Consider the following 72089-nt stretch of genomic DNA (forward strand, 5'->3'; position numbering starts at 1 on the left):
TGGGGGGAGTGAGTGAGCAGATGCATGGGTGCTTGACTGCTGGCCAGGGTCAACCCACAACAACCAAATAAAATAGTTCTTAGATTTCCTCAAAACAATCATAGTCTCTTATAATTGCATTGCATTGCTTGTTGCAGCCTGGAATAGACTACTTGTTTCCCTGAGGACCTGTTGAATCCAGGGCACTTCTATTTCTACTATACAATACCATTTGCCAGACAATGTGCCAACTATTTGTAGGTGTTATGATTCATTTGGAATTGCCCTGGTGTGATAGCCATTCTCCAGTCACTTTGGCTTTGTGTTCAAATTTAGCAAAAAAGGGAGATTGCACCAGAGATCTTGGAAGAGCTCTCCCTGGATTTCCCTGTGGCCATGAAAGGAAGAGGCAGCAGAGGACATGTACCTCAAGAGCTGGAACAGGAGTGTAAGGCTGCATTGCTGGGTCAGGGATGCAACAAAAAGTGCTATGTGTATACTGTATGTGTGTCACTGCAGCAAGGAACAGTGCTGCACAAAGGGTGGGTTGACTGCAAGGGGCTTGTCTCAGGAGGAGGCTGAAGGCCTGGGATTTAAATGGAGGAGATGTTGAGAAAGGAGCACTGGCTTTGTGACCAGACACAGATTTATTGAGAGATAATAAACACGGAGGACAAGCTTCTAGTTACAGAAGACAGTAATGACTACGCATCCCCCTCCTTCCCCTGTGGGTGTATTCAGCCTTAGCTGTCACCATGAGAACGAGTAGCCAATAACAAAATAGGGGCCAGGGCACATCACATGACCACACACAAGTGTCCAGTGCCAGGGGAAGATGCTACACTGCTCATGACAGAGATTACAACTGAAGGGTAGACAGACCTCTGAGCTTGATGGTAAAAGTTGTAAGCAATTTGGGCCAGAGAGAGCCTTTTTGTTCTGCATTCAGACAGTGCTTATCACAGTGATATCCATCTTCCACTGGTTATGGACATCAACAGCAAGCAAATAAAGCTCTGCAGGAAGCACCAGAGTTTTCTCTCCCATCAGCTTAGAGAAATATGTATCATTACCTGTCACCCTGAACAAAGTCATAAGGCCTTACCTCCTCTTGGGGTCTCAGGCATGAATAGGTCTGAATAATAATGAAGAATAATAATGAAGATAGTTGTTGCCATGAAGGTGATTACAGAAATAAGCTTTGGAGTGGTACGGGGTGAATTCCTGTCTCCCTAAAAGCTGTCCAAGGATCCTCTGTTTTTCCAAGCCAGGGATGAGTGTCTGGCACCAACTGTCTACAGTGGGAGTCCCCACTTCTGCAATAGTCTTAGTGCTAGGTTTGCATATGCCATCTACCTGCTGTGCTGCAGAGTCAATAATACAGGCCGCTGTAGCAGAAGTGCAAAGAAGAGCAGTGAAGGAGTTAAGCAAAATGAAAGGGAATTTATAATTTCTGATATTGGCTTCTCATACTGCTACAGTCACAAATTATATGAATTGTCATCAAGATGGTAGCTGATAACACAAAAGGCTCAGAAGTGCCAGTTTGAAATTGAAAATGTATTTTCAACTACAATTCACAGCTTCTCCACAATAGCAAAAGCTTCTTGTCATGTAAACTCTGAGAGTGCTGCAGTGACCACAGAACATATGATTTCTTTTGTAACTCTAAAATCCTGTGTTCTTTAATAGGGAATAATAAATAAAAAATAATTTTATTGGGGCCAATAGGCCAAAGTGTCAGTTGGTATAAAGCGACCGTGAAATGAAGGTGGCAGTGGAGCTATACTGAGTTATAGGGCAGGATCTGGACCATTATTGTCTGATTGCTAATTACAGGCAGGTTTGAAAGTGCCACTACTAGTTAAATTTGCTTGATAATTTACAGCTTATTTTTTATTTGCTTCTCACTTTGCCTAAATTTAGCTATGTGAGATGAAATCTTCCATGCTTCAGGCTGAATCTATTCGGAATCACAGAGCTATTTTGGCAAATGAGGTTAGGGAAGAGTAACATCCCTAACTACATTGCAAGGTGTGGCTGTGGGTACTAATTCCTTGGCACCTGGTCCTACTTGGAGTGTAGGAATTGAATGCGCAGGCACGCAATGTCCACAGTGCCCACAATGCAAAGCATTGGATCGTACTGGTGTTTCCCACTAGCTCATCTGGATTACTGTGATTTAAGTTTGGAGCTCCTAATAAAGCTACCAGTGGTGGAAAGTGCAACAGCACATTTCTTAATGACTTTTCTCTTTCAAGCCTTAAAGTGCCACCTCAGAGGCTGTTAGACTCATCCTTCTGCCCTGGTACTGCAGGTGTCCTGCAGACCCTGTTTTGGAATTCATCTCTTCTTATTCCTGTAGACTCAAGTTGCAACATCTTCTAGCGGTGGATGATTACCAGCAGCATTATGGATGTTCCCAGGTGGAATACTCTAGCTGGGGCATCCCCAGCCTAGCAGAGACGCAAGCAAGCAAGTTTAGAGTAGTGCATCTCTGAGACATCCTTGTTCATGGATAAAAGTGGTAAAAAAGTGGCTTTGCCACTTCTTGGTGTTCCCAAACTCATTCCTTTGCTTGTGCCTGCTAATAAGCATGTCCAGATTCCCATCAGGTTTGCTAGAATACAATACAATGATTTTCCAAGCTACTAAGAACAAAGGGAGAGCAGGAACTGTCTGAACCTGCAGAGGAGACACCAGTTGCCAAAACGTAGTTTATCTTTTCAGCAAAATCTGGTTCCAGATGCCAAGCCAATTACTTCTTCAGTCCAGTTATAAATCCAATATACATAAAAAAATCAAATGTATGTTTTAATGTTGGTTTGTATCCAGACTGTCCCATTCAAATATCATTACTCATGCTTACGGAATCATACAACTGAGTAAAGGGATTTATAAAACAATATTTGTTGGATTCTGTTTATCTTCCCTCTGATTACTGAGTTTATCAGGCACGCTGGGTTACTGAGCATTTCTCTGTAGCCATGAAGCCTAGAAGTACACTTTTTTAATGAAAGCTGAGATTCTCATGCAATTTCCTGATATAGGTAGTTATTATTTTAAGCAAAACACAATATACTGTGAAAAATATGATGAAATTGCAAGAGTTGGTACACTGGGAAAAAAATCAGCAGGGAATCACTGCTTCACGGAATTTTTCTAAGTTATCTATTACTAGTGTCACCTTTTGGGTTCATCTTTTAGAATGCTTATGCTAATTCATGGACAAAGTATAACACAGAACACAACACATAACACTGAAATAGCACCTTTTAGATATTGGCTATGGGGCTAGTATTTTATTTGGAAAGAAATGCATTTTTGTTACTATCGTGTTTGGAAAAAGCATAATATGTCCTAAGGAGCAGACATATTCAAAGGAGTAGACGTATTTCAATGGAAGAAACATCTATTAGATGGTAAGACTAAGAATTTTTATCAATTAGAATTCCTTAGGGAAAGAAGCCAGCAGTCTTTATTAATAGTAGTAGTAGCAGTTGAAATTATACCATCTGTCTAGAGACATGGATAATACTTTTGAGGAGAAATGTCAACTGTTTAAAGAACAATTCTGAAAGGAAGGAAAGGGAGAAAAAGCAAAGATGTCCCTTGGTATCAACTGTACTTTATCCAGCATCTACTGATTCAAGCTTCTGCCCCTTAAACTGTTTGTTTGTTTGTTTGTTTTTTAATTAAAACTGTATTTTCCAGTGCTTTTCTTTTATATATATTATAGTATTCAGCTATTCCTTCAGTGCGATTACTTGTAAGCTGTGCTTCTTATTTTGTTCGATGTAAGAAATTGATAACTTAGCTTTACTTTCTGTCAAGCTCTCAGAAATGGTGTGTGAAACTGCGCCCTATGTTTTTAAAGCATAAAAAGTGTTATGATTTCAAATGTACCTTCTGGTTCAAATTGTCACAAAACTATTGCTGAATATTTGCCAGCATCTCACCAAAAGAGAGTGAGAGGGACTAGCTATTCAATAAGCTCAACTAGAAAGACTTCTAATTTTAGTTCCTTTAGTTAACATCCTTAAGCATAATTCCTTCTTGTGTTGTCCATATATATTTTGAGAACTTTTTTTTGTTTCTTTGGCATATGTTAAGACTCATGGGGTGCATTTTTAAATGTAGAAAATTCATTGTGGAGGAAAGAGGGAAATTAGAAAGTAAAATTACAAAACAGAAAATTGGTTCTGTTTTACCTCAAACCAGGACAATGGGACCCCCTGGGAAACTGCCCTCAGGGACAAAGTTGCTGAACAGAGGTGGCGGATCTTTAAGGACGTTTTCCTTAGAGCACAAGAACTCACGATTCCCACATATAAGAAATCAGGCAAGGAAGGCAGGAGACCAACATGGCTGTGTAAGGACCTCTCAGCCAAACTAAAGTGTAAGAAGGAAATGCACAGGCAGTGGAACCAGGGACACTGTACTGGGTTTATATGGCAAGGTTTTGGTAGCGAGGAGGCTACAGGGGTGGCTTCTGTGAGAAGATGTCAGAAGCTTCCTCCATGTCCAAATGAGCCAGTTTTGGCTCTCTCCAAGACGGACCCGCCGCTGGCCAAAGCTGAGCCAATCAGCAGTGGTGTGTCATGGTTTAACCCCAGCCAGTAACTATGCACCACACAGCCACTAGCTCACTTCTCCCCCTGCCAGTGGGATGAGGGGAAGAGAATTAGAAGGATAAAAGTGAGAACGCTCGTGGGTTGAGATAAGAACAGTTTAATAATTGAAATAAAATAAAATAGTAGTAGTAGTTATAATAATAATAATATTGTAATGAAAAGGAAACTAACAGAGAGAGAGATATACAACCCAAGAAAGACAAGTGATGCAAATGAAAACAATTGCTCAACACCAACCAACCGATGCCCAGCCAGTCCCTGAGCAGCTGCCCCATGTGGAATAATTACTAAATTGGCTAAAAATACAAAAGTACAGCATTGTTCACACATTAAGGAAAAGAGGCTTCTGAGGTAGAAAACAGCTGCAGCTGGCATGAAGAATACAACACCTGTGGTTCCCTGATAAGGATGCTTGTGAAGCTACATGAGGTACGGGGCGGGATGCAATTATTCCGCAGCTTTACCTTATAATGTACAGCAGATATGGGAATGGGATGATACCATGAAACAGATAAGCTGCCAATTAGCTGCCTGCTCGATACTCGGAGCCAACATTTTGTCAAATTTTGATGAAATGCTGTCCTTTGTGCGAACTTTGCTCATTATAATGTCATTATAATACCAAAACACACCTCCATCCCAAAGGCTACCCACCTCCAAGGTGTGACCACTCCTTCTTGAGTCTGCGCCCTGAATTTCTCGTAAACTATACCTTTAATTGTGAAGCGAGAGAATTTTACACCGATCATAATAAAAGTATGTATGACTAAAGTCACTCAAACTCCACCTTGAAGATAACAAATAGTATAAAAATAGCCCGAGAGAGGGGGGGATACCCGGGGAAGACACCATCGCGAAGAATTCCATCACTGACTTCTGGGATCAGTCGACGGGCTGAGCCTCTCTTCCCCCTCATAGGGACGCCTTTGGGTAAGACTTAAACTATACAGAGTGCTTTCTCAGGAAACTTAGAAATTTCTCTAGAGAATTTCTTTCCTACATTTATAGACAGGCTGTACTGTTTATAACTTTGTCGTGTGTTTTGTATATGTAACAATACTTTCATTTGCACATGCTTTACAGACAGTGTATTTATCACCGGCAATCCTAAGAACCTGTATATCTGTTGTTTAAATAAACTGCACTGTTTAAGTAGCTAGTCATTTCGGTTTCTCACTGAACGCGACCAAAGACTGGAGAGTGGCCGTGCTAATTCATGAGCATGACTAGACTGAAGGTGCAGTCCACTATTAGTGTATCCAAATCGTAACAGTTTAATACATATTAAACGCGACTGGGCTGATAGTGGTGAATTGGGCATCACTCAAAATTTAAACTTAGCCGCACCTGGCCTCCCACCTTGGTGAGGAGTGTTAGAACGCAAAGGGGTTTATCTTCTGCCAAAACTACTTTGCCCCTTTTCACGCAACACCCCCCTGCTAACCTTCCCCCTACTTTTATCGCTGAGCATGATGACATATGGTATGGAATATCCCTTTGGTCAGTTGGGGTCAGCTGTTCCAGCTGTGTCCCCTCCCAACTTCTTGGGCTCCCCCAGCCTACTCACTGGCAGGGCAGTGTGAGGAGCAGAAAAGGCCTTGACTCTGTGTAAGCACTGCGCAGCATCCCTGTGTTATCAACACTGTTTCCAGTACAAATCCAAAACATAGCCCCATACAAGCTACTAGGATGAAAACTGACTCTATGTGAGCCAAAACCAGCACCTCTGTGATAACATATTTAAGAAGGGGATAAAACTGCTGCACAACAGCAGTTGGGAGAGAGGAGTGAGAGTATGTGAAACAACCCTGCAGACTCCAAGGTCAGTGAAGAAGGAGCGGGAGGAGGTGCTCCAGACACTGGAGCAGAGATTCCCCTGCACCCACAGTGAAGACCATGGCAATGGAGGTTCTCCCCCTGCAGCCCACGAAGGACCATGGTGGAGCATATATCTACCTGCAACCCATGGAGGATGCCACACAGGAGCAGGTGGATGTACCCTGAAGGAAGCTGCAGCCCATGGATAGCCCACGCTGGAGCAGGCTCCTGGCAGGAACTGTGGCCTGTGGAGGGGAGCCCATGCAGGAGCAAGTTTTCTGGCATGACCTATGGCCCCACAGGGAACCCACACTGGAGCAGTCTGTTCCTGAAGGACTGCACCCTGTGGAAAGGACCCATGCTGAAGCAGTTCGTGAAGAACTGTAGCCCATGGAAATTATACATGTTGGAGAAGTTTGTGGAGGAATGTCTCCTGTGGAAGGGACCTCATGCTGGAGCAGGGGAAGAACATGAGAAAGAAGGAGCAGCAGAGACAATGCATTACGAACTGACCACAATCCCCATTTTCCATCCCCCTGCACTGCTCAGGGAGAGGAAGTAGAAGAGTCAGGAGTGAAGTTGTACTTGGGAAGAAGGGAGGGGTGGGGAGAATGTTTTTTTAGATTTGTTCTTCTTTCTCGTTATCCTACTCTGATTTATTGGCAATAAATTAAATTAATTTCCCCAATCAAGTCTTTTTTGACCATGACAGTAATTGTTAAGTAATCTCCCTGTCCTTATCTCGACCCACAACCTTTCCATCATATTTTCTCTCCCCTGTCCTGTTGAGGAGGGAAAGTGATAGAGTGGCTTGGTGGGCACCTGGTTGTCAGCCAAGATCAACCCGCCACAGACATGTATCCTGTGAAGAATATAGTGATGCTGCCTGGATGTGTAGGCATGGGATTAGGAAATCTAAGGCACAGTTGGAGATCAATTTGGCAAGGGATGCAAAGAATAATAATAAGGGCTTCTACAGGTACATTGGGCAGAAAAGGCAGATTAAAGAAAACGCACCCCGCCTGGTAAGTAAGACAGGAGAGCTGGTGACAACCAACATAGAGAAGGCTGAGGTATTCAACAATTTTTTTGCCTCAGTTTTCAATGGTAATCTCTCTTCCCACATCTCTCAAGCCCCTGAACCTCAGGCCAGAGACTGAGGGAATGAAGACCCTCCTATTGCAGGAGAAAATCAGGTTTGACACCACCTGAGGAACCTGAACACACAAAAGTCCATGGGACCCGATGAGATGCATCCCAGGGTCCTGAGGGAATTGGCTGGTGTAGTTGCCAAACCACTCTTCATCATATTTGAAAAGTCATGGCAGTCAGACGAAGTTCCCAGTGACTGGAAGAAAGGGAAACATCACACCTATTTTTAAAAAGGGTAAAAAGGAGGACCCTGGGAACTACCAACCAGTCGGCCTCACCTCTGTGCCCGCTAAGATCATGGAACAGATAGATCCTCCTGGAAGACATGTTGAAGCATATGGAAGACAGGGAGGTGATTAGAGACAGTCAACATGCCTTCACCAAGGGCAAATCATGCCTGAACTAATCTGGTGGCCTTCTACTTTGGAGTGACTGCATCAGTGGACAAGGGAAGAGCAACTGATGTCATCTCTCTTGACATTTTTAAGGATTTTGACATGGTCCCCCACAACATTCTTGCCGCTAAATTGGAGAGATCTGGGTTTGATGGATGGACTGTTAGATGGATAAGGAATTGGCTGGATGGCTGCGTTACAGTCAACAGCTCAATGTCAAAGTGGAAACCAGTAATGAGTGATGTCCCTCAAGGGTCCATACTGGGACCAATACTACTTAATATCTTCATCAACAACATAGACAGTGGGACTAACTGCACCCTCAGCAAGGCCGCAGATAACACCAAGCTGAGTGGTGCAGTTGATTCGCTGGATGGAAGGGATGCCATCCAGAGGGACCTTGGCAGGCTTGAGGAGTGGGCCCATGGGAACCTCATGAAGTTCAACAAGGCCAAGTGCAAGGTCCTGCACCTGGGTCAGAGCAATCCCCATTATCAGTGCAGACGGGGGGATGAACTGATTGAGAACAGCCCTACAGAGAAGAACCTGGGTATACTGGTGGATGAAAAATTGGACATGAGCCGGCAATGTGCGCTTGCAGTCCAGAAAGCCAATCGTATCCTGGGCTGCATCAAAAGAAGCGTGGCCAGCAAGTTGAGGGAGGTGATTCTGCCCTTCTACTCCACTCTGATGAAACCCCACCTGGAGTACTGCATCCAGCTCTGGGGTCCCCAGGACAAGAAAGATATTAACGTGTTAGAGTGGGTCCAGAGGAGGGCCACAAAGGTGATCACAGGGTTGGAACACCTCTCCTGTGAAGAAAGGCTGAGAGAATTGGGGTTGTTCAGGCTGGGAAAAGAGAAGGCTCCAGGGAGACCTGATTGCGGCCTTTCAATACTTAAAGGGGGCTTATAAGAAAGATGGAGAGAAACTTTTTACTGGGGCCTGTGGTGATAGGACAAGGGGTAATGGTTTTAAACTGAAAGAGGGTAGATTTAGATTGGATTTAAGGAAGGCATTTTTTCACGATGGGGGTGGTGAGACACTGGAACAGGTTGCCCAGAGAAGTTGTGGATGCCCCAACATTGGAAGTGTTCAAGGTCAGGTTGGATGGGGCTTTGAGCAACCTGATCTAGTTAAAGATGTCCTTGCCCAAGGCAGGGGGATTGGACTAGATGATCTTTAAAGGTCCCTGCTAACCCAAGCCATTCTATGATTCTATGAATACATTCAGGTTTTTCAACTGTCTCCCAAATCTCAAGGATCTTGTTATTCAGAACTGTGTATTCCCTGTTAACACCATCTCTTTTTTTGCATACCAGAAAAGTAAGGCTAACTCTGCCTCTGTGACACTTCAAATCAGAGAAGTATGGCAGAGTTCTTCATGTTTTTACTTTAGGGCTTCTTTGGAATCACAATAAGGTGCAGATGGTTTGAAAGCACTCAACAGATGCATTGTTCTGTTCTAATTTTTTATTTGAGCCTTATATCTTGATTACATTTGTTTTAGACATTTTCGACACAGATTTATCCTTAGTGTAGCTCTGCTGAAATAAATGAATTTACACTGGGGATTAATTTGGCTCATTATGGTAACATCTATCCAGATGTTTTCAAGGTTTTCTTCATTTTAAAAGAGTGAAAAATTACTCCCATAAATAATGCTACCACAGACTTAGGAAAAGAGAGGTGAAAAAAATAGAGAAAGAAATAAGAGAGAGGAAAAAATACAGAGAGAGAAATAAGTACAAGCAACAAAACTCTTTAATAATTTTTTTCTATGATCACAGAATATAATTTCAAGTTAATGCTACTGAAACAATGGAAGACTTTACAACTGAGTATATGCAACACTTAATGAGCATTTATGGGACACCGAATAACTCCCATTAGTGAGAGACGACCTTCATAATTCACATATTGGTTTACCACTTAATTTTATTAACTCTTGCTCATTAGATGGCAACAGTGCTTTAAGCTGTAACAATTGCTAACTTCTTCAGGTCCCACAGCATAAAGGGCTTCCTGCTGTTGGACTTAAAAGGATTTTTCTCATTGCGCATGTGTATTCTCGAAAAGGTAGCCAAAGCAAACAAATAAAAACAAAGGGCTGCTTGGTTTTCCATGCATGCAGTCCTTGCAGTTCTGTATGTAGTTCACTGAGCCAGCCCTGTCTCCTTCCTAGACGGCACAGGGAAGTAGAAAATTCATCACTGACCTCAATCTCTTCTAGCAGACAGACCAGGAAGGAGGAAAACTTGTTTTCTGACCCTAGTCTCCCCTTTGACAGCATGGGACTAGAACAAGAAAAACTCATTGACTGATCTCCACCCACTCACAGTCCTTCATCCTGGGCCCCCTTTAATGGTTTAGAGCTCTACAAATCATCATTCCTGTGAGGAACGTAGAGGCATGTGCACAGATTATAAACAAGGGGTAGAAGATTCCTATTTGTGAGCATTAGAAATACCGCTTATTTAACTTGATTCATAAAAATAAAGGAGAAGAATATTCTTGGAGCGTAAAGTTTTTGCTTACTTTTTTTTCCAAAGAGAATCAATTGAAGGCACATCATAATACTTGCAAGTTCTTGGAATACATTTTTGGATGCCTGAGGAACTCAGACACTGAGTAGGCCTATGGCACTTCTGCAGAGCTTTTGAAAAATGCTCTTGTCAGTTTGTTAACTTGCTCCCAAGCCTCAGAACATACTGTAGTTACTTTGTTCATTACACTACTTACCTGTGAAGCAAAGGACTGATTTTAAAATTCTTTTTCTAACCTGTAAAACCTTCAATGGTACACTTCCTGCAAAGCTACATAAGCTCTTTTCCCTATTTGCACTGGAGATATGAGTTTACGGTTCATCACCTGGTATTAGCTCTAATACCGAAATGCCAAAGAACGTGACAATTTTTTGCATTACACTTCTGTAATACTTTGCCAATTTGCAGTCCGCTCACTCATGATAAGATTTTTTACACAAGAATGCTACTCTGAAAAAATACAGAATGTACCGATTGCTGCTGTAATAACTTTGTTTTTCAAACTCTTTAGCGTATATTAAAACAATGTAGATGAAACCTTAAAGTCTAGTACAAAAAAAAGAAAACACCGCATGGTGATTTTTAAAAGGAAATACTACCATGGAAAGACATTTATTGTTAAGACTCTTTTTAGCATGTAGTGGTTAAGCAAAATCAAAATACACCACAGGCCTTTCTAGCTCTACCACACTGTTCAGCAAGAATGCACTTTCTGCTGAATAACTTTATTTTTTAGAAAAAAATGAAATGTGTGTTCACTATCAGAAAGAACATTTCAAGTTAGCTTAATTGAACAGTAGAAGAGTAACCACTTCAAAAGTGATACATAGTAGATAAAATTAGGAGTGCCTTGTTTTAAGTGGCAAACATGGAGCCTACAGTTTGATGCAACTCTACAGGCTTGGGGCAGAGTGGCTGGAGAGCTGCCTGGCAGAAAAGGACCTGGGCGTGCTGGTCGACATCTGGCTGAATATGAGCCAGCAGTGTGCCCAGGGGGCCAAGAAGGCCAACAGCATCCTGGCCTGTATCAGGAACAGTGTGGTGAGTAGGACTAGGGAAGTGATCATCCACCTGTACTCGGCACTGGTGAGGCCTCACCTCGAGTACTGTGTCCAGTTTTGGGCCCCTCACTACAAGAAAGACATTGAGGTGCTGGAGGGCCTCCAAAGAAGAGCAACAAAGCTGGTGAAGGGTCTTGAGAAGAAGTCCTATGAGGAGTGGCTGAGGGAACTGTGATTGTTCAGCCTGGAGAAAAGGAGGCTGAAGGGAGACCTTATTGCTCTCTACAACTACCTGAAAAGAGGTGGGGGTCAGTCTCTTCTCCCAGGTAACAAGTGTTCGGACAAGAGGACAAGAGGAAATGGCCTCAAGTTGCACCAGGGGAGGTTTAGATTGGATATTAGGAAAAATGTCTTTATGAAAAGATTCTCAAGCATTGGAATAGGCTGCCCAGGGAAGTGGTTGAATCACCATCCCTGGAGGTATTTAAAGGATGGGTAGATGTGGTGCTGAGGGACATGGTTTAGTGGTGGGTTTGGCAGGGCAAGGTTAAGGATTGGACTTGATGATCTTAAAGGTCTTCTCCACCCTAAATGATTCTATGATTCTATTATCTGTCTATTATTTCTCATTTGGAAGAGCACCAGCTTTAGATAACACAAGTTTTATATATACGGGGGGGGGGGGGGTATAGCTTTGGGAATCAATATACGAAAGATGTACTTTCATATATTGTTAAATTAATTTGCTCATAATTTCAAAATATGACAGATAGATTGTGTGTGGGGATTAATACCTAGAAAATTCAGGCCAGACTTAGACCCTGTGAGGGTAGATAAAACACACAAACAAAAAAAAATGAACCCACAGGCTTTGTAGTCATACCATTCTGTTTTATGACATGGTAGAACAGGTGAAACAAAGACACTAGTGGCACAAATAGAAATGGTTTCTTTATTTGGATTTCCTATGGAAATAAGACATATATATCCTGCAGTGTGGTATGTAAATATTATATGCAAATTCATATGGATATATGAATCTGTGTACTTGTATATTGGTAAGTGCTTTTTCATTAAGCTTGGAACCCACTGGCCTGTATCAAATAAATTAATAAAGTAAAATTGTCAAACATAATTACACTGCTATAGGTTTAACAAAAGTAAGTGTCTGCACATAGGACAGAGACATCGTAAATGCCCCAACAAGTGAAACACTTAAAACAGAAACTTCCATTTTCAGTCAATCAATCAGTCTCTGTTTCCCTGAGACTCTGCCTTTGCCTAGACTAAAATTGCTGCCATGTCAGAAAGCGCAGTTACAAAGTGGTTATTTCATGATGTAATTGTGATGGAGACCAGAAACAGCTGTGCCACAGTCATGTTAAGCTTTCTTTAGAACCCAAATGATGTAAGACGCCTGCTAGATATAAAAGTGAGAACAATGCTAGACAACTGTATTGGGTTTGCGAGGCAAGGTTTTGGTAGTGGGAGGGCTACAAGGGTGGCTTCTGTGAGAAGATGCCAGAAACTGCCCCCATGTCCGACAGAGCCAATGCCAGCTGGCTCCAAGACAGACCTGCCACTGGCCAAAGCTGAGCCAATCAGCAACGGTGGTAGCACCTCCATGGTAACATATTTAAGAAGGGGAAAAAACTGCTGCGCAACAGCAGTCGGAAGAGAGGAGTGAGAATATGTGAGAGAAACAACTCTGCAGCCACCAAGGTCAGTGAAGAAGGAGGGGGATGAAGTGCTTCAGGCGTGGGAGCAGAGATTCCCCTGCAGCCTGTGGTGAAGACCGTGGTGACACAGGTTGTCCCCCTGCAGCCCATGGAGCTGCACGGTAGAGCAGATATCCATCCTGCAGCCCGTGGAAGACCCCACGCTGGAGCAGGTGGATGCGTGCTGGAGGAAGCTGCAGCCTGTGGAGAGCACATGCTTGAGCAGGCTCCTGGCAGGACCTCTGGCCCTGTGGAGAGGAGCCCATGCAGGAGCAGATTTTCTGGCAGGACCTGTGGCCCCGTGGGGGACTCGCACTGGAGCAGTCTGTTCTTGAAGGACTGCACCCTGTGGAAAGGACCCATGCTGGAGCAGTTTATGGAGGACTGTCTCCTGTGGGAGGGACCCCACACTGGAGCAGGGGAAGACTGTGAGGAGGAAGAAGCAGCAGAGACAACATGTGATTAACTGACTGCAACCCCCATTCCTTGTCCCCCTGTGCCGATGGGGAGAGGAGGTAGAGAAAATTGGGAGTGAAGTTGAGCCTGAGAAGATGGGAGGGGTGGGGGAAATGTGTTTTAAGAATTGTTCTTATTTCTCATTATCCTACTCTGATTTGATTGGTAATAAATTAAATTAATTTCCTCAAATTGAGTCTGTTTTGCCTGTGACAGTATTTGCTGAGTCATCTCCCTGTCCTTATCTCGACCCATGAGCCTTTCATTATATTTTCTCTCCCCTGTCCTGTTGAGGAGTGGGAGTGATAGAGCACCTTAGTGGGCACCTGGCAGCCAGACAATGTTAATCCACCACAGGCTGCCATGTAACATGTTGCATGTTATGCAAAAATTTGATTTTTTTCCTGTAGAGGTCAAAGAATCATTGGGGGGGAAATGGTAATTTAAAGGAAAAGAGATTGATATGGAATAAAGAGAACTGAAGGGCATGAAAGCAGCTGAAAAATGAGACTGCATTTGGCAGTCCAGGAAATGGCTGTGTATTTTTGGGAAGTCTTGCCTGTTTCCTAGTGAATGAGACACATGTGTGTTACTTAATCTAGCCTCATATCCAGGGGGCGGTGTTAATAAGGCTATGTCTAATCTAATGGGTTTCTTAAATTTGCCAGTTGTACAACATCAGAGGTTCTAGGGAGAGCACGAGTATAGGTAAGATGGGTTCTTTATCAGCATTATTTAATAATGCATGGTACAATCTTCTTTAGCTTGCTTCCTGTAAAGGTCCTACTAAGGCCATATAAGTCCTTTAAAAAATCTATTTTGCTTAGTGATTACAACAACTTTGGTCTCCTTTTTTTGTGTGAATATTGATTATTTTTGTTAAACATGCTTTAAACAATACTAGAATTAAAATACTAGGGCTCTAAACCCATGTTTGTTAGAGTTAAAGTCACCCATTAAATTTTTATTTTAGTTAATAAAATAGCCATGCTTGTTATCAATTTCAATTGCATATTTTTTATAAAATACCACCAAATTCTTACCAGCAATGAAACCTCAATGTCCTGGTTTGAGGTCAAACAGAACCAATTTTCTGTTCAGTAATTTTACTTTTAAATTAAGTCTCTTCTAACTGAACTCTGTGAAATTAACGGCATATTTTTTCTGACAGTATCCACTTCCACAGTGATAAGACCTGATTGTTTATAATTTATCCCAAGGAACAGTATGTAGAGAGGCTCTTGCTTATACTTATTGCTATAACAACCAAGGTCAGCTAACTTTGTTATTTGCCCCGTTAGAGGGTTGGAAGCGGAGAAGCGCAGAGGGGTCCCACCTGCAGGGAGGGGACAGGACAGGTGACCCAAAACTGACCAACAGGGTATTCCATCCCATCTGCCCCATGCTCTGTATAAAAGCTGAGGGAGCAAAGGGTCAGCCCTTTTTTCTTCAATGGTCGGTGTCTGAGGAGGAGGCTCTGGTGATGTCAACTTGGCATGAGCATTAAAGGGTGAAGAGTTCCATAGGTAAATTATGAATTTCCTGCAAAAGATATATATATTTTGAGAGTTTTAAATTGAGAAGATCTAAATGTGTCTGAAATTGTCGCTTTCCAAATGCATCAGATCTCTTATTGTTCTTATACTAGGAATAAGATTAATGTTGTTCAGTTATAGCTCTATTTTAAGAACTTATTTTCTTTGCTATTCTCTGTATGCCATGAATATATGATTAATAGTTTAAATAGAATACTTGTAGAATTTTTTATTTTTTAAATTGACAGTTTTTTGAGCCAATGCAGGCAGGATGCAGGAACAGCCACAAAACCACGGATGAAAGACAAAGAACAATTTTAATCTTGATACCTCATGGATTGGGGAATCTCTGAAGCAGCACCTGGGCAGAGGCATGCAAGCAGGGGACGCAGGCACCGCAGAGTGAGAGAGAGTCCTTGTTAGCAAGAGAATGAGAACACTCAGACTCCCTGTTCTTGCCGATATTTCAAGGGTTCAAGCAGGCATAGTTTTCCCACTGTGCTTTGATCTTCTTCCACAACAGGCCAGGATTCTCAAGCAGCTAGATAAGGTGTCCCTGAGTTCATCACAGACTTATGTTATCTAAGTGCAGATGTTCTACTTGCAAGCACCCGAGACTGAACAACAATTAGTGTGATATATGTGTTTTCCAGCACCCCAGGTGTGAGTCACTTGAGCGTATTTACAATCCTCCTCGCCAATCTTCTGTTACTTTCCCACAACAGTGCTCTGCTCTACCATGCTACATTCGCACAAATGTCATAAATTGGGAGGCCCAAGACTTGCTGATTAAAATAAAATTATTGAAGTAGGTCAAACCCATCTTGTTTTCACCCTTGGTATTATAATCTCTTGTATCTGAGTGGATTTCCTTTGAAGTCTGTTTTCTCTATTTTTCTATTGTTTTACTATTGTAATGTTGAGTGCTTTTTGTCAGTTTTTTCTTTTAGCTGCTACGTATTTCAAAGGAACAATTAAAAATGTCAGAATGTCATAGTCTATAAATCTCCATGACAGTTGTTGTTATTAAATTATCTTTTCCTAAGTATTTGTGTGTGGTGTGAGATTTAGATTCACTCCGAACCTCTCTCTTGAGATTCTCTGAAAGGCAGGTAAAGTTAGCCAAAATACCAAAAATACTATTTCTCTATTCAAGCAGAATTCCTGTGTTTCAGTTTCCAGTTCACACATGAAGTAATGTGTTGGTATATTTAAAGAAGTAGGATTTACAAGAAAGATATTTTGCTATTTCAGTTATAGACACAATTTAAAATTGATCTTTTGGGATGGTGGAACTGGTATCAAGGCATGTTCTGTTATGATGGTGACTATATATAAAGTGGATCAGGTGAATATTTTTTGCCTTGAAAAGCTGCTTAAAGGCAGAAACATGGTAAATTTCTTCCAGGTCAAATGCCAGTAGCATACATCCTTTTATGCTCATGCAGGTGTAGTGCCACGATAACAGGCATGCTTGTTCTCATATTCAGGACAGAAGTCAAAATGAATCTGCAGGCAGTTCTTTAAGAGGCTATTTCTAGACCATTTGAATTCTCTCAAGTAAAAGGAAGGTCTTTGTCTAAGCATCAATGTACACAGTAGCTCCACATTGGCAGATAGCACTGGGTTTTTTTGTGTCTGCAGCACAGGACACTAGCATCAGTAGGCTAGGGTGCTTTTGAACCTGGGAAGTGGTGCATCCAATGCATCTCTTGCTGGTGGGCTGTGATCCCTTTAGGCTGCTGGCTGGCTAGGCTTTTCAGAAGGCTTCACAATACCTTAAGGCAGGTTAGGGAAAAAGGTGATTATCTTTAATTACCATGTCTAATCATCATTCACTAGAAGAGAGTGCATAGGAGCTCCTGGAGCAGTGTTTCACCCTTAGTGCCACCTGCAATCACTAGCTCGGGATCACCACGGAGAGGAGCCATGAGGGGACCGTGTAAGGGTTCAATCCCCAGCCATCCCGGGGCTACAGATGGAGAAGGGACTGGCATCAAGAAGCAAAGTGTGGCTCATAGGGGTGAAACGATCACTCACAACTAAAGCTTCCAGTGCTGCCAGATCGAAACCGTGCAGCTGCAGGCATAGCAGGAGAGTTACCCCAGGCAGGAAAAGAAAGCTAATGGGGGCTGTGGGGCGACAGGGCGGGGGTTGGCCGAGGCAAGGGAACAGAGCAGTGCCAAGCCCAGCTGCCCTGCTGACTGTGCACACCACTGCGGGTCCCCCGAAAGAGTCCCCAGAGCAGAGACAGACACCTGTCACTAACCGCCTCGCCGGGGGAAAAAGCTATTACCACCCTCAGCAACACACACAGACGCCCAGCACATCACGCTCCTATCCCACCGGGCCATACCTGAGACGCAAGAGGGAGCCCCAGCATCTCTGCGTATGCACCTCGGCCGGTCCACCCAGCCTCCCCAAGTTGTGCCAGGGCGCATGCGTGGAAGTCCCATCATGCCCTATGGCTGAAGCTGCTGCCAGTAGCAGCCTCCTCTTCACTCTGTGCAAGCTGTTTATCTGTGGTTTCAGTTCAATCTATGCCAGACTAGTGTTTGTCTCTCAGCAGACACCTTCTTCTCCAGGACTGATTCTGTTGCCCTTTTTTCCTCCCGAGCACCCACTAACCACCTGTCTGCTTGCCCTGCAGGCAAATCGCCCCCCCCCCCCCCCCCGGGGCCACTGTTACAGTCGGCCATATGGCGGGGCTGAGAAGCACTCCACTCACTCCTGCGAGGTCAGCACTCTGGTGATCTCCCATGTCGCACCGTGTCCCAGTCAGGGTCACGCTACCGCCCTGCGCAGAACCAGCAACTGTTGCTGCGCCTGATAGGGAGAGTACTGGTGACTTGTTTGCTTTGTTCCCTGATAGGTGCCTTTCATCGTCTAGTTATCTCCCGTATGTGGGGGTGGAACGGCAGGGGCAGAGTTGGCTAATATTGGAGCAGCCTTGGCGTGCTACGGTTCTGCTTGCACAGGCAGTTGGATGGGCAGCTTATATTTGGTCTCTGGCTGGTGAGGTCTTGGTATGACCTCGGTGAGGTGAGGAGTGAACCAAGTAGGAGCCGGTGCTTGGTGGATGTTTGGCGTACGCTTGGCTGCTACGGTGGAGGTGACGCGGAGCGGAGGATTTATGTGCTTGGAGGAGGGTGAGGCCGGATGGCTGGAGCAGCAGCAGCAGCAGCGGGTGAGAGCGGCTTGAGCACCATAATGAGAGGGAAAACAGCCCCTGTGTGTGGGCCGGTTGGGGGAGTCGGACCTCGCAGGGTCTGGGAGGAGGCATGTTGCTGCGGGACTGGGTCCCTGGGGACATAACTTCTCTGCTCCGAGAAGGTGTATGGGTGAGAGGCGCTTATGGATCCCTCTCGCAGCTTTGTACTGAGACGGGGGTAGGGGCCCTCTTCGCTCCTCTGCTCTCTTGTGATTTAGGACTGAGGTCCTGCGCGCTACCCCCAGCCTTTGCTGCAGTAACAACTCTTGGTTTTGGGGATGACTGGAGCAGAGGGGAAGGAAAAAAAAAAAACAAAACAAAAAACAACCCAAACCCCCCAATAAAAGTGTTATAGCTGGTCTCTGTTACTAGTACTTGTTGGAGAAATACCCTCCTGTTTTTAATCTCACAATGACTTTATACTGATATATTTTTATGTCACAGTGGTTATTTTCAAATTTGCTTCTTTTACAGTCAGAAGTAGAAAAAATTGCTGTATTTTATGGTCTGTATTGTGTTTAAGATGCATTTTTCGAAATAGAAACATTCATACCTGTATATATGTATATTCATACCCCATCTAGCCAAGAAAGAATAGAGCATTATAATTATTTGTTAGCTATTATCTTAAATATATCTAAAAAGCTTTACTAAATGCTTGCATTAGCATTACAACTAGTTCATTTTCAGAGCTATAGTATGTGCTCTGGTGTATGCAAATACATTGGATTTATGAGAAATCTGGCTTCAGGTGACTTTTTTAATAAATATCTTAGCATTGATACAAACTATTGCACCTGGCATAACTCACTGTAAATGAGCTTCTTGTAATACAGACAGAAACGGAGAAGAACAAAGCTTGACTGGTGTAATTGCTACTAATGACATAAGCTTTTTGGATATCTCTAGTTTAAATAGTGGAGACTATAAAGATATGTTGAACTCTGTATTTAAGTCTTAATTACAATTTGCAACACCAGGGTTGGTTGGGTCCACTTTTAATATACTTGCCAGATATGAGATATATGGGGTACCCTAGGACTACATTTATACTGGTATAAAAAGTACATTTTATATGTGCTGTTAATACATATATTTCCATTCCATATGGATATAAATGCCAATATGTCATTTTAGCTATGGTGATGCTAGTGTTCAAATGATGAAAGTCTTGCTTAAGGACCACGCTTTAGAGTTCTGCTCCGATTTTAAAAATCTGGTTTTACTCAAAATGTCATAATATTTAAATACTTAATGGCCTGATTCTATTTGCATATCTGTTACTTATGTATGTTTAGGAACCTGCAAAGAAATGCATAGCTGTTGGGTGTTTTGTGGCTTTTTTCTTTGTTCTTTTTTTTTTTTCTCCCTTCCATATATTTTTTCTTTTTTTTTTTTTTCTATTAGGGGTTAGACTATTGAATTAAAATATTTTCAAATACTTATACCTTTTGTAGGATTCCATGGGTGCTGTCATCGAGCACTGTACTTGAAACTGGCTTTGGAAGGTTGTGGGCAAATAGGTTGTCCACTCAATGTAGATCCTTATTTAAGAAAAAAACGAAACTGAATGCTTGTTTCTGTTGCCTGATGGGCTTGAAAAATCAGAACCAATTTTCTTTTACTAGTTGCTGGAAGTATGGACAAATAATCCTTGCATGTGATTCCATGATATAAGGAAAATTAAAAGATTAATCTGTGATGGTCTACTCTTATGCTGTTTGAAGGCTGTATTCTCCAGTTCCAAATCAAGAGTAGAATGAAATGTTCATCAGGTGTTTTTTTTTTTGCATTATGAGGTTTATAAATTAAATTATCAACATAGTTTGCTAGCCACGCTCTTCCAAGTTATGGCCATTGGGACTCATCTGTGTAATTATTATGCTCACAAATTTAAATTCTATGCAAACATCCTAATATTACTTAAGGCCATGATTAGACTGTTCAGCAGAGGCATTAAAGACTATTATCTCTTTATATTTGGAATGATCTTTGTAATTGCAGAACTTTCTGTTTAAAAAGTAAATATCCTGGAGATTGATAGCTTCCATAGTTATTTTGTAATAATAATATTATAGCCTCACCTTGGTGGTTGTTGGTTGTTTTTTTTTTCCATTGTCATAGATCAGATCCTTGGACTAGTTCTACTTGTAATTTAATAATACATTTAATATAAATTAGTGTTCTGCATAATGGACATTATATATTGGTTGCTTCAGTGCTAATGATAGTTATGATTTTAAAAATGCCTTTGTTCTGGTCATGAGATTTCTACAGCAATAACTTGATTCGTTTAATAGTCACTAGCAGAGAGTTCTATAATCTTTATGCATAGTGAAAAAAGGAGTCATCTATCTGTTAAAATGCAGTTGATCGACTGTAAGGTAAATTTCTTTTTAAACAAAACACCTTATCTCAAAGGGAGTTGTGCTGCTGATGACTGCTTCCATCTAGCAATTCATGACCCTCCTTTGAACATGTGGAAAGACACTGTTCAAGAAAGAAGTGACCTTCAGGTGGGAAAGGCCCATGAAGGTGAGCAGTTTGATGGTAGTCCTGAATTCCTTTGTGTTCTTGATGCCACTCTATGCATCTTTTTCTCTTCTCTGCTGTGCTTTAAACAGTGGTAGGAAACAAGTTTAGGAAAACTTGGTTATGAAAACAAAACACCTCTAAATTTGGAAGAGGCCTCCTGATGTAGATGTCTTTCCCAAAGCTAGCTTTATGGATATTTGATACTTACAAACAGTAAGGCTTGTAACTGCCTTAGAGCCTTTAAATATCAGATTGTCAACTGTATCAGATATTATTCTGACTCTAGGTGTTTTGTAGAAGTAATCTTTTCACAGAAAGCATTCATTTTAAGACTCGATACAGTGAGTTCTCTTTTCTTTGGCAATCCCATACAATATTTTATATGATGTAGTAGCCAATTTTGAATTACATTTGCATTTCAGCCAAGTACTGTCTTGTTTTTCCAAGTGCAGCTTGAGCACGCACATATGGAGGACAGGTTTTGCATATAGGAAAGTCCAGTCTAATAGCAAGAGCAATAACTTGTTACTGATTAAATGGCACTTCAAATACATTGTATTCATTTAGCTTCTAGACTTCACAAATGCCATTACACTTTTCTGACTGTATCAGATAAGTATTTGTTATATTCTCCTAGAGACCTTGCTGTTTGTTGCTAATACAAAAGCTTTTCCATTTATCACTTCAAAATTTGCAGCCTTTTTAGTATGTGTGCCACTATTAAAAAAAAATATTAAAGTTTACGTGCCCTGAATTTATCTATAGAATATATCTATAGGATACTAGAATGCACTTGTAAAAACAAGATTTTTACACAAGACTTGTAAATCAGAAAGTAAGTAGTTGGCATTTGTCCTGGTTCCGGCAGGGATAGGGTTAATTTTCCCTGGTATTCCATGCCATGTGAGCCATGCCCACCCTGAGCTGCCGGGAGAGGGGGCAGGAAGTCGCCGCTTGGAGCGGGCTGGGGCGTCCCGGGTCTGGTCGGGGAGCGGCGGTTCCGTAATCGTGTTTGTATATTCCTCTGTCCGTGTTATTGTTGTTGTTTGCCTGTTCCCTCTGCTGTTCTGTTAAACTGCCTTTGTCTCAACCCACGAGTTTTGCCTTTTTCTTCTGATTCTTCCTGTATCGGGAAGGCCCGAGCGAGTGGCACGTGGTTCTTTGTTGCCGTCTGAGGCTAAACCACGACAGTCCTTTTTGGCGCCCAACGTGGGGCTCGGAGGGTTGAGATAACGACAGAATCCAACTAGAGCTTGGAAAAACGAATTTGTTGTATGCGTTTATTGTATTAGGCAAATAGTCGCTGGTCACCATGTTGCTTGGTTTGTTCTCATGGCTGTGTTATGTGAATTCCTATATGGCTTATGTACTCCCTGCAATGATGTTTGTTACTTCTGGGAGAGGGATGAGGATTATCATTTTGTTGTCCTGTGCGATATCGGCTTATGAGATGATAACATCACTTGTTAGACAGTTACTTTGGGGCTTTTATGTGGTATTGCTGTCCTGTCCGTACCTTGGGCACCGTCTCTCAGAATTTATTAATAATCACACCCAGTCTGTGGGGGAAACAGGGGGGGACACTTTCCCCAGCTCTTTTGCCTCCCTTTTCTCCTTCGGGTCAGGTATGGCAGCTTTTGAGAATTTTGAATATCCTTGGGATACTCAAACCAGCCTGGTCCTATTGTTATGTCTGCTGAATGTGTTCCACGTCCTGTTTAGGGTTAAACAGCTATTTAAGACTACCACCCGGAGATCTGCTCCGAGGCTGGATAGTCAGGGGTGGCAGGGCATGTGGGAGAACATGGGCAGGTACCTAGAGAACTTCTCACCTCCAGTGGTCTGGGACTTCACCCCTGAACAATTACAGGACCCTGATAAAGTGGTAGAATATTTGAAGGGAAAATGCTGTGGCTATTCTAGAGAGGCACAACTCACCGCACTGTGCTGGGCCCTGGCCAGTATCTACCAGGCACTGCTCAGAATTATGCAGCACCCTCAGGGGAAAGAGATGGAGACCAGACCAGCAGCCACTGTGGCTACTGCAACCCCTGCGGCAGACACTGCGGCTGCTGCAACCCCTGCGACGGACACTGCGGCTACTCCAACCCCTGTGGCAGCCACTGCCGCTGAACCAGGGAACCAACCCGTGCCAGTATCAGTTGCCCCCATACAGAAGGAGAAGTACACGAAGAAATCAGTTCGCTTAGTAAGAGATGATGATGAACCAGGGTCATCACGAGAGCAGGAGGAAGAGGCAGAACCAGAGATAATTACTCGATCCCTATCCTTGAGTGAGCTGCGGGATATGCAAAAAGATTTTAGCCGACTTTCAGGCGAGCACATTGTCACCTGGCTGCTCCGGTGCTGGGATAACGGGGCCAGTAGCCTGGAATTAGAGGGTAGGGAAGCCAGGCAGCTGGGATCCCTGTCTAGGGAAGGCGGCATTGACAAGGCAATTGGGAAGAAGACCCAAGCCCTCAGCCTCTGGAAACGACTCCTGTCAGGCGTGAGGGAGAGGTACCCCTTCAGTGAGGATGCTGTATGTCAACCAAGCAAGTGGACTACCATGGAGAGAGGTATCCAGGACCTGAGAGAATTAGCCGTGCGGGAGATGATTTATTATGACCTGGACAATGCACAGTTACCCACAGACCCCGATGAGGTGCAGTGCACAAGGCCCATGTGGCAGAAGTTTGTACGGAGCGCACCACCGTCATATGCCAACTCACTGGCAGTAATGGAATGGAAAGGCGAAGAGGGACCAATGGTGGATGAGGTGGCTGGCCGGCTCCGGCGATATGAAGAAAGTCTCTCTTCCCCCCTTGTCTCAGCTGTGGAGAAACTGTCCCGGAAGGTCCAGCAACTTGAAGAGAATATGTCCTACTCCCCACCTGCACGGGCCAGCATCTCAGCTATTAGGAGCAGGCATTTCCCCACTCGAGAGAGAGAGTACAGAGGGTACACACCAGGAGGCACCCTGTGGTTCTACCTGTGTGACCACGGGGAGGACGTGAGGAAGTGGGATGGACAACCTACTTGGATCCTGCGGACACGGGTACAGGAGTTGCAAGGAAGGACAACCACAAAAGGGGATCCCTCCAGGAAAAGTGCCGCCCCGGTTTCCAGCGGGCAGTTCCCCAGACAGAGCAGAAGGCCTGATCTTGCTTCTGATCCTCTTGAAGGAACTTCCAAGTCATTTCTGCAAGAAGTGAGTAATGGATACTCTGACCAGGATTAGAGGGGCCCTGCCTCCGGCCAGGTGGAGGAAAGGGACAACCGGGTTTATTGGACGGTGTGGATTCGATGGCCTGGCACATCAGACCCACAGGAGTATGAGGCTCTAGTGGACATGGGTGCACAGTGTACTTTAATACCATCAAGCTATAGAGGGGCAGAACCCATTTGTATTTCTGGGGTGACAGGGGGGTCCCAAGAGTTGACTGTACTGGAGGCGGAAGTGAGCCTAACTGGGAATGAGTGGCAAAAGCATCCCATTGTGACTGGCCCAGAGGCTCCATGCATCCTTGGCATAGATTACCTCAGGAGAGGGCATTTTAAGGTCCCAAATGGGTACTGGTGGGCATTTGGCATAGCTGCCTTGGAGACGGAGGAAGTTAAACAGTTGTCTACCTTGCCTGGTCTCTCAGAGGACCCTTCTGTTGTGGGGTTGTTGAGGGTCGAAGAACAACAGGTGCCGATCGCTACCACAGCGGTGCATCGGCGGCAATATCGCACTAACCGAGACTCTCTGATTCCCATCGAGAAGCTGATTCATCACCTAGAGGTTCAAGGAGTGATCAGCAAGACTCGCTCACCCTTTAACAGTCCCATATGGCCGCTGCGAAAATCTAATGGAGAGTGGAGGCTAACTGTAGACTATCGTGGCCTGAATGAAGTCACACCACCGCTGAGTGCTGCTGTGCCGGACATGCTAGAACTCCAATACGAACTGGAGTCCAAGGCAGCCCAGTGGTATGCCACAATTGATATAGCCAATGCATTCTTCTCAATCCCTTTGGCAGCAGAGTGCAGGCCACAGTTTGCTTTCACCTGGAGAGGCATCCAGTACACCTGGAATCGACTGCCCCAGGGGTGGAAACACAGCCCCACCATTTGCCATGGACTGGTCCAGACTGCACTGGAGCAGGGGGAAGCTCCAGAACATCTGCAATACATTGATGACATCATTGTATGGGGCAACACAGCAGAAGTTGCTTTTGAACAAATCAAACAGGAAATAGTCCATGCAGTGGCCCTGGGGCCAGTCTGGGCAGGACAAGATGTTAAAAATGTGCTCTACACCCCAGCCGGGGAGAACGGCCCTTCCTGGAGCCTCTGGCAGAAAGCACCAGGGGAGACCCGAGGTGGACCCCTAGGGTTTGGGAGTCGGGGATACAGAGGATCCGAAGCCCGCTACACTCCAACAGAAAAAGAGATATTGGCAGCATATGAAGGGGTTCGAGCTGCTTCGGAAGTGGTTGGCACAGAAGCACAGCTCCTCTTAGCACCTCGACTGCCGGTGCTGGGCTGGATGGTCAAAGAAAGGGTCCCCACCACACATCATGCAACTGATGCTACATGGAGTAAGTGGATTGCACTGATCACACAGCGAACTCGAATGGGAAACCCCAGTCGCCCAGGAATTCTGGAAGTGATCATGGACTGGCCAGAAGGCAAGGATTGCGGAATGTCACCAGAGGAGGAGGTGACGCGTGCGGAAGAGGCCCCACCATATAATAAACTGCCAGAAAATGAGAAGAAATATGCCCTGTTCACTGATGGGTCCTGCTGGAGTGTGGGAAAGCATCGAAAGTGGAAGGCTGCTGTGTGGAGTCCTACACAACAAGTCGCACAAGCCAGTGAGGGACAGGGTGAATCGAGCCAGTTTGCAGAGGTGAAAGCCATTCAGCTGGCTTTGGACATTGCTGAGCGAGAAAAAGGGCCAGTACTTTATCTCTACACTGACTCATGGAGGGTGGCAAATGCTCTGTGGGGGTGGTTACAGCAGTGGAAGCAGGGCAACTGGCAGCACAGAGGCAAACCCATCTGGGCTGCTGACCTATGGAAAGATATTGCTGCCCGGATAGAGAATCTGGTTGTGAAAGTACGCCATGTAGATGCCCACGTACCGAAGAATCGGGCCACGGAGGAACATCAGAACAACCAGCAAGTGGATTGGGCTGCTAGGATTGAAGTGGCTCAGGTGGATCTGGACTGGCAACATAAGGGTGAACTATTCATAGCTCGGTGGGCCCATGACTCCTCAGGCCATCAAGGGAGAGATGCGACATATAGATGGGCTCGTGACCGAGGGGTGGACTTGACCATGGACACTATTGCACAGGTCATCCATGAATGTGAGACGTGCGCTGCAATCAAACAAGCCAAGCGTGAAGCCTCTCTGGTATGGAGGGCGATGGCTGAAATATAAATCTGGGGAGGCCTGGCAGATTGACTATATCACACTGCCACAAACCCGTCAAGGCAAGCGCTATGTGCTCACAATGGTGGAAGCAACCGCCGGATGGCTGGAAACATACCCTGTGCCCCATGCTACTGCCTGGAACACTATCCTGGGCCTTGAAAAGCAAGTCCTGTGGCGACATGGTACCCCAGAGAGAATTGAGTCAGACAACGGGAGTCATTTCCAAAACAGCCTCATAGACACCTGGGCCAAAGAGCATGGTATCGAGTGGGTGTATCACATCCCCTGTCACGCATCAGCCTCTGGGAAGACAGAACGATACAATGGATTGTTAAAAACTACACTGAGAGCAATGGGTGGTGGGACTTTAAAACACTGGGATACACATTTAGCAAAAGCTACCTGGCTAGTTAACACCAGGGGATCTAACAATCGGGCTGGCCCTGCCCAATCAAAACTTCCACGTACCGTAGAAGGGGATAAAGTCCCCGTAGTGCACATGAAGAATATGTCAGGGAAGACAGTCTGGATTAGTCCTGCCTCAGGCAAAGGCAAACCCACCCGTGGGATTGCTTTTGCCCAAGGACCTGGGTGCACTTGGTGGGTGATGCGGCAGGATGGGGAAGTCCGATGTGTACCTCATGGGGATCTGATTTTGGGTGAGAATAGCCAATGAATCAAATTGTGTGCTGTTAATTACTAAGTAACCCTGCCACTGTATGTCCTCATTACTATAATTGCTATCAGTTGTACTACGAGTAAGGCACAGGGATGATGGGATAAGAACCGACCTCAGCAGCTGGCGCCCAGCAACTTCCTCAAGATCTACATCTTCAGCTCACGGACTGTGTGCATGAGCCACACCAGGTGCACCAGTCACAAGCTCCGAAAAATACAGCATGCAACAGTCCAGCACCACACGGCATCTCACCTGCCCTTGTAATAAATAAAATCATGTTTGTTAATCAAATCAGGCTTTCTTAAAGGCTGGTGAAAAATTACAATGTTTTGACTCTCCACATACTTAAATCGCAGGCATCCGGTGTGCTATCTGGTTCGCTTTGACACCTCAATACCTAAATCACAGGCATCTGGTGTGCTTTAACACTTCAAAGGGAAGAGCTAAGTTGTGCGATAAGCTGAAAAGAGTCACCCAAAGGACACCGATAAAGATGAGGAGCCTTCAGCCTCACGACCACCAGGAGGCGGGACAAGACCGACCCCCTAGCAACACGTCGCTCAGACACAGAATATACCAGGATTGACACATATACGGGAACCAGAAGAGTATATAATCAGCTACTTTCGGGAAGTGGGTGTGCGCCGTTGGCGGAGCAAAGACTCCCCGGCCGCCCAGCGCTGTTTTGCTTGCTGCCGCTTGCTTAATAAACTAATTTGATTAATTGGACTGGTTCCTGTCAATTATTGGGCCACAATCTATAACAAATTTGGTGCCGTGACTCGGATAGAGGCAATTTGGCTGTAAACCTCACGGGGGGGGGGGGGGGGGGGCGCCCCGCTGAGTAAGCGGCCCCTGTTGGGGGTTTTTACACCCAAAACCTCTACCGACGAACTCGAAATTCGGCAGCAAGCAAATAAAAGCCGGCGACCCCGTAAACTTTGTGCACGAAGACCCGAACGAAGACTCAGGAGTGAGTAAGTATAGGCCGGTGATCCGTTCGGTTGGGGTTGGGTATCCTGGAGTGTGCCTGTGTGAGACGTCCACTTGAGGACGAAGCAAGTGCGGACCCCTTAGTAGTGCGGTTCCCATCTCCCGCGAGGGACTGGGCCACGAACAGGGGGAAAAGATTGTGTGTGTGTGTGAAGGCACTCCGGAAGATGGGACAGAAGAAAAGCAAGCCTTCTGATCCCATGGGTGGGTCGGTGCCTAAGGTTAGGTTACCCCAGATACCGCCAGACAGTCCGTTAGGATTAATGATTAAATATTGGGATGATTACCCTTCTAGGCAGGGTAAGGATAAAGCAAAAATGATACATTATTGTATGGAAGTTTGGGGTGGGAAGCAAATTAGAAGTGACCACCTGTATTGGCCCGTTTTTGGGTCCTTTGAAGATTGGATATGCCAGGCTTTGCATATTTATGTTAATTCTAAGGAACCCTTTAGCCTGGAGGAGAGTGAATATGCACACTTGTGGATAAGGTCAGAGACTGGAGTAAATCTATATCACTTGAGAGAGAAGAAACAGGGGGGTAGGAAAAAACCCCGGGATGAGGATGAAATCCCTACCTCACCCCCCCCCTTATGTACCACCAGCACCACCGCCACAGCCTTCACCGCCCCCAACAGCGCCAGACTTTTTCAATACAGATTCTCCCTCTGGTTCTTCTGAAACTAGACAAGTAACTCGAAGTCAAACTAGGATGGGGGAGGATAAAAGTAACTTATATCCGCTTAGAGAAGTTGCTATGGGGGGAGCGCAACCTGGCATGGGATATGTTTCTGTCCCTCTGAACTCCGGGGACGTTAGGGAATTTAAGAAAGAAATGGGAAACTTGTTAGAGGATCCCCTAGGAGTTTCAGAACGGGTAGACCAATTCCTAGGACCCAACATTTATACCTGGGATGAACTGCAGGCCATATTGGGCATATTGTTCACTGCAGAAGCAAGGGAAATGATCAGGAGAGCTGGGATGAGGATTTGGGACCAACAACATCAGCAGGGTCCTGCGGCAGATATTAAATGGCCTCTTCAGAGACCTAATTGGAATAACCAAAACGAAATAGACAGAGGCCATATGCAAGATCTGAGGACCATAATTGTCCAGGGGATAAGGGAATCTGTCCCTAGGGGACAGAATATAAACAAAGCCTTTAGTGAACATCAAAAGAAAGATGAAACCCCTACAGAACGGTTAGAGAGATTGAGAAAGAACCTCCAATTGTATTCAGGGCTGGACCCTAGTACACCGGTAGGGCAAGCCTTGTTAAAAACCCAATTTGTAGCTAAATCATGGACGGAGATTAGAAAGAAGCTGGAGAAAATGGAGGATTGGCAGGATAGGGGTTTGGATGAATTGTTAAGGGAAGCCCAGAAAGTGTATGTCCGCAGGGAGGAGGAAATACGTAAGAAACAAGCCAGAATGTTGGTAGCTGCAGTCAGAGAAGGGCAAAGGACGTCAACCCCTGGAAAAGGGTTTGAAGCTCGCCAGATAAGACAGGAGACCCGAAAACCTTTAAGAAGGAGAGAATGGGGAACTGTGGTTTGTTTTTATTGTGGAGGAAAAGGGCATGTTAAAAAGGACTGCAGAAAGAGAATGATGGATGAGAAAATGTTCAAAGAAGACTAGGGGTGTCAGGGGCTCTATTTGCTGGGAACCCGAGAAAAAACAGAGCCCTTGATAAAACTAGAAGTGGGTCCCCAGCAACAAGAAATTGAGTTCCTAGTGGACTCGGGAGCAGAAAGATCTACCGTTCAAAAATTGCCCCAAGGATGTAAAATATCCTCGGCGACTATACAGGTCATTGGAGCAAAAGGAGAACCTTTTGGAGTACCCATAATAAAGGATGTGTTTTTTGAAACCCATTCTAAGGTAGGGATGGGGTCCCTGCTACTCATGCCTGAAGCAGACTATAATTTATTGGGCCGAGATTTGATGATTGAATTAGGAATTGGCTTAGAAGTAAAAAAATGAAACACTAAAAATTAAACTGTGTCCCTTACGAGTAATAGATGAAGAGAAAATAAATCCTGAAGTCTGGTACACCCCGGAAACAGTAGGTAAGTTAGATATTGAACCCTTTTCAGTAACAATAAGGAACCCAGAAATACCAGTCAGGATAAAACAATACCCCCTTCCTAGAGAAGGGAGGCTAGGTTTGAAACCTGAGATCCAAAGATTACTTGAAAAGGGGTTGCTAGAACCCTGTATGTCTCCTTTTAATACTCCCATCCTGCCTGTAAAAAAGCCGGATGGAAAATATAGGTTAGTACATGACTTATGAGAAATTAACCAGAGAACAATAGCTAGATTCCCGGTGGTGGCGAATCCACACACCCTCCTGAGTCAAATAGGGCCCGATAATCAATGGTATAGTGTAATAGATCTGAAGGATGCATTCTGGGCATGCCCTCTCAAAGAAGATTGCCGAGATTACTTTGCTTTTGAATGGGAAGACCCAGATAACCATCGGAAACAACAATTACGGCGGACGGTATTGCCCCAAGGGTTTACCGAATCTCCGAACTTCTTCCGACAAGCCTTAGAACAAATCCTGAAGGTATGTGAGTTAAGTGAAGGAGTCACACTGGTCCAATATGTGGATGATTTGCTCCTAGCTGGTGATAGCGAAGAAAAAGTGAGGCAGGAAAGTATTAAGTTACTAAATTTTTTGAGTTTACAAGGATTGAAGGTATCAAAATCAAAACTACAATTTGTTGAGAAAGAAGTAAAATATCTGGGACACAGACTAAGCAAGGGAACTAAGAAATTAGACCCCGAAAGGGTGAATGGCATATTGTCATTACCGGCTCCTAGAACTAAAAGACAGGTTAGGCAATTATTAGGTCTCTTTGGCTATTGCAGGCAATGGATTGAGAACTATAGCAAAAAGGTGAAGTTCCTCTATACCAAATTAACTAAGGATGGATTATTGAAATGGTCGGAGGATGATGATAAACAATTAGAAACACTAAAAACTGATTTAGTAAATGCCCCAGTTTTGAGCCTGACAGATGTAAAGAAACCATTTTATCTATTTATCAATGTTGATGAAGGGACCGCATTTGGGGTATTAGCACAAGAATGGGCAGGAAGAAAGAAACCTGTGGGATACTTATCTAAACTCCTGGACCCCGTAAGTAGGGGTTGGCCTACCTGCCTTCAAGCGGTAGTAGCCGCAGCCCTTTTGGTAGAGGAAGCCCATAAAATTACCTTTGGAGGAGAATTGAGGGTATTATCACCTCACAACATCAGGGGAATTTTGCAACAAAAAGCTGACAAATGGATAACAGACGCCCGGCTCCTAAAATATGAAGGCATCCTAATCTCCTCTCCCAAACTGGAACTCGAGGTAACAAGCGTGCAGAATCCAGCACAGTTTTTGTATGGGGAGCCGAGTGACAAAATAAATCATGATTGTCTTTACAACATTGAGGAGCAAACAAAAATCAGACCAGATTTAGATGAGGAAGAACTCGGAGAAGGAGAAAAGCTATTTGTAGATGGATCATCCCGGGTAGTTGAAGGAAAGAGAAAATCAGGATTTGCAATCATTGATGGAAAAACATTTAGTGTAATAGAATCAGGACCTCTGAGTCCTAGTTGGTCTGCACAGGCTTGTGAACTATATGCTGTAATAAGAGCCTTGCAACTTTTAAAAGGTAAAATTGGAACCATATATACGGATTCAAAATATGCCTTTGGCGTAGTGCATACTTTTGGAAAAATTTGAGAAGAAAGGGGTTTAATAAATTCTCAAGGAAAAGGATTAATACACCAGGAATTAATAATCCAGGTCTTACAAGCATTACGAGGACCAGCGGGAATAGCCGTAGTACATTTAAAAGGACACCAAAAAGGATTAAGCCCATTAGTCAGAGGAAACAATCTTGCTGATCAAGAAGCAAAAAGAGCGGCATTAATGGTGATCCAGACTAAAAGAACTCGGGAGGACTGTATAACTTGTGGAAAGGAATCAGACGAATTCCCATGTTATGAGTGTTGGAAGGATTTTGGAATCGATGCAGTCCCTTGCAGATGTCTAATTTATGATGAATGTGACAACCCCAAGTATAGCCATTGCCATCTACACAGAAAAATTCACTCAATCCTGAGTTTTACAGTGCAGGAAAAAGATAAGCTGACTCAGATGGGAATCAGGGAGACAGAAAAAGGAAAGTGGAAACTCCCGGATGGCCGGGAAGTTCTCCCAAAACCTCTGGCTTTGAAAATCATGCAAAAATTCCATGAGAAAACCCATTGGGGAACTCAGGCGTTAGTGGATCAGTTTGCCACAAAGTATATGTGCATTGGTGTATACAATATAGCAAAGAGAATAGTTAGCGAATGTATGACATGCAAAAGGGTCAATAAACATCAGTTACGGGGGGGGGGTGGGGGTGGGGGTGGGGGGGAAGCCCTGGGGGGAAGAGAACTGGCTCACAGACCATTTGCTAAAATCCAGCTAGACTTCACTGAACTTCCAAAGGTGGGACGATATAAATAATCATAGACCACCTAACCCATTTTGTGGAAGCATTCCCGACAGCTAGAGCCACCGCTCAAACCGTAGTGAAGACTTTGCTGGAAAATATAATCCCTAGGTATGGATCCATTGAGGTAATAGACTCTGATAGGGGCTCCCATTTTGTTTCAAAAATAGCAAGGGAAGCTCTCTCCTCTTTGGGGACAAAATGGGAATATCATACTCCCTGGCATCCACAAAGCTCGGGAAAGGTAGAAAGAGTAAATGGGGAAATAAAGAAACAGCTCACAAAATTGATGTTAGAAACTAAGATGTCATGGGTAAAGTGCCTCCCCTTAGCACTATTGAATATAAGAACACAGCCCCGAACTGATGTAGGAATTTCCCCCTTTGAAATGTTATATGGGATGCCATACGATTTAGAAATTCCGCAGGACCACCCCCAACTTGAAAATTCACAAATTAGACCTTATATAATTCAACTCATGGCCAGGAGAGTAAAGCTGCGGAATAAGGGCTTAGTAGTACAGAGACCCCCCTTGGATGTAGCCATGCATAACATAAAGCCAGGAGACAAAGTGCTAATCAAATCATGGAAAGAGTCCTCATTAACCCCCGTTGGGAAGGGCCCTATCTCGTTTTACTCACCACAGAAACAGCCATCCGGACAGCAGAGAGAGGCTGGACCCATGCGAGCCGCGTAAAAGGACCATTAAAAGACTGTTCTTGGGAAGTGACAAGCCCGCCTGGAGATCTGAAGATTGCCTTCAGGAGGTTGTAAATGGACACACATATAACTGTGGTACAAGTGAGCGACTACAGCATATCGGTGGGGTACGGTTACGGTGATACAGGGGACATAAGAATCAAGTGTGACATTCTGAGCTGTAATTGTTATCCTTTTTATTTGTTTTATTTGTAAAGGGTGTCGAGAACGGAGGGGGACCCAGTGCCGTTACGGGATACCCCCTCGAGGGGTTTGCCAACCTTGTGGGGACAAAGAGCGTGAGCTCACCAAATTGGCTCTAGACATAAAAATATTTAATGGTGAAATCCAGGAGCAATCTAGTGAATGGCGGGAGATATTTGCACGGGGTATTAAACCCGAGTACGATTGCTATCACCCTAGCGAGCCTGCTCCATTTGTAATTGACATTATTAAAGTGTGTTGTCGCAAGACACTTAAAGGGGTTCAGTGCGATTCACCTGAAATGCACAGAAGCAAGCGACTAAAAATTGCATTTATTCTCCTGAAGACTACCCCTGCTGCCGAGAAGATGATACCCCTCGTGGCTCGAAGCAACCGGGTCGACAAGCGAGGCAGAGGAGTAAAAAGCTGTGGAGAACAGAACCCACAGAGTGGGACTGTACAAAGACACTGGGAGGACTGCCTCAGTGTTAACCAAGGGAATCGCACGAAATGCCCCGGGAGGAGTGATAGCACTGAAAAGGACTGGGTAACTGGAGTGAGTGTTCAAACTAAACTTATCAACCGGCCGGGTTTCCACCCTTCTCGCCACACTCTAATTCTAATTTTACTAAATCTTGTAGGTGTCTTATTGTTTGCACAGCAAGGGGGGTTGTGTGTTGCTCTGGATGAGGAATGCTGCGTATATGCAGATCACACTGGAGTAGTTAGAGACACCATGACAAAACTACAAGAAGGATTAGAAAAAAGAAAGAAAGAAAGAAAGAGAAGCACAGCAAAGTTGGTATGAATCTTGGTTCAATTATTCCCCATGGATGACTACGCTATTGTCTACCATCGCGGGACCTATGATACTATTAATTTTGGGATTAACATTTGGCCCTTGTATATTGAACAAAGTAATTGAAATTGTAAAGGGCAGACTGGAAGCTGCCCATTTAATGCTTATCAGGGCTAAATACGAGCCATTAGATAAGGAATCAGCAATAGAAGAAACATTAGCTTTAAGTCACGCTGAACTCCAAAGATTTGATGAACAAAATGGTAAAAGAAAAAGGGAGGATTGTAATAAATAAAATCATGTTTGTTAATCAAATCAGGCTTTCTTAAAGGCTGGTGAAAAATTACAATGTTTTGACTCTCCACATACTTAAATCGCAGGCATCCGGTGTGCTATCTGGTGCGCTTTGACACCTCAATACCTAAATCACAGGCATCTGGTGTGCTTTAACACTTCAAAGGGAAGAGCTAAGTTGTGCGATAAGCTGAAAAGAGTCACCCAAAGGACACCAATAAAGATGAGGAGCCTTCAGCCTCACGACCACCAGGAGGCGGGACAAGACCGACCCCCTAGCAACACGTCGCTCAGACACAGAATATACCAGGATTGACACATATACGGGAACCAGAAGAGTATATAATCAGCTACTTTCGGGAAGTGGGTGCGTGCCGTTGGCGGAGCAAAGACTCCCCGGCCGCCCAGCGCTGTTTTGCTTGCTGCCGCTTGCTTAATAAACTAATTTGATTAATTGGACTGGTTCCTGTCAATTATTGGGCCACAATCTATAACACCCTGAGAGACTGTTCTGACAGATGGAGCCCAAAGCCATGGATTAAATGAACTCAACGGACACTTTTGGAGGGATGGCCCATAAACTAAGGGCATTATATCTGCATGAATATATATGTGTGTATATATATATGACAGGGGAGAGTGGTGGCAATTCATTGGAACCTGTAAGATCTGGGCATGGCATAGATGGTATGGAATAAGGGGTGGATAATGTCCTGGTTCCGGCGGGGATAGGGTTAATTCTTCCTGGTATTCCATGCCATGTGAGCCATGCCCACCCTGAGCTGCCGGGGGAGGGGGCAGGAAGTCGCCGCTTGGAGCGGGCTGGGGTGTCCCGGGTCCGGTCGGTGAGCGGCGGTTCCGTAATCGTGTTCGTATATTCCTCTGTCCGTGTTATTGTTTGCTTGTTCCCTCTGCTGTTCTGTTAAACTGCCTTTGTCTCAACCCACAAGTCTTGCCTTTTCTTCCGATTCTTCCCGTATTGGAAAGGCCCGAGCGAGCGGCACGTGGTTCTTTGTTGTCGTCTGAGGCTAAACCACGACAGCATTGCACTTCTGAGTAACCCTGGTGCATACAGCTGTTGACTTCAGATCAAGGCTGTCATCTTGCAGTGGTAGAGATGGAGATTATTAGTGAGCGAGTAGTTTCAAATTAATGTCTAAAACTAGGTGTTGAATTATTTGCAAGATCTGGGTATGTGAACCAGTGAATGTTTGGAGGATGGGGGGAAAAAACCTGATCTATTGTATTACAGGTGTGGGAGAATAACCTCAGGCAAAGTAAAATTGAAGAGCGTCTAATGTGGTGTCTTGGCATAAGACTATTTGCCTTGGTTATCTTTCCTCTGCATTTTGTTTAAATCAGTTCATGATGTAAAGAAAGAAGTCCTTCAGGAAGAAGTACTTTTAAGAATTTGTAAGTTGTGGATTTCTGGCTAGATTGTAAAGTCCATGTCCTCTAATCTAGAGTGTGTCAAATAAAGAATATAAAATATTGGTAGGTATTAATATCTAATCTGTGCTTGCATTCCTGAAATTAATGCTTGTGGAGCTAAACTGATACTAGTGGTAACAGGAAACCTTAAAAGTATGTAGGAGACTTGATCTAGACAGAGCCTAAATTAAGATGAACACTGTGTTTTGTGGCTGTGTATGAAAAATAAAATAAAATAATACTGCATGTTAAGGGATGTTAAGAGTGGAGCTGCCTTCTTGTCGTAGTTTAGGCCAGGTTGGTCAATGACAAGATGACAAATGCTCTCCTCCAACTCTCACTCCAAGGAGAGGAAGAAGAGAGATAAAGAGAGATTTGAGTTTAGAAAAAACTAAACTACTTTAATGAAATATTAATAAGAAAAAGGAAATAATAAAACAGATACAATATATAGAAATATATAAAAAACCATATCAAGCTCCCAGGGAGATGTCACTGGCAGGCACTGGGAAAGTTCCAGGCTGGACTCAGGGACAAATGGGAACTGGATTCTGGATCTTGATTCAGGAATCCACACATCAGGATCAAAGGTGGACAAACTGACAGGATCCTCCTCAGACATCAGCCACTGAAGAAAGAAAACAAAGAAAAGCCAGCCTGATCCCTTTGCTCCCTCAGCTTTTATCCTGAGCATTGCAGATGGGAGGGAATGGAATACCCGATTGGTCAGCTTGGGTCACCTGACCTGTCCACTCCTCCCCACAGGTGCGACCCCTCCGCAGGGGAAACAACCAGGTCAGCTGACCCTGGTTGCCACAGCAACAAGTGTGAGCAAGAGCCTCTCTCCCTGAACAGAAAGTGGGCTCTGCTCCACCCCGAACCAGGACGTATAGAAAACTGCTTGTACTCTTGAATGCACAAAATAGCCATGAATATATAGCCTCTGCACATTCCAGATGCCAAGCAGTGTTCTTCACACTGCTTTTCACATCAACATGCAGAGCACTAAGAATTAGTTAGAAGGGGTTATTTTGTTTATATTGATATGAATACTGTAGCCAAAATGCTCCGCATATGGAGTTCACTGGAGTAGTTGCTCTTAACCTAAAACTGTCAATGCAAAGCTAATTGACTCTGCATGTGGAAACATTCAAGGTCAACTTGGACAGGGCTCTGATCAACCTGATCTAGTGAAAGATGTCTCTGCTCATTGCAGGGGGGTTGGACTAGATGACCTTTAAAGGTCCCTTCCAACCCAAACTATTCTGTGATTCTATGTGGGAAGGAATGAATCTCATCCTCAGTTACATGTGCACAATCACATACTTCAGAGGAGAATTCGCCCCACTATGTGTTCTTAATCGAAGCGGAATATTTTGCAGTCTTCTAAGGTTTTTCTAAGTAAACCTGTCATACTAGGTACATGAAAAATGCTGCTTTACTGTTCTACAAAGGCTGGTGTATTTTCAGACATGACTGTATACATTTGCATAAAATCAAATCTGCTGACTGTAGCTGTATGTAGGCTAACAAAAATGAATGCTCCAGCTGTTGCAGTGACCTATGAGCCCAAATTTCATTCCTAAATCTTTCTGTACTTAAAATTTAATTTAGCTACCTGCATGCTCTGCCAATTAATTCCTTTTTTATTTATCTATTTATTCCTGCAAGTAACTCCCAAATCAAAGATTAGCTGACACATTTTAATGGAGTTTATCCATAGCTTTAAATATCATGTGAAAGTCCCTCAATTGGAAATTATTACTAAGAAAGCTCTCTTATGTAAGGAAGTGTTAAAGTCAGTTCTTCGCCAGCCAAGGAGGGAGACGAGGATACTTAGTATAGAATAACTAAGGGAATTTATTATCTCATATTAGCTACATGCAAAGCGGTGCCCCAGCCTAATGCATGGAGGACTCTGAGAAAGAAAAGCAATGAAGATTTATTTTCTCCAAATAATAGGTATTATACATTAATAGAAAAGAGAAAAGAGAAGAGAAGAGAAGAGAAGAGAAGAGAAGAGAAGAGAAGAGAAGAGAAGAGAAGAGAAGAGAAGAGAAGAGAAGAGAAGTGCGGGTAAAGCCACTAAATAGCTCACTGAATTATTTATGTTAGAAAGGAAAGCACTTGTGATTTTCTTTTGAGTGCTCTACTTTTAGAATTAGACTACTTATACAACCAGCTCTGTCTAAGCAGTAATGTACTGATTAATTTCAGAGAGACTTATAGGACTGGAGGCTAGCAAATGTGATGCCCATCTACAAGAAGGGCCAGAAGGAGGATCCAGGGAACTACAGGCCTGTCAGTCTGACCTTGGTGCGTGGGAATGTTACGGAACAGATCATCTGGAGTGCCATTATGTGGCACATGAAGGACAACCAGGTGATCAGCATGGGTTTATGATAGGCAGGTCCTGCTTGACTAACCTGATCTCCTTCTATGACAAGATGACCCGCTTAGTCGATGAAGGAAAGGCCGTGGATATTGTCTTCCTAGGCTTTAGTAAAGCTTTTGACATTGTTTCCCACAGCATTCTCCTGGAGAAATTGGCTGCTCATGGCTTGGATGGGCATTTACTTCGCTGTGTAAAAAACTGGATAGGTGGCCAGGCGCAAAGAGTTGTGGTGAATGGAGTTAAATCCATTTGGCAGCCAGTCACAAGTGGTGTTCCCCAGGGCTCGGTATTGGGGCCGATTCTCTTTAATATCTTTATCAATGACCTAGACGAGGGGATTGAGTGCACCCTCAGTAAGTTTGCAGACACCAAGTTGGGTTGGAGTGTTGATCTGCTTGAGGGTAGGAAGGCTTTGCAGAGGGATCTGGACAGGCTGGATCGATGGGCTGAGGCCAATGGCTTGAGGTTCAACAAGGCCAAGTGCCGGGTCCTGCACTTGGGTCACAACAACCCCATGCAGCGCTACAGGCTTGGGGAAGAGTGGCTGGAGAGCTGCCCGGTGGAAAAAGACATGGGGGTGTTGATCAATAGCCATCTGAATATGAGCCAGCAGTGTGCCCAGGTGACCAAGAAGGCCAATAGCATCCTGGCTTGTACCAGAAATAGTGTGGCCAGCAGGACTAGGGGAGTGATCGTCCCTCTTTACTCAGCACTGGTGAGGCTGCACCTCACCAGTACTGTGTTCAGTTTTGGGCCCCTCACTACAGGAGAGAGACTGAGGTACTGGAGCTTGTCCAGAGAAGGGCAACAAAACTGGTGAGGGCTCTGGAGCACAAGCGTTACGAGGAGCGGCTGAGGGAGCTGGGGTTGTTTAGCCTGGAGAAAAGGAGGCTGAGGGGAGACCTTATTGCTCTCCAGAACTACCTGAAAGGAGGGTGTAGAGAAGTGAGGCTCGGTCTCTTCTCCCAAGTAACAAGTGATAGGATGAGAGGAAATGGCCTTAAGTGGCACCAGGGGAGATTTAGATTGGATATTAGGAAAAATTTCTTCACAGAAAGGTTTCCCAAGCATTGGAACAGGCTGCCCAGGGAAGTGGTTGAGTCGCCATCCCTGGAGGTATTTACAAGATGTGTAGATGTAGTGCTGAGGAACATGGTTTAGTGGTAACTTGGCAATGCTATGTTAACGGTTGGACTAGATGATCATAAAGGTCTCTTCCAACCAAAATGATTCTATGATTATTGTGTAAAAATATAAAACTAAGGCATTCCATTCACAAAGAAATATACTTAAGATGGCATATAAAAAAGAAAATGCCGTAAGGGCAACAAAGATGATTGAGGGCTTGGAGCATCTCCCTTATGAGGAAAGGCTGAGAGAGCTGGGACTCTTTAGCCTGGAGAAGAGAAGGCCGAGGGGAGACCTTATTAATGTTTACAAGTATCTAAAGGGTGGGTTTAAGGAGGATGGAGCCAGACTCTTTTCAGTGGTTCCCAGTAACAGGACAAGGGGTAACGGGCACAAGCTGGAACATAGGAAGTTCCGATCAAATATGAGAAAAAACTTCTTTACGGTGAGGGTGACAGAGCACTGGAACAGGCTGCCCAGGGAGGTTGTGGAGTCCCCTTCTCTGGAGACTTTCAAGACCCGTCTGGATGCAGTCCTGAGTAATGTGCTCTGGGCAATCCTGCTTTAGCAGGGCAGTTGGACTAGATGATCTCTAGAGGTCCCTTCCAACTCTGAAAAATTCTGTGATTCCGATTCCGTGAAGGTTCTCCACAGTATTTTCTCTGAAATTTTCAACTAAGGGAAGGAACTGTAGCCCTGTGCAGAGTGAATGGGATGAGGCCTATGAATTCAGCAGATCCTTCAAACCGGTGAAAGACAAAAGGTGCTGAAATAAATTCACTGGCTGTAGAGTTTTATACAAGTATAATAATACAACTGACTTAGACGTCATGCTGGCAAAACCTTTCCTAATGTTGTGATAAACAGTGCACAAGCCCATTTGGAAAACAAAATGGAAACTGAGGATGTAAGTGAATGCTGATAAATTGGCAATTTTTTGCAGAATTCTGTGGAAATCTTCAAGGAAAGTATGCTATGAAGATGTCCTGGTTAGTTAACACCAGGGGATCCATCAATCGAGCTGGTCCTGCTCAGTCAGACCTTTTACATAATGTAGAAGGGGATAAAGGAGGGGGAAGGAATATGTTAGGGAAAACTGGGTTTTTCCTGCCTCAGGCAAAGGCAAACCCATTCGTGGGACTGTTTTTGCTCAAGGACCTGGATGTACTTGGTGGGTGATGCTGGAGAATGGAGAAGCTCAATGTGTGCCTCAAGGAAATCTAACCCTTGGTGAGAATATTCAGTTCTGAGCTATATGATGTCAATTGTTATATGATACTAACAGTGTTCTATAAGTGTTTTTCAGGATAACATAGTGGTGATGAAACCTGAGATAGCTTCATCAAGTGGTGTCCAGCCAACTCTTCAGGATGGACATGCTACCTGTGGACATGGACCACAATGAATTTCATATCATCTTTTCTGCCCTGAGAGTCTGCTATGATAGAGGAAAACTTGCAATTATGAACTAAATGAACTTAATGAACTTTGGTGTATAAAGATAAATCATAAGTGAGAGATCTGTGTATCTATATATGCATATATTTGATGGATAAGAAGTGACAGTAATCTGAGAATGACACAAATGGTATGGAATAAGGGGTGGAATGTCCTGGTTTGAGGTAAAACAGAACCAATTTTCTGTTTTGCAATTTTACTTTTTAGCTGGGCCTCTTCTAACTGACTAAAGTCTGAAATTAACAGCATATTGTTCAGAAACTGTTCACTCTCAGAGTGATAAGACCTGATTATCCCAAGGAATGGTACACAGAGAGGCTCTTGCTTAGACTTATTGTTATAGCAACCAAGGTCAGCTCACTTTGTTATTTTCCCCGTTAGAGGGTCAGAAGTGGAGAAGCCTAGAGGGGTCACACCTATAGGGAGAAGTGGACAGGACAGGTGACCCAAGACTCTGTCTGTCTGCCTTTGATCCTGATCCATGCATTCCTGAATCCAGATCCGGAATCCAGTTCCCATCCGTCACTGAGTCCAGTCTGGGATTTTCCCTGTGCCTCCTGGTGACATGATTGTCATCCCGGGAGCTCAATACTGGTTTTGTATATATATTTCACTATTTTCTTTTTATTTTATTATTAATATTTCATTAAAGTATTTTAGTTTCTTCTAAACCCATAAGTCTCTCTCTCTCCTCTCCTTGAAGAGAGAGGTGGGGGAGAGCATCTGTCGTTCATCTCAGTGGCCAATCCGGTCCTAAACACAACAGATTTATTTGTGCCCAACATGGGGCTCGAGCGGGGCTCATCAGAGCTCTGATAGATTGCCTGAATAGTTTGAATTCCAGCTTGCTCAGGGATCACACGCTCATGCTCACATCATGTCGTTCTTAAGCAAAATGTTATATCGTGCCTTTAGAGAGCTTTGTTTGAAGTTAATTGATGCAAAGCTGCTTAACCTGCCGAATATGTTGCATGGTTTGTTTGCTCTTTGTGTTTGTATGTGATGTTTTAAATGTGCTATTTTGGTGTGGATTGGCATTCAGATGTATAATATGATTACCCAGATAACGGTTCTACCTGCATCTCTCAGGTATCATGTGATGGATTCTATTACTAATTACGCTTTCAGTTTTACCTGGGGAAGTGTCGTGGTTTAGCCTCAGGCGGCAACAAAGAACCACGTGCCGCTCGCTCGGGCCTTTCCAATACGGGAAGAATCGGAAGAAAAAGGCAAGACTCGTGGGTTGAGACAAAGGCAGTTTAACAGAACAGCAGAGGGAACAAGCAAACAACAACAATAACACGGACAGAGGAATATACAAACACGATTACGGAACCGCCGCTCCCCGCCGCTCCCCGACCGGACCCGGGACGCCCCAGCCCGCTCCAAGCGGCGACTTCCTGCCCCCTCCCCCGGCAGCTCAGGGTGGGCATGGCTCACATGGCATGGAATACCAGGAAGAATTAACCCTATCCCCGCCGGAACCAGGACAGGAAGGTTTACTTTGCCCTTTAATGCTTATGCCAAAGTGACACGATCAGAGCTAGGGGATGGAAACCTTTCGGCTGTTTCAAAAAGGAGTGTTATTTTCATAAAATCATAGAATCACAGAATGGATCGGGATAAAAGGGACCTTAAAGATCATCTAGTTCCAACCCCCCTGCCATGGGCAGGGACATCTTCCACTAGACCAGGCCGCTCAAAGCCCCATCCAGCCTGGTCTTGAACACTTCCAGGGATGGGGCATCCACAACTTCCCTGGGCAACCTGTGCCAGTGCCTTACCACCCTCACAGGAAATAATTTCTTCCTAATATCTCATCTAAATCTCCCCTCTTTCAGTTTAAAAACATTACCCCTCGTCCTATCATTACACTCCCTGATAAAGAGTCCCTCCCCATCTCTCCTGTAGGCCCCCTTTAGGTACTGGAAGGCCTCTATAAGGTCTCCCCGGAGCCTTCTCTTCTCCAGGCTGAACAACCCCAACTCTCTCAGCCCGTCCTCATAGCAGAGGGGCTCCAGCCCTCTCATCATCTTTGTGGCCCTCCTCTGGATCCATTCCAACAGGTCCATGTCCCTCCTGTGCTGAGGACTCCAGAGCTGGGCGCAGTACTCCAGGTGGGGTCTCATGAGAGAGGAGTAGAGGGGGAGAATCACCTCCCTTGCCCTGCTGGCCATGCTTCTTTTGATGCAGCCCAGGATGCTGTTGGCTTTCTGGGCTGCGAGCGCACGTTGCCTGCTCATGTTGAGCTTCTCGTCCAACAGCACCCCAGGTCCTTCTCCTCAGGGCTGCTCTCAAGCCATTCTCTGCCCAGCCTGTATTGGTGCCTGGGATTGCCATGACCCAGGTGCAGGACCTTGCACTTGGCCTGGCTGAACTTCATGAGGTTCGCACAGACCCACCTCTCAAGCCTGTCCAGGTCCCTCTGGGTGGCATCCCTTCCCTCCAGCATGTCGACTGTGCCACACAGCTTGGTGTCATCAGAAAACCTGTTGAGGGTGCACTCAATCCCACTGTCCGTGTCCCTGACAAACATGTTAAACAGCACCGGTCCCAGTACTGACCCCTGAGGAACGCCAGTCGTCACTGGTTCCCACTTGGACATTGAGCCATTGACTGCAACCCTTTGAGTGCGGCCATCTAGCCAGTTCCTTATCCACCAAGTGCTCCATCCATCAAATCCATGCCTTTCCAATTTAGAGACCAGGATGTCGTGCGGGACAGTGTCAAATGCTTTGCATAAGTCCAGGTAGATGACGTCGGTTGCTCTCCCCTTATCCACCAATGCTGTGGCAACATCATAGAAGGCCACCAAATTTGTCAGGCACGATTTGCCCTTGGTGTAGCCATGTTGGCTGTCACCAATCACCTCCTTATTTTCCATGTGCCTTAGCAGAGATTCCAGGAGGATCTGCTCCATGATCTTGCCAGGCACAGAGGTGACACTGACCGGCCTGTAGTTCCCTGGGTCTTCCTTTTTTCCCTTTTTGAAAATGGGGGTTATGTTTCCCCTTTTCCAGTCGGCGGGAACTTCACCAGACTGCCACGACTTCTCAAAGATAATGGAAAGCGGCTTAGCGACTTCATCCGCCAGCTCCCTCAGGACCTGTGGATGGGTTTCATCCGGTCCCATGGACTTATGCACCTTCAGGTTCCTCAGGTGGTCTCGAACCTGATCTTCCCCTACAGTGGGCGGTTCTTCTTTCTCATAGCCCCTGCCTTTGCATTCTGCAATTTGGGCAGTGTGGTTGGAGCCCTTGCTGGTGAAGACCAAGGCGAAAAAGTCATTTAATACCTCAGCCTTCTCCATATCCTGGGTGACCAGGTCTCCCGTTTCCTTCCGGAGAGGGCCCACATCTTCCCTAGTCTTGCCTTTATCCCTCATGTACTTATATAAGTTTTTCTTGTTATCCTTGATGTCCCTAGCCAGATTTAATTCTGTGTGGGCTTTAGCTTGCCTAATCTGGTTCCTGGCCACTCGGACAGTTTCTCTGTATTCCTCCCAGGCTACCTGTCCTTGCTTCCACCCTCTGCAGGCCTCCTTTTTGCTTTTGAGCTTGTCCAGGAGCTCCTTGATCATCCATGCAGGCCTCCTGGCGCTTTTGCCTGACTTCCTCTTTTTTGGGATGCATTGCTCCTGAGCTTGGAGGAGGTGATCCTTGAATACTAACCAGCTTTCTTGGGCCCCTCTCCCCTCCAGTGCTTTTTCCCATGGTACCCTGCCAAGCAGGTCCCTCAAGAGGCCAAAGTCTGCTCTCCTGAAGTCCAGGGTAGTGAGCTTGCTGCGTACCCTCCTCGCTGCCCTAAGGATCTTGAATTCTACCATTTCATGATCACTGCAGCCGAGGCTGCCCTTGAGCTTGACATTCCCCACCAGCCCCTCCTTGTTGGTAAGGACAAGGTCCAGCATAGTTCCTCTCCTCGTTGGCTCCTCTACCATTTGAAGAAGAAAGTTGTCATCGACGCATTCCAAGAACTTCCTGGATTTCTTGTGTGTTGTCCTTCCAACAGATATCGGGGTGGTTGAAGTCCCCCATGAGGACCAGGGTCTGTGAACGCGATGCTGCTCCTATCTGTCTATGGAGGGCCTCGTCCGCTCTGTTGTCCTGGTCAGGTGGCCTGTAGCAGACCCCTGCTGTAATGTCACCTGCCCCTGTGGTCCCTTTAATCTTGACCCATAAGCTCTCCATTGGGTCTTCATCCATCCCCAGGTGGAGCTCCATGCACTCCAGCTGGTCATTGACATAGAGGGGAACACCCCCTCCTCGTCTCCCCTGCCTGTCCTTCCTGAAGAGTCTGTATCCCTCCATTCCAACACTCCAATCATAAGAGCCATTCCACCACATCTCTGTGATGCCAATAAGAGGCGTGTGCACATCTCTAACTCCTCTTGCTTGTTTCCCATGCTACGTGCATTTGCATAAAGGCACCTCAGCTGGGTGCCTGATGAAGATGACTCACTGGCTGGAGCGGCTGCATTTCCTTCATGCTGCTCTTCAGCTGGTCTTCCTTGGGGGTGTTTTATCTGTGACTCCCCCATTCCTATTGCCTCAGGAGCCCATGGCTCATGCCCATAAGACTTCGAGTGTGCTGCAGTGTACCCAGCCTTCGCTAGTGACCCATCCCTCAGACCTTGGAGCGTCATCCCTTGGCTTGTCACGAGCAAGCCGGGTAATATCCCCCTCCCCCAACAAGCCTAGCTTAAAGCTCAGTCAATGAGCCCCGCTAACTCATGAACAAACACCCTCTTCCCCCTTTCAGAAAGATGAGCCCCATCCGATGCCAACAAGCCTGGTGCCGTGTAGGCCATCGCATTGTCGAAAAACCCAAAACTGTGGTGGTGACACCAGCCACGGAGCCATGTATTGACAGACTGCACGCATCTGTTTCTTTCAGATTTCCTGCCTGTAACTGGGAGAACAGCAGAAAAGATAACCTGCACCCCAGACTCCCTTATTAACCTTCCCAAGGCCCTGAAGTCTCTTTTTATTGTTCTTGGGCTATGTGTTGCCACCTCATCACCACCCATGTGAAAGAGCAACAGTGGGTAGTAGTCCAAGGGCTGAACCAGGCTGGGAAGTTTCTTGGTGATGTTCCTGACCCAGGCCCCAGGGAGGCAGCATAGTTCCCTAAGAAGAAGGTCTGCCTGGCATATTGGACCCTCTGTTCCCCTCAGAAGGGAGTCACTACTACTATAACCCGCCTCTTCTTCCTTGTGGAGGCAGTTTTTAAACACGGGGTAGGCCTTACTGGTCCTGGCAACTCTTCTGCTGTAGCCAAACCATCTTCCATTGCCATCCATGGGATAATATGAGATTCATTTTTATGTACTTAATATAATGAGATATATTTAATGTGTGATGGGTTAACCTTGGCTGGATGGCAGGTGCCCACCAAACCGCACTATCACTCCCCCTTCTCAAGAGGACAGGGGAGAGAAAATATAAGAAAGGGCTTGTGGGTCAAGATCAAGACAGGGAGATGACTCAGCAATTACCATCACAGGCAAAACAGATTTGACTTGGGGAAATTAATTCAATTTATTACCAATCAAATCAGAGTAGGATAATGAAAAATAAGAACAAATCTTTAAACGCCTTCCCCCCACCCCTCCCTTCCCGGGCTCAACTTCACTCCCAAATTCTCTACCTCTTCCCCCCAAGACACACAGGGGGATGGAGAATGGGGGTTGTGGTCAGCTCATCACACATTGTCTCTGCTGCTCCTTCTTCCTCACACACCTCTTCTGCTCCAGCATGGGGTCCCTACCATGGGAGACAGTTCTTCACAAACTTCTCCAATGTGGCTCCTTCCCATGGGATGCAGTTCTTCATGAACTGCTTCAGCATGGTTCCTTTCCATGCCATGCAGTCCTTCAGGAACAGACTGCTCCAGCGTGGGTCACGCACAGGGCTGCAGGTCCTGCCAGAAAACCTGCTCCAGTGTGGGATCCTCCACAGGCTGCAGATTCCTTCAGGGCACATACACCTGCTCTGGTGTGGGGGCCTCCACGGGCTGCAGCGTGGATATTTGTTCCACCGTTAACCTCCATGGGCTGCAGGGGGACAACCTGCATCACCATGGTCTTCACCATAGACTGCAGGGGAATCTCTGCTCTGGCACCTGGAGCACCTCCTCTCCCTCCTTCTTCACTGACCTTGGTGTCTGTAGAGTTGTTGCTCTCACATAGTCTCACTCTTGTCTTCTGCCTGCAGTTGTGCAGCATTTTTTTCCCCTTCTTAAATATGTTATCACAGAGGTGCTACTACCATCGCTGATTGGCTCAGCATTGGCCAACAGCAGGTTCATCTTGGAGCTGGCTGGGATTGGCTCTATTGGACATGGGGTAGCTTCCGGCATCTTCTCACAGAAGCTACACCTGTAGTTCCCCCCCCGCTTCCAAAACCTTGACACGGAAACCCAATACATAATGAAATACAAGAGTTAACATATAAACAAATAAAATATATAAACAATCCTGAAGCAATAATTTAATGTGTCCCTTTGATCATCTAACCTTCCTCCTACCTATTGATCCATCTCCTTGAGGATTTGTTGAAAAAAATAAAGCTCCCACCATTTAAAAACAAATACCAGAAAATTATTCCCTTGCCCCCAGATGTGAATAGCATCTAGATATTCCAATTCATATGCCCCAAAAACAGAGAAGAAATTTCCTCTGTGGTTTGTAAATTTTCTATATATCTAAATATATAATGATTTTAGTATCTGCCACCTTAATGCTGAGAGGCTGAAAAAAGGAGTTTTATTTCTGTTTAAAAAGGAGTTCTCTAAATGGATCCATCACATGCTTCTATCTTTGAAAACACCCATTGTAAGACTTCCCAGACATCAAATATTTGTATCCAGAGAAGTTATGTTTGGTACTTTTTGAGGTTTTCATTACTCTGGCTAATTGTGCTGCCTTCCATGGCAGCCCTGCACTATCCATCTCATCTGCTGGAGGGCTGGATATGACCTTGCTAGTAAAACGGCTTCATATCATGCCTGAGGGATGCTCTGTCTTATTCTCCAGAAACAGATTGTCCTCTTTGGGAAAGTGTTTGTACAGCATTTAAAAAGTGAGAATGACAGTCCCTGCTAATGCTGTGATTCTTATAAATGAAAATTAGTATAATGTTTTGTGTGAGATTGTGGGTAGATGTATGTTTCTTATTGTGAATAAGTATATTTCAATATAGATATATAATGGTTGTCTAGCTGTCTATCATCCTGTTTCAGTGTTTCTATTTCTCTCTTTCTCTGCTGGAGTGTAATTTCACCTCTCTGCTTACGCTATTACAGTCTCAATTTTATGTCTGTTATCTAAAAATGCTTGAATTAGACTATTTGACATTTCCTTGTGCTAATGTGCTCTCATCCAGAGAGAATCCTGTTTTGGAAAGAACATTAATATTTTATAAAGTAGAAGAACAGAACAGGTGTGACAGGCAAATACAGTAAATAGCAAGTAGCATTGTCGTGGTTTAGCCTCAGACGGCAACAAAGAACCACGTGCCGCTCGCTCGCGCCTTCCCGATACAGGAAGAATCAGAAGAAAAAGGCAAGACTCATGGGTTGAGACAAAGGCAGTTTAACAGAACAGCAAAGGGAACAGGCAAACAACAACAATAACACGGATAGGGGAATATACGAACACGATTACGGAACCGCCGCTCCCCACCGCTCCCCGACCGGACCCGGGACGCCCCAGCCCGCTCCAAGCGGCGACTTCCTGCCCCCTCCCCCGGCAGCTCAGGGTGGGCATGGCTCACATGGCATGGAATACCAGGAAAAATTAACCCTATCCCCGCCGGAACCAGGACAAGCATTCTTCAGGATAAACTTTAATCTGGCTAGTCTTCCATGATGTGTGAATAAACAGAGTTATCATGATTAATGGTAACTAATTGTACTGTTGTTATTGCTTTTGTTTTATTTTGCCCTAGGCTCTGTGAAAGATGTCATGTAAAGATTTTACACCTACCCAAGAAGCTTACAGGCTACAATGGACTTACTTTGGATTTACAGCATTTAGCCTAATGCAGACACATCCAGGAAGTAAGGTTTCAGCCATGCCTGCCAGCCTCCTCAGAAATAAAATAGACCTTTGAGATAATTCTAGAATAATCCAGAAAGGAGATGTTCTGCAGTAAAACACTGTAAGCATAGCAGAAAAACCCCATAGTGTATAGGTGTGATATTGGTAAATGAAACTACAGTATTTTAACACTGTTACCTGCACACCTTTCTTCCCCTTTGCCTGGTGTTATCACATCATGTAGTACATACTGTTTTAAATTAACTTGTAAACCCTGCAGAGACAGGGAATCTCTCTGCCTTTGTGCTTGTGCTGCATGTGGCATCAGGGAGTTCCAGTCCTTCTAAGACTCTCCAAGCATCAAGTGTAATACAATGAGAGCTTCCTGCATGTAACTGAGAGTGGGATTGTGTCCAACTGTGACTTCATTGTTCACAAATTTAGAGTTCCTAGAAAGGGAATTTTATTGGTTTAAAAAGCAAAATTCAAGTAATGGATCACACTTACAGGATACACAATATGCACAGAAATCAGAGCTACTGTCATATAGTGTTGTGGTTTAACACTGGCCAGCAGATAAGTCCCACACATCCTCTTGCTCACTGCCCCACAGTAGGATGGGGGAGAGAATCAGAGGGGTAAAAGTGTGAAAACTCATGTGTTGAGATAAAGACATTTTAATAGGTAAAGCAAAAGTCGTGTGTACAAGCAAAGCAAAATAAGGAATTCATTCAGTACTTCCCATTGGCAGGCAGGTGTTCAGCCATCTCCAGGAAAGCAGGGCTCCATCACACGTAATGGTTACTTGGGAAGACAAATGCCCTAACTTCAAACACCCCCCCCCTTCCTCCTCCTTCCCCCAGCTTTTATTGGTGAGCATGATGTCATACGATATGGAATATCCCTTTGGTCAGTTGGGGTCAGCTGTCCCAGCTGTGTCCCCTCCCAACTTCTTGTGCACCCCCAGCCTACTTGCTGGCAGGGCTGTGTGATAAACAGAAAAGGCCTTGATGCTGTGTAAGCACTGCTCAGTAATAACTAAAACATCCCTGTGTTATCACCCCTGTTTTCAGCACAAATCCAAAGCATAGCCCGTTGCATTAGGGATAACAGAGGATGGTCCAAGTGAGACACGATGGAAAATTACTAGTTGAAGCAAACCCAGTATACGTGCCGAGAAAAAGGACCTCAGTACTGTTGCTGCAAAAACTATGCGCATATCCATGAGAACCTGACCTTTGAAGAAGAAGATGACAAGAAGGGAGTGCAACAATGTAGTCAGGTATCAGACAGCTGCTGTTAGCAAAGCCCAATCATGAGTCTGGTGAGGCTCACTGCATGTGCTGGCCACGCGTGCAGCGACTCTGGCCTGTACTTTTCCACTCAATCCAGTGCAGGATATAAGGGGGCTGTCTCAGGACAGAGAGGGGGAGAGAGACATGAGCACACTTTGAAGATACGGGGGACGCCCTGACCGCACTGTGCCTGCCTTCCTCTGCCGTACTGATGTAGCTCCTTGTTATCCTGCTGCTCAGCGGTACTACTACAATCTATGGGGTTGGTAAGACTCTTAAGCAACTTTTGGGACATTTGGGAACTGCTTAGCAAGCGCTGTGCCTGCCTTCCTCTGTTGTACTGATGCAGCTCCTTGTTATCCTGCTGCTCAGCAATGCCGCTACGGTCTATGGGGTTGGTAAGACTGTTAAGTAACTTTTGGGACATTTGGGAACTGCTTAGCAAGGCTTCGCAATAAAGCTGAATTCACTGCTTTTTTTTTCCTGTAGCAAGGCTTCACAATAAAGCAGAGTTAACCTTTTTTTTCCTTGTGTGGGCTCTGGTTTGTATGTTGGAATCTTTAAAAAAGAACCGGTTACACTCATACAAGCTACCATGAAGAAAATTAACTCCATCCCAGCCAAAACCAGTACAATCTCCACCTCTTATTACATACCATTTACATCATGTTCAGGTCCCACACTATCCAATACATCCTCATTGACCATGACCCCCTTAGTCTATGGGACATCCCTGTAAAATGTCCGTAAAATGTCCATAAAATGTCCACTGAGTTCGTTTAGCCCATGACTTGAGTTCCATCTGTTACAGTGGTCACACTGGACAGGAGAGGCGCTGTGGTGTGTGGAATTATTTGGGGCCAAAGCCAGCTCAGGTTGGGTCACTGCTGTACTTGCACTGCTTCTTGTGAGGCTCGCCCTCTGTTGGTTTGGGTGGTTCCTGCTATAGTACTTCCTATAACATGCAACTCAAATCATGTGTTACACCAATTTAAAGGTATATACATTACAATCTCCACCCCTGGTCCCTTTGGACCAGGCCATAGAGTTTAAGATTGCAATGAACTCCCCTGCTTTGGCATGGGCTTAGCCACAGGACACCTGCTGCGACATGGACTTATCCACAGCCACAGCCACTTTGAGGTGTACCTGCTCCCATATAGACTTATCCACAGGTCACAGTCATTTCATCTCGAGTTCACACTGGAGTTCCATCCTGTCCAGTACAACAGCACAGGAACAGCAGCAATGCCCTGGCCATCTGCCAGCCCAGGCACATGGCCATTGCTGTTATCAAAATGTTCCCAGGCACAGCGGAGCAAGATGATAAGCAGTACAGCAGTACATCAAGCAGCAAGAGCAAAAAGCAGCCACTAAAAAGCACTAGACTGTAATATACAGTAAGGCAAGCAAGCCCCATGGCAAGCACAGGAGCAGCTGCAACGGCTAAAAATTCAGTCTAGTCCACTTGAAACACACATTGGACGGCAAAAAGGACTGTTGTTCATCCACACAGCTAAGCACCACACGGCCCCTTGCTCACTCCCCCACCCCCTGTGGGATAGGGGAAAAGGAATGGAACAGTAAACGCAAAATCCTCAAGGGCTGAGCTAAAAATTGTTTAATAAGCAAAGGAAAAGTGGAAGTTCAAGTAACATCATTGTTTTACAAATTACAACACTTCTTAAAAAGAAAGCCTCTGGGTAATTGTAAGTTATACTTAAATGTGTTACAGAAAGCTATCTTTTAACTGTCATGTTAAAACTGGTGGTTGATTTTATTAATCTGTAATTGTAAACATCTGCCTATGGAAACTCCATCTGCAATGCTTCTCTTATTTCATATACTATATTGTTCCAGATACTTATCAACCCATATGCAACAGATTGATTTTTCAGTGGACTCATCTGCATAACTTTTCTTGATTTGTTAAGGTTTCTGACACGCCATTTATTATTTTGAAATTTTTACACCTTCAATGAAAAAACTTGAAACCAGAACTGAACCCAAACTTTTTAAGTTTATCCTGATGCCAGGAGTTGCAAGCTCTGTATGACTGTATGATCGAGGCAATCCCAAGCACAAATACAGGCTGGGCAGAGAATGGCTTGAGAGCAGCCCTGAGGAGAAGGACTTGGGGGTGCTGGTGGATGAGAAGCTCAACATGACCCAGCAATGTGCACTCACAGCTCCAGAAAGCCAACTGCATCCTGGACTGCATCAAAAGAAGCGAGGGAGGTGATTCTCCCCCTCTACTCTGCTCTGGTGAGACCCCAGCTGGAGTACTGCATGCAGCTCTGTAGCCCTCAGCACAAGGACATGGACCTGTTGGAGCAGGTCCAGAGGAGGGCCACAAGGATGATCAGAGGGCTGGAGCACCTCTCCTATGAGGACAGGCTGAGAGAGTTGGGGTTGTTCAGCCTGGAGAAGAGAAGGCTCTGGGGAGACCTCCTAGCGGCCTTCCAGTACCTAAAGGGGGCCTACAGGAGAGATGGGGAGGGACTTTTTACAAGGGCATGTAGTAATAGGATGAGGGGTAATGGCTTCAAACTGGAAGAGGGGAGATTTAGATTAGATATCAGGAAGAAATTTTTTACTGTGAGGGTGGTGAGACACTGGCACAGGTTGCCCAGGGAAGTTGTGGATGCCCCATCCCTGGAGGTGTTCAAGGCCAGGCTGGATGGGGGTTTGAGCAACCTGCTCTAGTGGGAGGTGTCCCTGCCCATGGCAGGGGGGTTGGAACTAGATGATCTTTAAGGTCCCTTCCAACCCAAACCATTCTATGATTCTATGATTCCCACCTGAAATGTGAAACGTATGAAATTTAGTAACTGCAAATGTCAATGAGTCCAGCCTAACTTCCTAGTTTATTACAGATCATAAAATCACCTAACTTCTGATTGGTTTGGGGTTTAATTCTGTGGAGAACTGACAAGAATTTTCTTTGGCTTTTAACTTTTTCATACCTGTCTACTGTAAATTTACAGTTTACATTTTTATGCAGTATATACTTACTTGCTAAAATCATTTAACTCAGGGCTTTCTCACCTTTGCTTACCTCTCCAGATCTTCAAGAAAACACCTGTTGGACTGGACATGACAAAAACCCAATGTTGGAGTCAGTGATACCTCCTACCTTTTATTACTTTTATTCTTTTATTCTTTATTATTTTATTTATTTATTATGTGTATATATTATATTTATTTATGCTTTTATTTTTTATTATTTATGCTTGATTTGATAACTCATAAAGAGTATAGGAAACACATGCTGTCACCCCACCTTCACTTCATTCAATTTAATCCATACCTTTAACCTCTCAAGAGATGACCTGTCAGAATACTCCAGGGCAGGAGATCCTCTCAGTCCATTGTGTCTGAGCTGCTGTATTCTGCATAAAATCATTCAGATTCACTGGGGCAGGGAGGAAAAGGCAGGCAGTGGGTAGGGCAGCTGAGAAAGAACAGGGGCTCAGACAATATATATGTTGGACGTGAGGTCAAGCTTCAGCTGCTGTGATTCCTTAATATGAAATACCTAAACATAATGAGAGAAGAGGGAAGTACAGGGTCTGGATTTCTATGGCTCCATACATGGTATAGGAAGACTATTTGCATAGCTCAGTGTTATGGATTCTGCCAGACATGACTGAAGGTAAAGCTATGTATTTTGGGACCCAAAATCACTTTTCAGGTCTATATGCATATGATGACTACATCACAGCTCATGTTAGAGTGAGAGCTGGTATCTATTGCTTCCTGTTTCCCCACTGTCCTCACTGCCCTGGAAGGAACCTACGTTGAATAAAAATGTGGCATGACCTAGGGGCTGCAACTCTAATGCAACACAGATGCCTAAGTCTAGACAGGTCCAGGATGATGTCACCAGCAGGCACTGGGGAAGTCCCAGGCTGGACTCAGCGATGGGTGGGAACCAGGTTCCAGAGTTGGAGTCAGGAACACACCAATCGGGATCAAAGGCAGGGTCCTCCTCGGACGTTAGCCATTGAAAGAAGAGAGTTGACCCTTTGCTCCCTCAGCTTTTATATTGAGCATGGGGCAGATGGGATGGAATACCCTGTTGGTCAGTTTTGGGTCACCTGTCCTGTCTGCTCCTCCCTGTAGGTGGGACCCCTCTACGCTTTTCCACTTCCAACCCTCCAATGGGGCAAATAATGAAATTAGCTGACCTTGGTTGTTATAGCAATAAGTATAAGCAGGAGCCTCTCTGCGTACCATTCCTTGGCATCAACTATAAACATAGGTCTTATCCCTCTGAGAACAAACAGTTTTCTGCACAACATGCTGTTAATTTCAGAGAGTTAGAAGAGGCTTAGCTAAAAGTAAAATTATTGAACAGAAAGATGGTTCTGCTTTACCTGAAACCAGGACAACAAGATATTTGAAATGTGTCTCTAGCATGTACTAACATCTCCTAAACAAGGTATAGTAATGGTATAATGTCACTAGATGTAAGAATGTAAGATTGTAACTTCTATTAAATTCAGTGGTAGTGGAGGATTTGTAGTGTCTTTCAGAATTGGACCACTGAAAAAAACCCAAAACACAGCAACCTAATGAATACATTTTTGAAGAAGATATTCTGTCTTGATCTATTTTTAGTAAGGATAGGCTGAAATATTGCTTGCAGCTGTGATTTGGTTTTTTTTCCTTTTCTGATGCATGTTGAGTCAATAGGGACAACCTGAATTTATTGCTTTATAGTGCATCCTCTTAAATAATTAAACATGTATCACATTAACACTGTGAAAAACACATATAAAGACACTTTATCTTCAGTACCTTTACATCATGGATATACTTTGGCCAAGAATATTAGAAGCTTTAACAGTGAAAACAACTGCTTCAATAAACCTTTTGTTGTTTTTATATGCCCTGTGAACCTCTGTCAACCTCTACAGGCCCACACATCAGCTAAAATACCTTTGCCTCTTCGAATGAGTTCATCCCAATGTCGCTAGATGTCCCCAGTCCCTAAATGTTTTTGGATGCATATATAAATCAAATAGAATCTATAATTCTTTTAATGATTTCCCTATTGCTATCTGTCTAGTTTGTGCCCAGAGCTAATAATAGCAACTCAATTTATGGTAGCATCTTATGACTTATATGTTTCTAATCAACAATGCCAAAAGAGGAGTCATGTTCAAACAAAACTTCTTCAGTCTGCTTCCAGTTTTGCAATGGGATCACTGACTGACTAACTATCTAGCAGATTCAACAACATCATCCCACAAAAAAATCACAGAATTGCAGAACGGTTGATGTTGGAAGGGACCTCTGGAGCTCATCTTGTGGTGTATGAGGGCACAGACTCTGTCTGTGATAAGCATGAAATCGTTTATTGCTTCTCAAGCCTCGGCTTTTGTACCCGAGCTCTAAAACTTTCCATGCACCTGCTAGGCAAGTAAACACATATTTCAGATCACTAACCCAGTCGCCTTATTCAGTTCCCACCAAGATAAGCACACAAAGCTGTTTTCTTGTTCCATGTTTATATTGGACCAATTCCTCTTCATTCCATCCGTATTGACATCTACGTTCCTGTTTCTGTGTGCTCTGCTCACTGTGTCCTTGGCCGTACGCAGGCCTCTGCTCGTAGATCTGCCCCATCTCCCCCTTTTTTGTTTAACACCAGACTATTTATTAACAAGGTCGTCATGACTTGTGCTTCTACTTGTCGTGACGCTCTTAGCAGGTTATATACTAAACACAATTAAAAACAGAATCAAAAAGAACCCTGCTAAGGCAATAAATACTCAGATTCCTAAATTTAGCCCAGAAAGCCAATTTCTTTGGATTTACCCACGAGAAATCCTTTTGTAATATTTCAAATACATTGCGGTTCATTAAGTCTTGAATCTTTAGTATTTGAGCTTTTAGCTGATCATGTAAAGGACGAATATTTTGTTGCAACAACATGTCAAAAGCACCTTGGAGATGGTGTTTAACCATTTCCCAGCCATGTAGTGACGTATTCCAGGGGAGAGATGTAACACAAAGTCTTTGAGAGTTGTACTCCCAATCACAATACAGAGAAAGACGTGTTTTTAATGCATTTTGCCGATTCCCTGTCCATATTACTGCTGTTTTATACCTTACTCGCGTTAAATTTACACAATAAGATTGATTACATTCTTGTATACTTGCATTTTGAGCCGAAGCAAACATACGGATGAGAAGTACAAATCATTACAGAATTGTCTTGCTCACAACTTCTATTTGTTGCAGTATTATCTGTGGTTAGCGTGCACCCCGATTTAAGGTGCTTATAATACACCTTCGGTTGTTCAGGTCATTCAACAGTTCTTACAAAATGTCAATCTACTGCTGTGGATGACAAAGACGACATGTTTAGAAAATTTAAAACATGAGTTGCTTTATACAATCGCTCTTGAGGTGTCATACCTACGGGATTCCCCCTTTTTTGTTTAGCAAGCGTGGTTTTTAAAGTATGATGCATACGCTCCACAATTGCTTGCCCAGTCGGGGAATGAGGAATACTGGTGACATGTTTAATACCCCATGTCTGTAAAAAAAAAGGCCTGTACTTTAGTGGACACATAAGCTGGTCCGTTATCTGTTTTTATAGTTTTCGGTACTCCCATGACTGCAATGCATTGCAACCAATGTCGAACAACATCACGAGCCTTCTCTCCTGTACGAGCAGTAGCTACAACAAAGTGAGAAAACAAATCAACTGAAACATGTCCAAATTCCATAATGCGCGTAACATCGGATTGCCAAAGTTCATCAGGTGTAAGCCCTCGCGGGTTAACCCCCGCAAATGATGGCAGAGGAGCCAGCTGCTGACAATCGGCACAAGTTCGCACAATATCATGTGCTTGTTGTTGTGTTAAAGAAAATTGCTTCCTCAATGCCTTCGCATTTTGATGAAAAAAATCATGTGACATTTTAGCTTGCTGCATAATGTTCAGAGTTGTTACCAACAGTGTGATAATCCGCAACTGTGTTTCCCTCAGTTAAAGGACCAGGTAAACAGCTATGAGAGCGTATGTGGACAATAAAATAAGGAAACTGTCTTTTTCATAAAAGCAACATTAATTGCAGTAAGAGACTAAATAACAATTGGTTCTCTAGTTGTTTTATAAATGCTCCTTCAAGTCTTTGAACAATACCAGTAACATATTGAGAGTCTGCCACTACATTTAACGGTTCCTGTTGAAATAAGTCAATAGTCCTTACAGTAGCGGCAAGTTCCACAATTTGCGTAGATCCTTCAACTGGAGTTACAACCGAATCCCATTGTCCTTCAGAGGTCTTCCAGGCTACAACTGCTTTTCCTGTTTTCCCTGAGCCGTCTACAAACACCGTATGGGTGCCAGCAAGAGGCTTTGGCACAAGTAGGATGCGCGGCTGTAAAGGAATTTGTGGAAGTGACTAACAGTCTGTGCTGGGGCAAAGAATATTTGCCTGATATAATCTACTAAGGCTATTTGTAGATTAAGGCTTTGTGACAACCGAAGGTCAAAGTCGTCCCTTTTGACGGGGACGTGTATGTGGCTTGGATCCATTCCAGACAATTCCGTTTAATATGTCCTTCCTTATCACAAAGGAAGCATTTAGCAGCTGCACGGGCTACCACCATCTGTTGAGCTAAAGCAGTGGCTAACATTTCTGCTTTATGTTGCTCAGAGCCCACGTTTTGACAGGCTCTTATTAGCTCTGATAGAGTTTTGGCCTTATTTTGCAACGGCTCTAAAGCGCGCTTGCAATCCGCATTAGCATTTTCAATTGCTAATTGAAACAACAACAATTGCCGCGCCTCTTCAGAATCTGTTTGCCTTCGGATAGCAGTCTGCAATCTGTCTAAGAAGGTAACATAAGGTTCTTGCGCCCCCTGGCGCACAGCCGCAAAAGACGTTTCTCTTCTTCCTGTATCGGGAACTTGCCGCAAGGCTCTAATAGCCAGCGTTGTGGCCTAAGAACTCTTCCGTCTAACTGGGCTTGTGCCTGCGCAGTGGCGTATGGCCCTTGTCCCAGCAATTCGTCCAGACCTATATTAATGCCTTGAGTAAGATTGTCCATAATTTGAGCAGTGGCAGCATCACGATACTCTGTGTCCCAGACTGCAAATTGTGCTGCAGTCAAGATTAACTGCAAAAGAGAATGCCGATCATACACTGTCATTGTATACGAGTCAGCTATGGCCTGAATAAGATTCATTGTGAAGGAAGAGTGCAATCCGTAATCTCTGGCAGAATTTCTTAACTCTTTAACTAACTCATAAGGTAAGTGCTCATGGTGAGGCGGCTGGTTATGTCTATAAATTACAGGCATCGCTTGTAACATCTGAACGTCTCCTCTGCGCAAAGCCTCCCACCGACATTCTGACAATATACCGCAATATCCCGATTCTGGCTGCGCGCGTATAAGCGGTTGAGAAGGAGGAACAGACGCGGTACCTGGCGCAAATGGAGGAGGGTTAAGAATGGAGGAGCGCGATAACGACTTTCGTCGCTGTTGCTGTAAAATCTCCGCAGTTGGAGCAGATGCAAGCATAGCTTTAATTGGGGTTAAAGGTGGATATAAATCAGGTTCAGTCTCTGGATTTATTGGACTAGGATCAAAGGGATCTTCTGGCTCTTCGCCTCCCGAATTCTGCTTTTGGTAATGTTCTGCAGGATTGGGAATTTCAGCAGATGCAGGCTCAGGGTCCGCAACTGGGGGTATTACGTCAACAGACTGATGTTCCTCGGGGGGAGCTTGTGGTGCCCCTCCAGCGACCCCTTGCAGGGCTTGCTCTGCGGGATGCAGTGTTCGTATGGTAGTGTATACAGTTCGCCAAGTAAGTATTATTCCTTCTGGCAAGGACAACTGCAGCATCTCCCGCGTTTGCAATTCCTCCCCCACTTCTTGCCAGTGAGCTAAATCGTAGGACCCCCATTCAGGGAACCATGAGCAATAATCACGTATCCATACAAGCAAAGTTACTAATTTGACAGGGGCCACTTTAAAGCCCTGTTCTGTTAAAATGCACTGCAGAAGTTCACGTTGCAATTTCTGTTCTCGAGTAGCTGTTTGTCCCATTTTTAATATCTACCACGGCTGCTTACCTTTTTCGTCCAGCGAACGGCGATGAAAGTAATTGTTAGAGAGCTCTCGGTATGAATTCCTCCGTGCAGCCGCAGGTACATCACCAGATAATTAGTACTTCATATCTCTGTTCCTTTTAATCCTTGTTCTTTTAAACCTTATTCTTTTAAACCCTGTTTAGGCGCCATCTGTGATGTATGAGGGCATGAACTCCAGCTGTGATAAGCACGAAATCATTTATTGCTTCTCAGGCCTCGGCTTTTATACCCGAGCTCTAAAACTTTCCATACACCTGCTAGGCAAGTAAACACATATTTCAGATCACTAACCCAGTCGCCTTATTCAGTTCCCACCAAGATAAGCATGCAAAGCTGTTTTCTTGTTCCATGTTTATATCGCAAAGCTGTTTTCTGTTCCATGTTTATATTGGACCAGTTCATCTTCATTCCCTCCGTATCGACATCTGCGTTCCTGTTTCTGTGTGCTCTGCTCACTGTGTCCTTGGCCGTATGCAGGCCTCTGCTCTTAGATCTGCCACACATCTGGTCCAACACCCCTGCTCAAGCAAGGGCACCTAGAGCAAGCTACCATGTCCAGGCAGTTTTGAATATCTCCAAGGATGCAGACTCCACAACCTCTCTGGGCAACCTGTGCCAGTGCTCAGTCACCCTCACAGTAAAACAGTGTTTCCTGATGTTCAGACAGAACCTCCTGTGTTTCGCTTTGTGGCCATTGCTTCTTTTCCGATCACTGGGAACCAATGAAAAGAGTCTGGCTCCATCTTCTTTGCACCCTCCCTTCAGGTATTTGTATACATTGATAAGATCCCCCCAAGCCTTCTCTTCTCTTGGCTAAAAAGTCACAGCTCTATGTGTTTCCTCATATGTGAGCTACTCCAGACCCTTCATCATCTTTGTGGCCCTTCTCTGGACTCGATTTGCCCTTGGTGAAGATGTTAAACAGGACTGGACCCAGTATTGACCCCTGGGGTACACCACTAGTTACTGCCTGTACTGGAAGGCTTGTGGAAGACATTGTATTTGAGTTCATGATCTTGAATAGGCCATGTATGCTCTATTGGGCCTTGTACTTAGGGCTTGAGAAGCCCATATGTTATTAATATAATCTCTAATTTATAATATCTTTGAGAAAGGTAAACTTTGTGTGAATCAAGGGGTGGAATGTAGTGGTCCTGGCTGGGAGACCATTGTACATGGAGGAGTCAGTGATCAACATAACAGTGAACCTGAGAAAACCCAGGTCTGTGCTGTGCTGCACGTACAGCTTGGCCTTCAGGCCTTTGTTGTGCTGCACAAAGTCCTTGTCAGCAGGATAACCTCATCCAGCTCACTGTAACAGAGGAGCCTACAGGGAGCTCTCACTTTATACTGATGATTGCACCATCTGCATGGCATCACCTTTATCTAAAAGTACATCAAGAAGTTCTCATGTGAACATCCTTTAGGAATAGAGTTGTTTTCTTGTAAGGAAATTATATAATAGTTCAAACAACCATAAAGGAGGTCCTTCTCTATGGACAGGATCTGATCAGCATGCTGTGGTAAAATCCATCCAGGCTCCATCTGATGCTGCGTGAATGCGGATTGCCCAACATCTGAAGGGACATAAGATTTACTCACTATCTATATTTTTTTTCTGTCTTATTAAAACAGTTATCTTAAGCCATTTGTTGTTGTGCCTTTCTTATTGAGATCCAGAAAGAACCCTGTACTGTCTCTCTCTCTCTCCCCTCCCCCTCCCCTGCCAGTACCAAAAACCGGTCTCCAACTAGACTTCATGCCACTGATCACTACCCTCTAGGCCTGGCCATTCAGCCAGTTTTCAGTCCACCTCACTGTCTACTCATCCAGCCCATACTTCATCAGCTTCTCTATGAGGCTCTTACAGGAGATGGTGTTGAAAATCTTACTCAAGTCAAAGTAGGCAGGCTGTATTGGCTTTGCGTGGCAAGGTGTAGTGGGGAGGGCGGCTACAGGGGTAGCTTCTGTGAGAAGATACCAGAAGCTGTCTCCATATCAGGAACAGCCAGTTCCAGCCAGCTCCAAGACAGACCTGCTGTTGGCCAAAGCTGATCCAATCAGTGACATTGGTAGCACCTCTGTGATAGCATATTTAAGAAGAAAAAACCACTGTGCAACAGCAGCTGAGAGAAAGGAGTGAGACTATGTGAGAGAAACAATTCTGCAGACACCAAGGTCAGTGAAGAAGGAGGGGAGGAGGCGCTCCAGGTGCGGGAGCAGAGATTCCCTTGCAGCCCATAGTAAGGACAATGGTGATGCAGGTTGTTCCCCTGCAGCCCATGGAGGTGCATAGTGGAGCAAATATCCACCCTGCAGCCCATGAAAGACCCCACACTGGAGCAGGTGGTTGTACCTTAAAGGAAGCTGTGACCCCCTTGGGAGTCGATGCTGGAGCAGGCTACTGGCAGGACCTGTTAAAGGAGAAGCCACTGCCTGAGCATTCACACACCATTCAAGAAGTTGCATGCACACCGCTCAAGTCTTTAGCTGCTAGGACCAGAGTCCCTTCACTGTGGGAAACTCCAGTGAGCCGATGGGTGCCCCTTTCAACTCCGCACACACACACACTTAGACTCAGGCTTTCTTGTTCCTTTTTCAGGCTTGATCCTAGGCTTCCCACAGTAGAGTCTCAGGTGTTAGATTTTATAAAAATAAATAATTTAAAGGTACAGCAGCAGGGTCAGCTCGGGCTGGGTACCTCTGGAGAGGGACCCAGAACCAAGAAATTCCTGGGCAATTATACCCTTGCAATCTATGCATCTGCCCCTCACGCATTGTTCACATGCGACACCTGGTCCAATAGTAATTTATGGTCTGGGGTCTTCTTATTCCTTATTGGATTCTTTGTCTGTCTCCAGGCAGGCCATTAACTGTTATTTTGGCAAGTTGCATTCTCCACTGGCAGTAGCTTCCTTATCTCCTGGTTTGTACCAGTCTCAGGGCCTTCTTTTATGTAATTAAGTAGAAGTTCAAAACAAGTTCAACTTATCTAGGTGAAAGTTCACAGCTTGCAGCCTAAGGCTTCAGCAACTTTAGCTACTTATGCTAAATGAGTTCTATATAAGTAGTACATCAATGCAGCTTAGCACTAAATGATTAACCCTAAGTGATTCATTTTATTTAAACTGAACCACTAATGTTCCCTACTCCTTTACAGGACATGTGGCCCCGTGGAGAGGAGCCCACACTAGAGCAGGTCTTCTGGCAGGACCTGTAGCCCTGCAGGGGACCCACGCTGGAGCAGTCCATTCCTGAAGGACTGCAGCCCATGGAAAGGAACCATGCTGGAGCACTTCATGAAGAACTGCAGTCTGTGGGAAGGATCCACATTGGAGAAGGTTGTGAAGGACTGCCTCCTGTTGGTGAGACCCCACCCTGGAGCAGGGGAAGAGTGTGAGGAGAAAGGAGCAGCAGAGATGTGTGATGAACTTCCATTCCCTGTCCCCCTGTGCCACTCAGAGGGAGGAGTTAGAGAATTTGGGAGTGAAGCTGAGTCTCAGAAGAAGGGAGGGGTGGGGGGAAGGTGTTTTAAGATTTGTTCTTATTTCTCATTATCCTACTCTGATTTGATTGGTAATAAATTAATTTCCCCAAGTTGAGTCCCAGGATGTAGAGGCAGATGAGCCCTGCCAACTCCTGTGCCAAGAACCTTTTCCCCCTTTGAGACAGGTGTACCCCATCAGTTGCCAGCAGGCCTGGTGTTGTGTAAATCAACCCATGATCCAAAAATGCAAAGTCCTGCTGCTGATGCCAGGCTCGGAGCCAGGTATTGATCTGCTGGCTCTTCCTGCTTCTTCCCTCATCCTTCTCTGCAACTGTAACGATAGAGGAGAACGCTACTTGTCCTCCTGATCCCTTAACCAATCTTCCCAAGTCCCAGAAGTCTCTCTTGATCACCCTCAGGTTTCTTTTTGCCAGTCTGAAAAAATCAGTAATGGGTAGTAATCTGAAGCGTATACCAGAGAAAGAAGCTTTCTCTTTATATCTTTAACCCAGGCCCCAGGGAGGCAGCAAACTTCCCTGAGAAGTGGGTCCGGTCTGCATATCAGGCCTTCCGCTCCCTTCAGGAGGGTCACCTACAACGACCCATCTTTTTTTCTTTACTGAAAATGTTTTGATGTGGGGGTATAGTTTAGCTTAACCTCAGTGACACCTCCACAGACATTGAATTATCTTCCTTGTCATGGTTTGGTTCCTTTTGCAGAGCCTCATACCTATTTTGCGAGGGTACCTGGGAAGGTGGGGGACTTACTGGGGAGACACGCCTGCTGCACCAGGCTGGAACTTGTTGCCATTGCCCCCTGTCCTCTAAGTTACCATGTTCAGCCAGGCAGAGAGAGGACAGGGAATCCTCTGTATCATGTGCCTTGTCTGCCTGTTGGGCCTGGTTCAGGGAAGGTAGGCTGTGACTCCAGCAGTCTATCTCTTGCACTCCCTGATAGTTCTCAGCCTACTTACCTCCTCCTGGAGCTCCATCACTGGGCAGAGGATTTCCTCTACCTGGGCACACCTCCCACAGGCATGCTCTCTGTTGCCAGAGGCCAAGGCTTTTCACCGGGTGGATACCATGGCTCCCTGGGCAAGCTGGTACAGCTTCAGCACAAACTGCCACACACTGATCTGTTTACCCACTCTATTCACAGCACTCCCTAGGGCTGCCTTTTATGGGAGTGGGGTGTGTGCCATTAAGGCCCTGCCCCTGCCTCGTCAGCAACCCTCATGTTAGCCGCCGGCTTCCATGGGCTATCTCCGCTCTCCCGGCCTTCACCCAGCTCCGGAAACCTCAGGAAAAGCCCCTTTTTGCAGGCATACCTGCACTGGAGCTGTCCCTCGGTGAGTGACATAGCAGCTCATATAGTGCTGTGTTTTAGATTTGTGACCAAAACAGTACTGATAACACACTAATGTTAAAGCTTTTGCTGAATGGTGTTTACACAGCATCAAGCCCACCTCTGTTTCTCATTCTGCCCCCCCAGTGAATAGATTGGGGGTGCACAATGGGCTGGGAGGGGGCACAACTGAGCAGATGACCCGAACTAACCAAAGAAATATTCCATACCATATAACGTCATGCTCAGCAATAAAAGGGAAAAGAGGGGGTTTTAGGCAGGTTAGCCATCTTTTGCTTGGGAACTGGCTGGGCATTGGTCTACCCACAGGAGGTGGTGAGTGATTGCCTTTGCATCACTTGTTTTGTTTTGTTGAATTTATCCTTTGCTTATTAAACAATTATTTGTTTGCTTGTTTGTTTTATCTTGACCCCCAAGTTTTCTTGGTTTTATTCTTCTTTTTCTCTTCCCCCATCCCACTGGGGGTGTGAGGGAAGTGAGTGAGTGACTGTGTGATGCTTATCTGCCAGCTGGGATTAACCCACAACAAATCCCTAAAACTGCTCAGTATTTACGTGCGCCTATATGTAGCAATATGTTGCAAGTACGGGTGTCATTTATTCTTTAAGGTATTTTTTTTAATGTAATGCCATTATATTATTTCAATAAAATATTTTCCTTTTTATTGATAATAAAATTCAATTTACAATGGAATGTCTGCTGGACAGTTGATCATTATAACTGCTCTGAGGCCAGCGGCTCTGTACTGTTTGACTGTTGTAGCACCCTGAAAAGTAATGTTGTCCAACTCAGGCAAAGTATGCCCAGTTGCCAAGCATTCCAATCTACTACCATTTACAAATGTTCACAGACTATTGTTTACTTTTGTTGTGCACACACATTAAAGGATATTTGATTTCAGAATGAAAAAATACAACTGATAAGATTAACCCTTTCTGCAGTTAAACTTGCTAAGCAATGAAATATTGTTTCATAAACATTGCTGAAAATAAAAGAATATAGGGTGCACAAAAGAATTCTGGGCAATTTATCCATTCCATAAAAGCTTTAAAAATATCCCAGCTCAGCTATAGGAAAGAAACAATACTCCAAAATGCTAATCCATTGTAACTCCACACTGTACTGAATAACAAAATCTACATGTGTCTCTTAAAGTGAAAAAAACAACTAAGCAGCAGATTCCATCATAGCCACTTGCTAGAAAGTTGCTGCCAGTTTAGTTAGCTGTCTCTGCCTATTTCAGCTATCTTTTCTCAAACCTGATGGCATTCTAAAATGTGAGAATTTCATATTCTTGTTTAACCAGAATCACTCCCAAATCTATCAGAGCCAAAAGATATATTTTCTTAGACTAGATCAAAAGAACTGTGAAGCAAACCCTCCAAGGGTTGATGATCACCCTCATCAATCTACTTCTGACCATTTCTGAATGTTTAAATAATCTTTACATTCAGAGCCAGCAAATCCAAAATGACACTTGTGTTCAGAGGAACAATCTGTATTTTACACAGACTGAACAAATTCTAATAAGTGACCTTACTGAAGTGGCAAGTAAGACGAATTATTATTGTCTCTAGTTAGAACACTCACATGTTGTAATATTCCTTATCTGCCTCTAAGTGTCAACAGGTGTAGCGTTCTTCTCTCTAGTCCCCAAAAAAAGGAAACTGTAAAAATCAAACACTAACTGTAAAAATCAAAGAAATTGATCACACTCTCTTTCATGTAACTAAATTCTGATCAACAGCATAAACAACAGAAATATCATAACAGTATTATCAGATTGGTCTTATGGCAAATAAGATTTGATCATCAGAGATATATGAATAGTGAAAATACTAGTCTCTGAAACCAATGCTTTTGTATGGAATATTTACATTCTAATGTATGTCAGCCAGACCAATGGGACCCCACCTGGAGTACTGTGTCCAGCTCTGGATCCCTCAGCACAAGAAAGACATGGACCTGTTGGAGTGGGTCCAGAGGAGGGCCATAAAAGTTATCAGAGGGCTGGAGCACCTCTCCTATGAGGACAGGTTGAGAGAGTTGGGGTTGTTCAGCCTGGAGAAGGGAGAGCTCCGGGGAAACCTGATTGCAGCCTTTCAGTACTTAAAGGGAGCGTATAAGAAAGATGGAGACAAACTTTTTAGCAGGGCCTGTTGCAATAGGACAAGGACTAGCAGTTTTAAACTAAAAGAGGGTAGATTCAGACTAGATATAAGGAAGAAATTTTTATGATGAGGGTGGTGAAACACTGGAACACGTTGCCCAGAGAGTTGGTAGATGCGCCATCTCTGGAAAAATTCAAGGTCAGGTTGGACGGGGCTCTGAGCAACCTGATCTAGTTGAAGATGTCCCTGCTCATTGCAAGGGAGTTGGACTAGATGGCCTTTAAAGGTCCCTTCCAACCTAAACTATTCTATGATTCTACCACCAAAACTGTCATAAGTAGGTAGATCCCATTCTTATGTTCTTATGTTCTTGTGTTATGAGAGCTCTGTTTTCACTGGGGTTTTATTTTTGGTTTATTTTAGGAGTTTTATCTGACATTTCTGTACAACAGCTTTATGGAAATATTTTGGGGAAAGCAGAACAGTGATGGCTGATGAAGTCTGACCTAAAAAAAGATAAAGATTGTTATGGTTTCAGCTGGGATGGAGCTAACTTTCTTGCTAGCAGTTGGTGTAGGGCTATGTTTTAGATTCAGGATGAGAGCAGTGTTGATAGCGCACTGATGTTTTTGGTTGTTGCTAAGCAGTCAAGGCCTTTTCTGCTCCTCGTACCACCCTGCCAGCAAGCAGGCTGGGACCGCACAAAAAGTTGTGAGGGGACACAGCTGGGACAGCTGACCCCAACTGACCAAAGGGATATTCCATACCATATGATGTCATACTCAGTATATAAAGCTGGGGGAAGAAGAAGGAAAGGAGGGGACATTCGGAGTTATGGCATTTGTCTTCCCAAGTAACTGTTATGCATGATGGAGCCCTGCTTTCCTGGATATGGCTGAACACCTGCCTGCCAATGGGAAGCAGTGAATGAATTCCTTGTTTTGCTTTGCTTTCGTGCACAGCTTTTGTCTGTCTTTATGTCAACCCATGAGTTTTTTTCTCACTTTTTCTCTTCCGATTCTCTCCCCCATCCCAACTGTGGGGGAGTGAGCAAGCAGCTGCGTGGTCCTAGTTGCCGGCTGGAGTTAAACCATGACATTGCTCAAAGTAGAATTCTTGCACCACCATTTGGATGGACGTTAGACACCAGTATCAAAGCTGGAATCCTGAAAAATATTGTTCATCTAACACCTGTATTCCATAGATGCCACACAGTTAAGTAAGCCTTACATTCTGTGCAAAGTGCCTCAGTCCTGTCAGATCTGGGAAGATCACCATGTATCTCACATGTGCCTGCCTGGCATCCATGGAGTTGGGACTTCTCTGCCTAAGGAAGCTGGTCTGCTAAGTATTCCCAAATCATTGCCAACTTAACCCAACAGTCTTGCATCCTACAAAATGAAGTGAAAGCTGCCACTTTCTTTTAAACCAATAATTGTGGGACTGGAGTCCCCTTCTTTTTAGTAAACTATTTGAGAATAACATTTATCCAGACTGTGGGAGACTCATCTTACATTCCTTTCTCTGCTGAAAGTGCAAATTATCATCACTTAGATGGGTGCCTTTACCATAATGCTCCACCTGACCCCACAAACTAAACAAATGTTAACCAAGAAAGCAATAAGAACAATTATATTTCACCCCCAAATTCACAGCTCTCACTATGTGTATACGTAGACACACACCCAAACAAAATGCATGTAAAGAATCCCTTCCCACTCTAAAGTATGATAATCAAAATAAGTCAACAACAGGACACCCAAACCTGTGTCTCTATTCTAAATGAAAAATACATATCTGCAGAAGCACCTGATCAACTTACAACTGTTGTTTTGTTTGTGTAGAGGTGACCAATTTACAGTGTGTTGAGAAAGGGATAGAAAATCTGAGAAAACCCACAGAGATCATTTATTTATTCTTATTATCCGTCTTTTTGCATTATCTGTATAATTTCATAGAATCATAGAATCTTCATGGTTGGAAAGGACCTTTGAGATCATCGAGTCCAACCATACACACACACACACAAAAAAACCCCAAAAAACAAACAAAAAAACCCAACCACCCAACAACCTACAATCTCTGCCACTAGAGCACGCCCTGAAGTGCCACATCTAGACGTTTCTTAAACACCTCTAGGGCTGGTGACTCAACCACCTCCCTGGGCAGGCTGTTCCAGTGCCTGACCACTCTTTCAGTAAAGTAATTCTTCCTGATATCTAATCTAAACCTCCCCTGCTGCAGCTTCAGACCATTTCCTCTGGTCCTGTCATTATTCACCTGGGAGAAGAGGCCAACACCCACCTCTCTCCACCCTCCTTTCAGGGAGTTGTGGAGGGCAATGAGGTCTCCCCTCAGCCTCCTCTTCTCCAGGCTAAACATGCCCAGCTCCCTTGGCCTCTCCTCATATGCCCTGGTCTCCAGACCCCTCACCAGCCTGGTAGCTCTCCTCTGGACACACTCCAGCACTTCAATGTCCCTCTTGTACAGAGGGGCCCAGAACTGAACACAGCACTCGAGGTGAGGCCTCACCAGTGCTGAGTACAGAGGCACCATCACTCCCCTGCTCCTGCTGGCCACGCTGTTCCTGATACAAGCCAGAATGCTGTTGGCCTTCTTGGCCACCTGGGCACACTGCTGGCTCATGTTAAGCTGGCCGTCCACCAGCACCCCCAGGTCCTTTTCTGCCGGGCAGCTTTCCAGCCACTCTGCCCCAAGCCTGTAGCGTTGCTTGGGGTTGTTCTGACCAAAATGCAGGACCCAGCACTTGGCCTTATTAAACCTCATACAGTTGGCCTTGGCCCATCGATCCAGCCTGTCCAGGTCCCTCTGTAGGGCCTCCCTACCCTCAAGCAGATCGACACTCCCACCTAGTTTGGTGTCGTCTGCAGACTTACTGAGGGTGCACTCAGTCCCCTCATCCAGATCATTGATAAAGATATTAAACAAAACCGGCCCCAAAACTGAGCCCTGAGGGACACCACTGGTGAGCGGCTGCCAAGAGGATTTCACCCCATTAATCCCAACTCTCTGGGCACAGCCATCCAGCCAGTTTTTAACCCAGCGAAGAGTACACTTGTCTGTGCCATGATTCGCCAGCTTCTCCAGGAGAATGCTGTGGGGGACGGTGTCAAAGGCCTTACCAAAGTCCAGATAGACAACGTCCACAGCCTTCCCCGCGTCCAGAAGGTGGGTCACATGGTCATAGAAGGAGATCAGGTTGGTTAAGCAGGACCTCCCTTTCCTAAACCTGTGCTGGCTGGCCCTGATCCCTTGGCTGCCCTGCACTTGCCATGAGAGCTCACTCGAGATGATCCTCTCCATGATCTTCCCTGGTACCGAGATCAGGCTGACAGGCCTGTAGTTCCCCGGATCCTCCTTCTGACCCTTCTTGTAGATGGGCGTCACATTGGCCACCCTCCAGTCATCTGGTACCTCCCCTGTTGACCAAGACTGTTGATAAATGATGGAGAGAGGCTTGGTGAGCTCTCCTGCCAGCTCCCTGAGTACTCTTGGGTGAATCCCATCTGGCCCCATAGACTCATGTGCGTCTAGGCACAGATATATCCATAGCTGCCGCATTCCCAAATACTCATTTGCTAAGTTGCAATGAAGGGCTGGTCTCAGCTAAGGCTTACTGATTGTTTCAGGACTTCTTCATCTCTAATTTTAGTGAATCAACTGAAAATTTGCAGTAAGAGACAATGTTAAAATAGAAAATTTTCTTTATCCTATATTAACCTCGTACTTGAGACATTAGCTTAAATACTAACACAACCCAGTCGGTGAGGAACACAGCAGCAGTAACAGTAAATTTTGTTGCTGGGTGCTAGATTGAGGCAGACAGTGTGGGTTCCCAGAGCCAGGGAAAGCCGAGGAAGAGCAGAGAGCACCACCAGGAACCGACAGCTCTCCTGGGCGATGCTAACATAGCTTGGGTGTTGCCGGGAGTAACCGCGGGGTATTTAAACGGCCCTAGGGAGTGCTAGTGACCAGGGCGTGTAGCATGGCAGTTCACGTGGAAGGGTGCTTAAAGCTCTACCAGCTCGGCGACCAAGCGGTGGTATCCACCTGACAGAAAGCCATGGCTTCTCTAAGCTCTGCACCCACCATTACTGATGCAACTTCCCAGACAGAGCTCCGGTGGGAACACGCTGCCACACAGAGGAACCACCTGAGGAATCTGAACATACAGAAATCCCTGGGACCTGATGAGATGCACCCCAGAGTCCTGAGGGAATTGGCTGATGTAGTTGCCAAGCCACTCTCCATGAAATTTGAAAAGTCATGGCAGTCAGGTGAAGTCCCTGGTGACAGGAAAAAGGGAAACATCGCACCCATTTTTAAAAGGGGTAGAAAGGAGGACCCTGGGAACTACCGCCCTGTCAGCCTCACCTCTGTGCCTGGGAAGATCATGGAACAGATCCTCCTAGAAGCTATGCTAAGGCACATGGAGGACAGGGAGGTGATTAGATGTAGGAATGTGTCTGAGAGAAAATGGTCGCGTGAGCCAGCCTCCCTACTATGAGAGATTAGATTAAGGGCAAAACAGGTGGTAGAAGATGGAATTAGTACATGGGAAAAACGGGAACTGAGAAAGTAGAAAACATGTTGTGCTAATGACTAAGCAATTGACTATGTGAATTCTTGTAACCAATCTGATCTGTGAACGAACTGCATGGACAGCGCGTGGACAGTGTAACGAGCTAATCAGAAATAAGCAAGTGGCATGTACGGCTACAACACAGGGTATAAAAGATGATGATCTGTGCTTAATAAACGGCTTCTGTTGATTCACGTTGGATCATCTGGAGTCTGGTTATTTCTCCTCAGATGGTGACCCCGACGTGATACCGATCAGCGCTTGGCTTGAGCAACGGAACGCAAGGGGCGGAAGACCCAGAAGGAGATCCACCAGCTGGAGGACGGCTCAGCTGGACTGAGACCGGGCGGATTGGGCGGGAATCCGGAATAGAGGAAACAGACGATGTGGCCACGGACACCCAGAGAGAGGTGAGCAGCCAGGGCAGGAGATGGGGCAACAAGTAACAAAAGAAGAAGGGGCTGTATTAAGACTTCTCCTGCATATCCTCTCTAAGAGAGGGGTGAAATACGATGAGCGTATGCTCCGAAGGTTGTTAACCTGGTGCAGAGAGAACGGATTCGCACCAGAGCCCCAGACAGCTTTTAGACCAGAAATACGGGAGGCTGTTGGGAAAAAACTGTGGGAAGTGATAAGTAAAGGAGACAAAGAGGCATCACCGTTAGCGACGACATGGCGGTTGGTGTTATCGACCTTACAAGATATGAAGGCGGAGCGAGCCACGGCGGCCGGGGCTTTTGCAGCATTACAACCCACGGGAGGGGGATCGAACAGGCCAGGTCCGAAGGTCTGGGACGATCCCCTGCTGATCCCCTCTGCTCCACCTGAGGCCGATGGAGGAGGCAGAATGTCAGCAGAGAAGGACAGAGCCGGAGCTGTTTGCTCCTGCCATTGCCCGCCTCACCCCCTCCCCTCCCCAGTTGTCTCCCTGAGATAGAAGTGCTGGTTTTGTATGGCTGCTGTGTAAGTGTGTGTGGGCGCCAGCTTATACCTGCTGATCAGCATGTGCGCTACTGTTTGCTTTTTGTTGTGTTAGGTGACTCCCCTTGAGCAGGTGTTCTGCCCGGTGTGGTACTGTTC

At 45.0% G+C, this 72089-nt stretch overlaps 1 protein-coding gene and 1 long non-coding RNA gene across 12 annotated transcripts; both read left to right on the top strand.

The window, feature by feature from the left end:
• Nucleotides 1-18038: 18038 nt before the first annotated feature.
• LOC141735457 (uncharacterized) lies at nt 18039-35037 on the top strand. Of its 2 annotated transcripts, none has more exons than XR_012584741.1 (4): nt 18039-18421; nt 20867-20980; nt 27444-28064; nt 33202-35037. It is a non-coding gene; the product is annotated as an uncharacterized LOC141735457 (long non-coding RNA). The 2 variants fall into 2 exon arrangements; XR_012584742.1 differs by having other exon boundaries at nt 33229-35037.
• LOC141735455 (uncharacterized) lies at nt 28090-35037 on the top strand. Of its 10 annotated transcripts, XM_074568286.1 has the most exons (3): nt 28090-33383; nt 33832-34041; nt 34665-35037. In XM_074568286.1, exon 1 carries the CDS (start codon nt 28639-28641, stop codon nt 29716-29718), a length of 1080 nt encoding a protein of 359 aa, XP_074424387.1. In that variant the 5' UTR covers nt 28090-28638; the 3' UTR covers nt 29719-33383; nt 33832-34041; nt 34665-35037. The 10 variants fall into 10 exon arrangements, with proteins under 10 accessions (XP_074424387.1, XP_074424379.1, XP_074424382.1 ...); XM_074568278.1 differs by having other exon boundaries at nt 28090-34287; XM_074568281.1 differs by having other exon boundaries at nt 28090-34041; nt 34127-35037.
• Nucleotides 35038-72089: the final 37052 nt, after the last annotated feature.

The sequence above is a fragment of the Larus michahellis genome, chromosome W, assembly GCF_964199755.1.
Source record: "Larus michahellis chromosome W, bLarMic1.1, whole genome shotgun sequence".
Classification (NCBI taxonomy): Eukaryota; Metazoa; Chordata; class Aves; order Charadriiformes; family Laridae; genus Larus; species Larus michahellis.

Excerpts from the sequence above, each read along its gene's own strand:
- LOC141735455 (XM_074568278.1), top strand. The coding sequence starts at position 28,639 with ATGAGGATGAAATCCCTACCTCACCCCCCCCCTTATGTACCACCAGCA.